Consider the following 72,089-nt stretch of genomic DNA (forward strand, 5'->3'; position numbering starts at 1 on the left):
AGAGATATTCTGAAAGCAAATAATTGATTTTCAGTTGCAGAGAATAACCTGAATTTGGATCATCTAAGTGCAATGGAACACTTTGTATATCCATACCATTAAAAATCTGTTAATATTTTATCTCATTAGTCCATCCCAATAGCGAGTTCTTATCTGGTAACAAATTTGACTTCTCTTGCCACCTAAATTAACCTTCAGTCCCATGAAAGATCAAAAATTTACAAAGTTTTAAAAAAATTCCATCTCTAAGCTGAAGGCATTCATCCTCATAGATCCAATTTGTGGTTTGAATTTTATATACATTTATGCTAATATGGTTTGTGTCTTTCTTTATCATAAATGCTTTTCCTAGGCCAAAGAGAATCTGTAGACCATAATACTGAATTACTTTGAGAAAAAACTCAACAGAGCAGTGTTTGCTTTTAAAGGAGGAAATTATGTGGATAAAGGACATTTGTTTCAGAATTCCAAAGGATTATCACAATAGCCTTTGACTTAAGAATATATGTTAACTATAGTGATGGTTAAGTGATAAAAGCTAGGATATCAAGTAAGAGCAAAGTATGTTTTAACTTATTAAATGTAGGATACACTTTTGCTACAGAGGATTTTAAATCAAACTGGATACACTATCTTTGCTGGTCTTCCTTTAAACCAAAGGAATAGAAGTCATTTTAACTGCAACTAAACAAAACAAAACAAAAAACCCAAACAAACAAACAGAAACCCAACAAACCACTCCCCAAAAAACAAAAACAAAACAAAAAAACAAATCCAAAAAACCCCACAAATAAAAACAAAACAAAACAACAACAACAACAAAAAAAACAGATGCAAATGGCAGAAACAGATTTTTGTCCTATTGTCTTTTGTTCTACTGAGTCATACAATAGAAAATGCTACGAACCACTCACAATGTCACAGTGATAGGTAAATGGAAAACTGTGTACAACAGGGAATGAATAGAAAAACATTATATTGGTCATGAGTCATTGCTATGACTAAGAGAAGTAAACACCTATTGGCAGTCTAATAATCTCAATTTCTTACTATTAAGGCAATGTCTCAGTAAAGAGACTAATGCAGAGATGTAGTTAAGAGCCCAAGACTTAACACTCTTGTTGGCTTTACTGTTAAATGCAGGCCAGATCCTGGCAACTAATACTGATTTCAAACACCATGACAACGAGATGCAAAACTGATCCAAACATGAAGGCTTATATTAATATTTTGGAAGCAAGTTCTTCAGTCTGGTAGTCACTCCAGGCTGGCAGCTGTCTCTGCATTGCATTGCAACTGGGCTGCTTTTAGCTCATTTGCAGGTTTTCATCAGCCCCTTCCTACTCCTTTTCACTCTCAGTTCTCCAAAGTCACAGGTTCTGTTTTCCTTAGCTTTTCTTCTTTCCCTTAAAAGCAACATATCCTTGTTTGGATACATGTGCTTGCCTGCAGCCAAGCCACTGCCTCCAGCAGTCTCAAGCCCTGCAGCTCTACTTGCTCCTGCAGGATGACAGCAAGGTGTGACCATCACCTAGGGACAGCCCAGATGTGAACCAGAAATTCTCTCCTCAAGTAGCTCCTTTCCAGGACAACCTGCAGACAAAATTTCACACTGCTCTCCAAGCGTGGGCCTGTGTTCCCCAGGTACCAACACCTGCTCTGGGCCAGCTCCCTTCTTCCCTGCCTCCCAGGAAAGATGCTGAGCTCTCCAACTCTCACAGGGTAGAAGAGAAAGATATAAAAAATGTTTTTCCTAATTTTTGTGACTTGTATAACAGTTTACAAGCAATTTCTTTTGGAAAGATCTCTGTCTTGGTGAGCAAACCTGCATAGTAGGAAGAGCAAGTATAGTGGAGGTGGAATGTCATACTCATTTTGTGCATATGCATTTGAATGAAATGGTAAACACTTGTCTGAATCACCACGACTCAGATGTCATCTTTTTCTCTCTATTTTCAGCTTGAGGGGGAGGAGAGCTGCCAGAACAGAAACCCTGAAGTGATGAGCTCCAGCCAACTGCTCCCAGATTAATTATCCACCAGTGATCCCATGTTTAACACACTACTTATGGGTATTTTTGCTAACAGCTCAACCCATCGCAACGTTAGACAAGTAAGAACTTTCCAGGCATTACATATTTGGGCTTTTCTTCTTTAAATACCTTGAGAGTATTCTTTTCCATATGTATATGAAGTAGTATGTGCTATATCCTCTTTGCCAGTGCCTAAAACATTGCTAAGACCAGGAGAAGCTGTGTTCTGATATGGTGTGTGAGCATCACTAATGCAGTCCCATTTTCTCACATCTCAGTTTTATACAAGATGCTCCTTCTTATAATGTTTCTCTCTTATATCATTAGGAAAATGGGAATAGTAAATAATTGCTGTTATTAGTTGGTTTGAATTACTTCTGAGGTGTTTTTAATGTTCAAATTCTATTGAGTACAGATTTTCAATGTGTTATCCTTGGTCCACTGATTGGCTTCCAATGATCTTCAAAGTTTTGTCACTAGGAATTAATTACTGATAATACCAAACTACACTTAATAGCACACCATCCAAGAAATGTCCACATATCTTCAGGTCTGGCTGGCATAGAAAGTAATCCTACAAGAAGGTACTCCTAAAAACCAGGCTTGACTGACAAGAATGTAAAGCTATGCATGCTGTAAAATGATATTTATTAATGATTAGAGTTTTACCTCTGCCAAAAGCAAAGGGAAATGCAAATATCCTCCTATTATTATACAGCTACTGTTTTTGATAAAAAGTTAACCTCAGATAATTCATAACAGGTCTCCAGCAATTCCTCATTAGTAAGCACTGAGATCTGCTAATTTGCTTTTTCAGAGACAGCCATTTTAGGCCCCTGTGTTAGTTTTGCTGTCCACAATTAATCCTTGTCATAGCAGATTTTAGTTATGCTTTTGGTGGAAGAACTAAGACCCTTTGAGCAGGGCCTCTTAGGCACTTCATCATCATTCTCTACATATGCAGAGAATCATCTATACATATGTAGCAGGAAAGATAGTTTTAATTTTTCAAAGCAATTTGAAATAGAATCAAGGAGACTTTTTTTTCCAGTCAGAATTAATCATTGCTTATACACAGCTTTTTAAAACAACACATTTCAAAATGCCTCTTCTTGTCTCAGAGCAAGGAGGATTTGGGCATGATCCCTCTGGGAAATGATTATCATAGCCCTTGGAACAAGTGTCCTTTTGAAGTACTGATACAGAGCAGGCAAATAGAACACTCAAGGTATTCTTGATAGGGAAAGGAGATGACCAAGTCCTTATCAGTTAATTTATAATGTAGGATAAGTTACAGTGCTGTGTTTTCCCATCCATACTAGAAACAAAAGAAGAATATTTGCAAAAAGAGAGCCCAATAGCTCTCTAAGTAAGTGTGTTGAGAAGTACTGATTTGAAGCCATAGGTAGGTTGGCTACCTGAGGAAGGCTGCAGGGACAACCTCTCTTGATCCCCACTAGCTACCTCCTCCACACAGTGCTTCAAAAACCTGAGGCTACAGATGGACTCAGCTCCAGCAGCAGTCAGGTAATGCCCTGTTCTGTTCACAAAAAGCCACTACCAACAAGTTAATAAGTGAACATGAGGCTATCAACCCCTGAAGAAATAAAAATGTATTTCCAGCTTCCTATGTATCTTCTTCTTCCTACCTTCACCACATATGAAGGCTTTAAAAGCATATTTAGCTTATTTGGGATAATATATACACAACTTTAAAAACAGTTCCATCAAAAAGTGGCCCCTTGTATACATAGGTAAGTTAAAATGAAGCTCACAAGCTGCTGAGGCTCATTTCAGTCCTTGGGCCAATTTTTCAAGTACAATTTTAACATTTGACTCAAAGTCCCCCTGCACAAACAGCAGCCTATGCTTTGGATCAGTAGATACTGCTAACATTACTTGAACCAGCAGCCTGAGATCCACTGAAATTTTATTCTAATAGGCATCATCTAATTAGGTAGTGTGGATAGGCAAAGTTCCAATGATACATAACTTATCATAATCCATATAAAAGCAGTTTATTTAAAAGGAAGTTGACAGCAGAGAAAAGATGAGCCACAGGGACAAAAATGGAGCCTTTAAATGATTTCAGAACTGAGGTATTACCAGATATAGAAAAAGGGTAGGCAGGCCCAGGAAGAACAGACTCAGGAAGAGGCACGACAAAGCCATTGGAGAATAGATATGCAAATGTTCCAACACATTTCAAGTACTTACATCACCAGTAGGATATTTCCTACATATCCAAAGCACATGGCAGAAATGTTATAACCTATCATGAACTAAAATAATTCAGTTATGTATTCTGCATTATATCAAGACAGTCTTTTATTTGGGGTAGTTAAACACTGTAATCTGCAACAGCTGTCTTTTTAGCACTATATGCTTTCTAAATAATTTTTTCCATGTCCTCAGTTCACTTCTGACTTAATTTATCTGGCTTTCCTGAGTTTGTATGTTACCCCTTTCTCTTTTTTTAACAAGTTGGGTAAGAAAAACAAAAGAAACAGAAAGATTTGCAATTTCATCAGGTAATGTTAACTATGCACTAGAAGGTGTTGGTTTGTTAAAAAAGCAGTAACAAAGGCACTTAGATCCTGTGAAGTAATGCTTAAAATGCCATTTGCTGGAGTGAGCACTACAAAGAGAGGACAGTACAGTCTCACATCCCTTCAGATCCCCCAACTGTGCAGCACAGAATGGGCCTCCAATCCACACACACATCTTGCCCATGGAAGGCCACCTTATTTGAGTTTTTACAGGATTTTCCTACCAGAAAACAACCTCTGCTCACTACTTCAAAGGTCAACAGAAAGGATGTTCACATGAGAACTTCCAGCTGCACTTTCAGATAAAAGGCAAGGACACACAAGTGGCATCACTGCCAGCACTGAGTGGGAGCTGCCTGCAGCTCCTCTGTTATGGCTACCTGGCCAAGGTTTCCTGCAGCCAGAGACAAACACAGGGCACAAAGCACAAGGACAGCATAGCCCAGGCCTGGGCACATTCAGGTTAATTGTTAACTATTTTGTGGATCCCAACTCAGAAACATCTTAAGCTTACAGTCAGGTCCCTGCTCCTTCCTTAAGTTTGGAATAACTTCCCAGTGTTGCTCCAGTTTGTAAGCCTCACTATATATTTTTCTTCAGTTTTGTCTCCTTATCCAAGCTTAACTTGTACCATTTTTAAGAGAGGGAGGAGAGCAGCAAGATCCAAGCATTGGTTAACTCTAACTTCAGATGGAGCTTCTGTGTCTTGAGTCTAGACCAGTTTCCAAAGAGCCATTTATTCTGTGACCATGTAATAATGCAGGTCTGCTCTAGAGAAGAGGTATCAGTTGCCAGAGACACTGCATGGACTACATGAACCACTGCCTCATTTGACACAGCAATCCCTAACCCCAGAGGTGGAATTGTTTACTGGAATACCAGCTGCATTCACACATACAGACTGGTATTTCTGCAGATGTGAGAATATTTCAAAGCAATTGTTTGGACTTCCTCTGGATGTCTTTATTAAGCACATAAGCATCTAATAATTTTAAATCTACAAAGCTCATGACATCAGTTCCAAGATTTCTACCTTCTTAAATCTTTCCTGTTAGGACATTTCCATTCAGAGATTTGTTTGTTTTAAAAGGATTTTTCGATCCTTTTTACCAACCATTAAGACAAATTCTTTCAAATTTACAGCTGAGAAGTTCCAATTAAAACCCATTATTACTTCAGGTGAATCAGCAATTTCTCAAGTATCCTTCTATTATCTTCTACATTATATTCCATCTCATACCTTGGGAGTTGTTAATTTGCATTTTTTATGACTGTGGAACATAAAGGGTGTCTGTCAATTGTTCATTGAGAACTCTTTGTAAAGCATGTTTAGGATGCAGTGAGATATATTAATAGTATTTTCTCCCATGATATGTTAAAATTTGTATCTTTCTGATTCTCTTTCATTTATTTTGTCTTATGTCTTATGTGATAATTCTTTTTCTTTGTTGATGAGCCTAAGGGATTTGTGCAAACATCAAATCTTGTCACCTGCCAGCTCATCTCAGCACCTCAATAGTCTGGGATGTAGTCTAAGTCTGAACAAGTGCCATCTCTTTGGCATGAAAACCTGAATATTCATCCTCTCTCATTTTTCTGTAGCCAGTTTCTGCTCTGTGGCAATGCCTTTCCATCCTGTTCACAGACTGTGCTAGGCACACTGATGGGTTTACATGCCATTTTACAATCCAAATACAGGACTCCATAGACCAAAGCACACATTTCCCCTTTATGTCAGCAACTCAAGCCACACTAACACTATCTTGTAAGAGTGCCTCATAAACATGGAAAGCAGAACCAGGCAAGCACCAATACAGTGGCTGGCAACACCAGCAATGGGATGTTGCATGTCACAACTGCAAGAGCTGACACCCAGGCAAGAAACCAACACTTGGACTAAGTCTGACAAAGGCACCCCAGTGAGGAAGATTCACCTTCACACTCAGCTTTAATGGGCTCAGCAATTGCAGCAAGGTTCAACCGGGCACCTGTCCTCTGTCATTGCACAAACTACAAAGTTCTGTATTTTAGGCCAGCCCTAAAGCACATTTTCCATATAAAGAAAAAACTCCAGAAATAATTTTAATACAAAATGTTTTTATTGTTTTTGAAAACATTTAAAAAACAATTTTTGAGCACTTTCAATAAAAAAAATAACTGAAATGCTACTGCAATATTCAACTACTGTAGTTTCAGCAGTACAACAGACAACAAAACACTGGGGAAGAGGGGAGAAACTGGATTTCCTGCACTAAATGAAAATGTGGAACAGGGATTTTTCTTTCCTTATGGTGCAGTAAATAAAGCACAGTATAGTACAAGACTATTATATGATCCTCAGATGCACTGCACAAGAAACGCTTTCCTTCTTTTCAGTTCGGAAGTCAGTGCTTATTGCAATTATTTGCAAATTATTTACTTCATGAATTCTTATCATGATAAAATGATGCAAAAATGTTTTTCAACACCAGAACAATAAAAAATAATCCAAGAAAGGAACATATTCAACAATAACTAAGCTGAATTAGTTAACATAAAAAAGTAAATAACTTGTGAATAACTATGCTCACCTGGTTAACACTGAACCAGCTTCAATACAGCAAAAGAATAAAAAAAATAAAAGTGGTTACAGGAATATATCTAGTACTGTACAAGATTAAGTCATTAACACTCATGCACGTTTTGTGATCATGTATTAACATGGTGAAGCAAACTAAACTTAATTTTTCCTGCTGCAATATTCTCATGTAAGAGAATCAAAAATAGAAATATCTCATTGAGATCAATGCACATTGCTACATAAGACAATTTCACCTGTCACTTTTAATGACATTTTGCCTTTTAATAATGAAACACATTAAAAAGTTTTTTTTTTTTCATTTTGCCTTTTTTTTAAATCTGTGGGCCGTATTTGTTGCATTTATCCTAAGGAATGTGCCTGCCACAGGTTCAACAGAATTTTAGTGCAATATATGAACCCAGAAAGTTTGCTGGACTAACCAAGCAATCAAATTTAAAGTGTTTGCTGCAATACTGTACACAGGGTACAAATTCACTAGTTTGTATACTTTAGCAAAAACTGCTATCAAAATAATTTATTTCTTATGTTAGTAGGAAGCCAATAATGTAAACAAGGGGTCAGAACTGTCTCAAATTCAAAGTTTTGGAGTATCTGACAAAGACAGGCTTCCATTTGTTAGGATCACAGAATTTTCCTTTGGGTATTGCATACTTTGGTGTGCAGTAGTGCTCTGTCTCAATGTATCATAAAGAACTAACTAGCACTAAGTACAGGGACCTAACATTAATTATAACACCAACACACAAACATCTCTAGAATGATACATACCAATGTACAAAGCTGTGCCTGTGCCTTGGATTTTACTTGAAACAATTCTTATCAAATTTAATACTTTTAAAATTAAACATATATTTGCTTTAAACCCACTGATTATAGAATATTTCTGCTAATTAAGTCACATGTTAGGCCCAATGTAATGCTTGCATTTAAAAGAGAATTTTAAACGCACTTTCAAAAACCTTTGGTGATGGCTGCATAATTTAGAATGCATCAACTTTAAATCTACTTTTGCTTTTGTGAGAAATCTTAAAAAAACTAGCAGTTAGGCTAAACCTTCCTTGCCCCAGGCGCCCTCTGTCAGTGTCTGAGACCCGAGGTGAGGCCAGCCCACCGTGGGACACGGGCTGCTGCAGCCCGGGCAGCTCCTCCCGCAGCTGCCACTGAGTCACAGCATCACACAAGAGCTGAGCTGGAAGGACCCTCCCCCTTCATCGAAGCAGATTTCACCTATTCACAGTAGTGCTGGCACTTCACACAGGGTCAGGAACAGAAACAAAAAGGTGCTGAGTGTCTCTCAGACCCATCCTCCTACCAGGGTGAGAGGCTGTTCAACACATCCTCTCAAAAGGCCATGGGCAAGTACAGGATTCAAGCCCTGCCTTCAGCAACTTCAGTCTAGGAGAAAAATGGTTCAAGTCTTACTTCAAGTCTTACTGACAGACACCTGGCAGGACAACAAGCAGAAGGTTACTATGCAGCTTTTAGTCTCCTCCCCATCACCTTGGAAGAGTCACTTGGTCTTAAAGCAAATCAACATGCTTGTGCTTCAAGGAGGGATCAGAACTCCCCAGGTTCGATCCTGCTGAAGTGGCAAAACTTCTGATGCAAGCACAGTGAAATCAGGCCCCCACAAGGTGCTATTACTTGGCACACCTGTTCGTCCTTCCAGAAGAAGCCATAAACTGGTGATGAACTGGGGGAAGGGCAAGAGAAGCCATGATATACCAGCACCTCCAGTGCCAATGCAGCAGCACAAATTGAATCAGCACTGCCAAAAAAATTGACCAGTACTGGGATCTCAAGTCATTTACAAAAACTAAAGAAACAGAAGACCACCAAGTCACTTAAAGAAAAACACTAATCACATGAAAAATCTGAGCATCTTCCCCTTAGAGAAATCTAGGGGGGGTTGTTTACTGAACCTCCCCCTTTGTAAATTTATGACCACTCATCAAAGAAATGCAAAAGAAGAAAATTCTTCCTGCTCTATTTTCTGCTTTGTGTCAGGTAACAGGAAAGTAATCCATTTTATACTAGGCTTAAGGGACAGTATTGTAGTATACTCAGTGCACCACTTCTTTTGTAAAAATCTGCCTCTGCAAGTCCTCTTTCTAGCATCAAGGCATAGCTGGGTAAATACCTCTCCCTTTTGACCATTAGAGATCCATGTATGCCATGCTGATGAAATAAAAGGTCTTTTTGGTTTGAGTGAACCAGTGAGACAGAAGTCTAATTCTCATTTTCCAGAGGGGCAGCATTTTTTTCCTTAAAAAAAAAACAAACAGGTTCATCAACCCTGTCAAATCACTTTTGAAAACTGAATTCAGGCTTCTAAAACAGTAAGTACTTTCAAAAGAAGTTTTACCAAAAGAATGATCAAATGTCTTACTGTTTATCTGTAAAGTGCCTGGCAGTATTATGGCTCTATATGAAATATTTTTAGATTAACCACATTTTCTAATATTTTAATAATCTTTTGTTTGAGAGAAAGAGGGCGAGCAAGAAAGACAGAAAGGCTCAACCTACTGAAACAGAAAAAAATAACACCTTCCTATGCCCTCCACTAGGTTAGGAAAGAGCAAACTTAAAAAACAAGGAGCTTTTAGAAACAGTATTTTAATGAGCTCCAGCAGCTCTCTATTAAAAAAAAAAGAAAAAAGAGGGAAAATACCATGTTCCTTCTCTAGCATTGATACACAGTACCTATCGCTTTAATATATGGGGGTTATGCCTAGATTAAATCTCAGTGCTCAAAATCTTTTTGCATTAATTTTACCTAATATAAAAACATTGACATGAGAACTAAAATATCAAGTATGTCTTGAATATTAATGGATAAAATAACTACATAGATTTATTTCTCTTAAATAAAAAAATTTAGTGCATCTTTTTCCTTGATCACTCCTGTTAGCTTTTCCCATCTCTGTGTTTTACTGGAGATGCCAATGGCACCAGTGCTACAGAGATTTCATGAAGTTCACCATCGAGCAGTGCTCCAGACAGCTACACAATGATCAGGCATCTGCATGTCACCTGGTCCACTTGTACCCACTCCCCACCACATGACCTACCTGCATTTCAAACCTGGATGACAAAGGTCAGTAAAGATCACCTACTAAGAAGTAACAACCAATACAAAGTATGGAAAGCCTACTAACAAGCTTGAATTAAAACCCTCCCAAAGCATCAACCATAGCTGTCATCACTGGCTGCCATTAACCACTTCTTTATTTGCTAGAACAAGAAATGTTGAATGGGAAACACTCCAAAATTCAAATTTTAATACTGGCTCTTTGATAGCCCATCACCTTCAGAGATTTGTTTAAAATTGGTAAGACTGCCTTTTCCTTACTGAAGAATGAGCAACAGGTACAGCAAACTTTTTTCAAAATGCCACAATACATAGCAAGTGTTTCTGCTGCGGGAGGCACTTCCATTAAGACAAATACAATACGTCTGTCTTTTAGATACAGTGTGCTACATACATATTATAAAACAAGATTAACCCAACATTTCAACAGCAGGATGATCCTTACTCTCCATCCACTCAAAACCTGATGCAGTCATTGAGTTAATGGATTCATTGCAGATTTGTTGAAACAAGGGGTCATTTTTTAATTCCTCCAGTGTAGCATCATCATCTTGTCCCTGCTGACGACCTGGATCAAACAGTAGATTTGTGTCTAAAGTGTTCAGATCGTTAATGCTGCCTGAGAGCTCGGAAGACAACCTGATGTCGCTGGGAAAGACAGATGCAACGTTATTGAGATCTGACGCCACCTGATTCACCAGCTGCTGGTTTGTTGGCAGACTGTCCTCCCCTAAAAGGTCTTTTACAGTGCTGCTAAAATCTAATTGCTGCTCTCCGATGTCTGATTGTGCTTGGTTATCTCCAGAAGAAAAACTGATCTGATCGGTGCTGCTATTTTTTGTGAGGTAATTTGGTGTTTGGAATTCATAAACTGAAGTGCTGGAATTGATCATACTTTGTGGGTTGGCACTAGGAAAAGCGCTGGATGTCTCCAAAATCTGAGTGAGATTCATCCTGGCTGTGTAATTTGAGGGCATGTTGTTCATTCCCAAACCTCTCACTGCATCATCACTATCAGAATCAAGTTTGTTTAACAACACACTGGTTATTTTTTTAGTGTTTGTTTGTTTCTGAAGAGACGGGAAGGCCGTCTGCATCATCACAGTCAACGGGACTGACTGGCTTCTCTGTGCTATGTTATTGGCACTGGTGTCTGCATGGATATTAGCAAATACGTTGTGAACTTCAGGAGTCACTGGACTTCCAAAAGGTGTCACATTAGAACGTGGTATATTTGACACAGGGTAAACAGTGCTTCCACTGAGATTACGCTGGCGATGGACAGCAGGGCTCACACTCCGGCATCTCAGACTGTTGTTGAGAGATGAACCAGTTCCTTTGTTGTCCAAAGGAGCAGGAACAGCAAAGCCCTCCTGCTTGGTAGTGCTACTGACAGGGGCTGCCTGGTGCTGCACAGGTGAAACAGGAGTCACACGACCGAAGTGAGTGTCATGGTGGCGCGGCTGAGACTGGTACGACTGGCCAGGAACTGCAAAAGCGTGAGGTTTCCTGAAGCGATCTTCCACCAGCTCCTGGTAGCTTGTGAGGATGCCATGATTGGCAACTGAGGAATTACCAACCCCACTGTAGCCGTTATTCATCCACTCCAGCTTGGTTTTGTCAGGATGGGTAGCCATAGGCCGCTGCATTGGCTTCACAGGGCTACTTGATATGATGCTGGCATCGTGGTAAGCCATGCTAGAGCTGATGGGAGTAAATGCAAATGGGTTTCGGCATTCCACAGGACTCGGAGGGACACTGCTGCTGCAGTTGGAATGGGGTGTGCCAATGGGCGTGTGCCGGCTGCTTCCGAGGGCACTGTCTACGGGAGTCGTCTGAGCCAGCCTTGAGCAAGGGCTCTCTCGAGACATGTTCTGAGATCCAGCAATCATTTCGGAGGTGGGTGTTGGAGTTGGGGTGGGAGTGGGAGTTGGGGTGGGAGTGGGGGTGGGAGTGTGAATTGGAGTGCTGTTGTTATGGATCGAATGGTAAAAGTGCGTGCTGCTTGGATGAGATGATACGGGAGCTCCTTGAGCTGCAGCCTGACTCTGAAGTGCCATTCCTAGACAACCACTATAAGGATGGGAATTATTCATGGACATTTGCTCCTCCATGAGCACCAGCTCCTCCACAATGCTGTCCTGGGTAAGGTCATCATCAAACGAAAAGAAGTTTTCATTTGACTGAGGGACTGTATGCTCAAACTCTTTCAGCTCAGACTGCAGAGGTAACTGATTTGAAGACTGTGCTTGTATTTGATCCAAGGAGTCCTGGATCTGGCTCTGTAACTGCTGGCTGTACACATCCTGCTGCATACCTTCGCAGTGCACCGGCTCCCACGCCGACTCCTGTAAGTCACTAGAGCCAGAGTGCCCAGCAATACTCATAACACTGATATCTTGCTGCTGATCACAGTTCACAGATGCAAAATCAGAGGTTTTGGTGATATGGTGCCATGTATTTGGGTTAAAGCTGCCATCAGATTTTGAATCATTTTCTATGATAAACAAGTTTCCTTCCAATTTTACTTTTATATCTGGAGATGATGCTGATGCAAGCTGCTGTTCTAAAGCAGGATCACAGGTATTTAAATTGGTGCTCAAAGAAAGGTCTGTTGCTAAGTTTGCAGCAGCTGTAGGAGGTACAGGTACTGTCACGGGTACCTTGATGGGAACTTGAGCAAGTGTTGCTGTATTGTCACTGTTAGCTATTGATCCAACCTTCAGAGCCTTCTTAACGTTGTTAGCTTTTTGACCCTCCACAGCATTACCAGTTGCAAACTGCTCCACTAGTGGTTTCTTTACAGGTGGTAACTGGGAATCCTGAAGTGTGGAAGGTTGTCGCTTTCTTGGACTTTTAGTGCATGTTTTGTCTTTAATCATAGACTCACCAGTAGGAGGTGAATTGATGCTGGTGCTGGACAAGTTTTGACTGGCAACTGTGAGCTTAAGAGTGCTTTGATTATTGCCTGCTGAAGAAACTGGTGTGATTTCATCAGACTGTGTCTTATATTTGGTCCCTGCTTCTTCAGCTTCCTGATCACAGCCCTTACCTGGTTTTAGCTCCATGACATCATCCGTTGAAACCTTCAAGGCTGCAACCTCAAAATTAATCAGCTGTGCAGGAGGCAGGTCAGGGGTTGCCTTTATGGATTTAGACACGTCAGAACTCTCTTGGCCCTGTGCAGAGTTCTCATCCAGCAATGCTTCTGGTTCTGTTTTGATCTTGACTGCAGGTGTAGCTGCAGCAGTGCTAGGCTTGGATCCTGGAGACTGAAGTGAAACAACAGATCCGTTTTTGATCTGTGGCCCAGTCCTCCCTTCCTCCACTGCTCCTGCACTAGTGCTAACTGAAGGCGTCTGTTTGACGGGCACGCTACTGCTGCTCGGGGCGAGAGATATTGCTGTCATTTTCACCACGTTTAAGGAATTCACGTGTGGAGCTGGCACAACAGTCTTGATTGGGCTACTGGTAAATAGCACCGTGGTGGGAGAGCGGATGGTGAGAGCACTGGTGTTTGCTGGCTTGGGTAAGATCTGCGGGTAGCGATGCCGGGCAGAGCGGTCACCAACGGGGCTTGCGGGAACGTTCTGGGGAGTCTTTGGTGGCTGCTTGACTGATTGCATGTGCTGAGTGACCACCTGAACGTTGAGCGGCAGGACCTTGCTATCAGACGATCCCATAGGACTTGGAGAAGTCACCAACTGCCTGGTTCTTGGCACCTGCAAAGAGAGAAAAAGGAAAGGTGTGGTAACAAAGCCAGAGGTCCCCAAGGCCACACATGACCTCAGCCCCAGGCATTTCAAAGGTGAAAGACAACATAGCTCGATACACCAAAGCTAGTGAATATCAGTTTGAAACAAAATAAGCTCTTCTACTTGTCCAAGGCAATTTCTATTTCTCTGCCTAAGGATTGGTAGACAGACAGATGTCTCCTATTTTTAAGGCATGAGGCACTGGTGTATACACTAGTCTGCTCTTTTGCTAATGAAAGGGTCATTCTCATACAATTCTTCACCACCTAGGACAAAAAGACTGACATAAAGGCTAAAGAGGAGAGGATGTGTTCAAAATACTGATCATTGTTAAGGTTTCACAAGTGAGTTAAATACAAACACACTATCAGGCAGAAAAACTGGCTTACCTATCAAAATGAACAGTACAGCCAACATCTTAACACCAAATAACGTTCCTGTACTCCCTAGCCCAATTTTATAAGGCTGAAAGACAAAAATGTTCTGTACTACAGACATTCATTCAAAACAAAATTGTACCTGTCACTAAATGCACTAGGCCAATGAAAAGCAATTTAGATTCCATATTAGGGCCTCAGTGACCCACACAACTGGTGTCAGCTCTCTCATCTGGTTAAACTTCATGTCAAGGCTCACTTTAATGACTTCAAAGATGAACTTGGCCTATGTTACATGATCAGAATTCTGCTGCCTCTGTATCAACCTGTAACTAATGTGCTATAACACATCAAGGCACCCAAGCCTTTGAATGGAAATTGTCCTAATCCACTGACACCACTGCTTAGTTACAGGCAATGTACAACCCTTTCATAGGGTGGATTCTCTAGAGAATTGCTGGAGAGCATTACCGGTATGGGGCTGGGGACAGCAGCCACAACAATGCCAATAGGTGGAGGGGACAGGATGGCAGGACTTCCATTAGATATACTGGTCACACCGTTGGTTGCAGCGCCCTCTGTTTTCTTTACTGGGGACTCTCCTGGCAAAGGAGATTGCAGTTTCTGTTCTTGCTGCTTCTTCTGGATCTTACGCTGCAGCTGCTGCTTAGCATCAACAGGAGATGGCAGAGTTTTCACTTGTGGTTGAAAAGAATTACTTTCAGCAGTAGGTATAAAAGCTGAGGGCTGGGGGATCCCTTTTATTCCTGAAAACAAAAGAAGGAGAATGAATTACAACCAAACATACCCTGTCTGCTGTGGTGCCACTTCTACATCTAACAGAGAATATCTGGCAGGCATCTCCAAAACTGTTCTGGGAACACCTCCTCCATGAGCTGCTCCCATCCACTTCATGTTTAAATTTATTCAGCTTCAGTTTATTCCCACATTTGTGGTAAAATCTCTGTCTTTTTCACAAGCTGGGCATTAGCTGCTAAAATACTCTGTATGGGCCTCTTGTTTCTAATAATGTGAAATGGCACCTTGTGTGTCAGCACAATCTCAGCCTGGTGCACTTCACTGAACTGGCAGCAGAGGGCGGCGGGCACGCTTCAGATGAGCCTTTAAAATCCAGCACCTGCCGTCGTTTTGTTACCTGCTCTAAGGCAGCTTTAAATGAAAAATGCTTCCAGAAAGCTGTGGGTCTGTGCCACAGAGGAGCAGCTTTGAGTATATGACATTATATAATGGCCAAGGCATTAAATACAGTGCATCTAATATCAGAACGGATCCAAACCTCTGTGTGATCAGGGATAATGGGGGAAAATGGCAAAAGAACAAGTGTTCAGGGAAAAAAAGGAGAAAAAGTTGAAAAAACAATGCATTTTTTCTGGAGACATTACTTTGCTGCTTACAAAACAGGCAAGTGTCACTTTCATGGAGAAAACAGACTTAGTGTCCTCTGTGCAGCTAGCACTAATTTCCCTTACAAAATCACATCACATTTATGATCTTCTGTTTATTAACAGTCAAGAGGATTAGCATGCTCTTTAGAGACCAAATAACCTTGCTGAACTAACCCTTTAGAAATGCTTTAACATTGTTTCATTTACACTTTGAGGTTACAGAGTTTTAAAATTACTCCTAATTATAAATTAATCAACACCATTTTACTACATTACTAGTTTTACTAATATTAATTTTACAATAGTAAACCCAAGTATTTGGTTTTGATGGCCAGCACATGCTCAGGAACTGTGATCTGGAAGCCCACTGTCTCAGCAGCATTCCACATGTACCATGAGAGGTTGAATGTCACAACATGTCTGCACTTCCACAATTTCTTCTTCACAGAGCAGCAAAATGCCCAAATATATTGCAATTACTGGCACACAATTCTACATGGGCAAGTAATATTGATAAGGAAAAAAACCCTCCAACTTTTCTTTGGGGGTAAAAGTTGTTTTTTTCTCAGTTAATGCACAGAGACACTATAGTTCCCTGCAAGACGAATGGAATTATTTTTGTCATGCTAGGAAGAGCCTCTTCTAAAATGACCATCCAAGCCATAGAGGCATGCACTGGAAGTAACTGCCCTTTTCCTTGAAGGAAACTATCTTCCTTGAAGGAAGTGAGGAGGGGAAGCTCCATGAGTTGAAGAGCTGTCCATACACTGAGTGCCCCTTCTAGCAGCATGGCAAGCAGGACCAATGCAGCCAAGGTGTTAGGTCACAATGCAGCACACAAGCAGCAAAACCCACCATGCCCCCTGTCAGGTCCAAGCTGGAATAAAGGAAAGAGAGCTGGAAGGAAAAACAGCATGATCCCAAAGGGGATCACCTGAACACCGCTTTCCATTCTGTCTCAAGAGGTTGGCCTTGATCTGAAGACAAGCCTATTTAGCTTGATAGGCCTAGTCAGAACTTCTCAGAGGCAAGTCTGGGGGCATGTTGTGCACCTGCATTTCCCTTCTCATCCTTTATTTTTGTAATTTACTTTATCCACAGTCACCAAAACACACTAAATGATTAAGTGACTGATTTCGAGCATGCAGAAGGAAACAAACCACATCAAAAAATCTGCTCTTGACAGAAAATTGTTTCCAAACTTGGGCAAATTAGCAGACAGAAACACAGCTACACCAGCAGTCTATCTACAAACCAGCACTGTAATAGCACCAAACTCCTGTTCCAGCCAAGTATCTAAGTTCAGCACAATTACTCACACACCCTGAAGTGCTTTAAAAGACCAGGATCCTCACCAGAGAAATGGGAGGATCACCACCTAAACCTGAGACCAGTGCTGATTTTCAGATCTTTACCCAGACTACTAGCAAGAACAGTAATTTTCAGCAATGTGTCTAAAATCACATAAATGAATGCTGACTGCTCAGAGTCAGTGTTAAAGTTTGCCCTGAAGAGAAGTGCTTTCTCAAACCAAGCTGTTACTACTCTCTGCAGGAAGATCCCCCATTTCACCATTCAGCATTATCTCATTACCTGCTGGTGCCCCTGCCATTACTGTTAAAGCTGCCATTGACTTAGTACCAATATAGTGACTTTTGACAAGGAAACGAGCCAGTTCCAAGACTGTATCAAAGGGCTGGCTCAGCACTTTCTGGGCCCATTCACAAACAAGGCGGCAGGCTGCAGACACCACTTCCTCATCGGCACTTTGCAGCTGCCCCGACGGCTCTGCTCCATCCAACTAAACCAAACAAACAAAGGAGGAAAGGTTACTTACATTAACAAGGGTCATTAAGGCATGAAAACAAAACTAGAAAGCAAATTATTATCTGAATCACGCCAGAAGTTGGAGTAGTGTGTTCATAGTTTTACATGAAATTATGAGAATGAGATCAGAACATCAGTATCTTTCAAAATTAAATGCCTTAACAATAATCTGTGGGTTGTTCCCAAAGGCATTATATGGAATTGACATTTCTGGAAGAAAATCACAGACAGAATCCTAATATTTGGTACACCGACAATTCATTTCCCCAGTATCCAGTCTTGTCTACTCAGCAGTCACTATTAACCAGGAACTGCTTCTTTCACTGGGGGTATCTCTTCCCTAGCACTGACTTAAAAAACATACAGTAAAAGCAAAACAGAATCAGAGTTTAAAATATGTATATGGTAGATAGCAACACTGTAGATGTCTACCTCACCTCCTAAATTAGTTTAAGAGTATTGCAATTCATCATGAACTTTACAGAAAAAAACATTAAACAATGATTCAGAATATAAGAATCAAAGAAAAATCTTAAAAGCTGCATAGATCTTCACTTTGTTTTGAAAAGTTCTGACAGAAAAACAGCATAATAAATGCTAACTTGCAGAAATATATATAAATAAGCAAATATATAGCATACCCCATCTCCAGTTTTATGAAAGTCAAGGTTGGGCAGTGTTGGCATATGCACAAAAGCCTTCTTCCTCAGTCCACTGTAGCAATATGTGAACAACAATTAAGGTCAACATTGTCTGCTTGTTAGCTGGAGGATAGGGGAGAAGAGCAGCAATTCCTCTGATAACCCTCATAAGCTTCAAAAGCAAACTCAACACAGAACTAAGAATTCCTGTCATTAGCATGATCTCACAGCCAGTCAGAATCAAAAGTCCATCAATGGCTGCATTCTTGGCCAGGTCACTGGGTTTCTCAATCCATGCAGAGATGCTGGGTATGATTAATTTCATCTGATGACTTAGAACAAGCAATGAACCATTACAGGCAGCTTCAATTAGCTACTCAATATTCAAATCATTAACATAAATTTTTACTAAACTCTCTTTCTAAAACAAGATGGGAGGATTAATAAAAAAAGAAAGAAGTTAATCACTATTAAAAAATGCATTCTCGAACTTAGGTTCTGCTTTGTTTCCTTGTCCTGAAGGACTTCCTCAAACTGAAGTTTCCCAGGACAAAATAAAGTGCCCAATGAATGCATTTCTTCCTAAGATTTCACACTATTTTTGAGGCACTCTCTCCTCATTCATGATAATTTTTCTGTGAAAATATAAAGACCCAGACTTTTTCTTACACTGATCTCATCAAATCGGTACACAAAAATATGCTCCCTTTATTATCTGTACTCACTTGTTTATAGGGCTAAAAATCAAATCAGCCTTTTTTTTCCTCTCCACAGCATCAGTCTGGGAGTTCACACACAGTGCCTTTTCTCCATGATACACAAATCCTTTCCAGGATCACTAGTTTTTCACATTCTGTAAACATGTCTGCATTCTTTCCTAGGCCATGTAGTTTGCAATTGCTTGCATTAACCTGAATGGAGCATAATTACAGTAAAAGAAACCTAAGGAGCCTGGGAATTATGGTAGGTGTGAGACAAGGTCACATTTTAATCATTCTGAATTAGAAACATTGGAAATAGAACTTAAAGAGATCCCCTGGGTCAAGCTACAATTACATTGTATGAGCTCTTCCTTAACACTTCTCTAGCTCTATCCAAGCATGAGCACTAAGTTTCAGATTTCACTGCCAGATAATCCAACTCTGTATTTTATGAAACAGTTTAACTGACACAAAACTCCATTTGCTGCAGCATGGAAGGTTCTTTCAATGGAAGACAAGCAATTCTGGGCTGCCTGCTAGCATTTAATTGTCTAAGTGCACATTTCAAGTGAGACCTGGCAAAGGCCATTTTCACAGCACATCCGTATCATGATTGTTACTTCTTCTGAGTGGGTTTTAATTAGGGCCTAGCAGCACCTCAATGCCTTTTAGCCTTTTCATGCTCTCCCTCCCCCGCTTACTGCAGGGGCTTTGCCCACCCAGCACGTCAGGATGCAGCGAGAGCCAGCCCTGGGGAATGCAGCAGGTAGGACATTACTTCACCATGGCTTCTAAGGGCTCTCATGGGAAGGTACAATTCTCAGCTCAGAAAAGAAACAATTCTAACTGATGAAAAAACTGGCTTGAAAATCACTAACAGTTTTGGTTCCTTTATTCCAATATCTCTCTTTGCACTAAATTATAAAACTTTTTTGATGCCTTGCTGCTGTGACAACTAAGTGTCAGAACCTAAATTTAAATACTTGTTTCCAAAGTTATATCTTGCAACCTAACACTACTGCAACTAATAATTTTTAAAGAACGTTGGAAAAGTGTCGGCATTTTTTATTCAACATTACTTCTACATTTAGCTGGTAGTTAAGCCACAACGACAGATGTTCACCAGGCAAGAGCAGAACAAGTTAGAGAAGCGTTCTAGCAAAGGATATTTTGATTTGCCTCTTGTGCCTAGACGACGGGCCTTCATATTTGGAAAGACATTTTTCATGATCTTTCCAAAGTCAGCAGCACTTAATGGGTGGTAGCCAAGATTGTCACAATAGCTCCTGCAACAAAGAGAAAGAAAGCGTGAATGGAATCATAGTTAATGCAAGAGGCCAGCCTACATGCCAGACTCCAAAGGTTTTCAAAAGAAAACACTTATCCCCGTCCATATTTAGAACCACATTTAACATTAATGAAGCCATCCACAACGAATTGAATGCATTAAAAATGTATAAACAGAGCTATTAATATCATAGTTTTTGCCTTGTTCTCTACTGAGTTCAAAGACAAGTCATGTGGAGACATAACAAGCAGTGGCACTATCTAGAGCACAGCTGAGATTTACTCCACGTCTCAGTTTGAAGCATATGTTTCAATTCACATATTTCAGGACATCATAAAGCAGAGACCCTGTTCCAGCCAGAAGCACAGCTTGAGTGTGCTAAGGCCTGCAGGAATATTTGAGAAGCAGTAGGTAAGAGATGTGTCAGTGTCCAGAGAAAGATTTTGCATATACAACTTCTATTTAACAGACCTCAACAGAACTAAACTTAAAAGATGCCTTACCAGGGAACCAGCTTTATAGGTGTAACATAAGGACATATTGAGGACCCAGTCCTCCTACAACTGTGGCTCTATTGAACTCTGAGAGCTGCTTGATTATAGACAACCCTATTTAACAGTCCTAAATTAACAGAGATTCCAACTGCTGCAAATGAGGAGCATTATGCAGCTCAGTATACAACCTGAGAAGATATAGGGCAATATATAAGGGCAATAAAGAAACAAAATGTAATTTTTTTTGCCACCTTTACTTGTTCTAGTAAAATGGCCACTGTTACCTGTCTTCAGTTCTCAAAAACAGCAAAAGGAATTCTGTTTTGGCATATGAGACATTTTAAAAAATACATTCTTGAGGCAGAGAACAAGAATTATTGATTTTGCTGCAAAAGGTGAATGTTCTGGAAAATCAGAAACATAAAGCAGAGGAAACCAGGACCTGCTTTGGAAGTGCATAAGGCTGCACAAAGACAGCAACTCCCTGCACTGTTGCACAGATGTGCTGTGGCCTAAAATGCACCAGTATAAAACCTTCTCAGTGAGACTGCCACCAGCCACAGCGTCAACACGAGACAGCAACGCCCTCCTTTCCTGTGAGAAGTCCTATCAGCAATACACAAACCCAACCTGCCTCTGGAAAGGTGTACCTGATCAGTGTGGTTACCAGCAAGAGTGCAGAGAAACAATGACTTCACAGCCCACAGTTGCCTCTAATCAGGTACACACACAAACCAAGCCCAGAAAGTCAGGCAGATGCAAAGCAAAAACAGCAGAAGGAAACAGATGCTTCACCACCAGCATCACCTAGTAACAGTGTCTGCATCCAAGCAGGCCAGTCAAAATGTCTTCTCTTCAAGTTGTAGCTTTGTAGAAAGCTCTGTGTATTACTTGAGATACTCCCACTACCTTTACTTTCTCAGTAAAAATATTGGTTACTACAAGACAAGTATCTGCTGCTTTCACCCTAGCTGTATGTTGGTAACCTCCACTTGGAAAGCACCACCACAGATTTAATGATTTTCATGAAGACAAACAGCAACATTTACACTCCTAGGTGCTGACACTCCCCGCAGAGCCTCCCCACCACATCCAAACCAGGAGACAATGCCTACAACTGGTAGGTACACAGTCAGGCATCAGTCTAGCTTCTGTGGAATATCAGGAAGCTTTATATCCAATTTATATACCAACACATTTCATTTCAACATATGTCACTCACAGAAGCTGGTTTCTATATGTCCCTTTGAAGTTATTACAAAGGAATTCTTTGCTGCCTCTACAGTACCCTCATAGGAATCAGACATTGCTCCATGTTTTATAAATAGATCTCTGTGTGCTTTTTGTCCCTTGCATCTTGCCAGGCCTCCATGGATTCAAACTTCAGTCTGAAAATTCCTGAATGGAGGGTCTTTGTTGCTTACTGATGCTGATTACAACTTCAAATCTCAAATACCATTCAAAGAAGGACTCTCCAAATTTCTCTATAGACAGTAGTATCTTTGATTGAAACTCAACAATGTCAGCAAAATTAAGTAAAAAAACCCAAAAAAACAAGCTAGCAAAACACCAGGATTAGGGACCTACTATTAACTTCAAAATTAAAATTATTTCCCCCTTAAGAGAAATGAAATAAATTAAAAGGGAATAAAATTATCCATTCCTCAAGTCTAGCACATTTGCTGTAAGACAATCACTTGCTAGCAGCAAGAACATAGAGTCTAAATGGTCCCCTCATATCCTCAGTGGAATCTCCTGCAAGCCTGTAAGTTCTGAGCTATCAGTACTATCAGGGAATTTCAGCCTTCAGACAGATCATCCTCCATGGCCCTTCCCCCTCCTGGCTTGGCGGAGAACCCTCCATGTCCATCTGTGGTCTCTCATTGACTTGACAGGACATAGCAGGAGTCTCTCCCCTGAAGCTCTTCTCTCTGCTCCTTGCACTCTTGGCACATGGCTGAGCCCAGGAGCTGTTTTGCTCTTTGAAGGGTGGGTGAGAAACAGAGGGGGGGAGGGAAGGTCTGGGCAGAGACAGGAATGACAACGGACACGTGGTTGCTTTGTTCCTTTGTACAGAGCTCCCCATCATGATAAGCAGAAAAGGCTTTTCTGGGTAAAATCTTCAAATTGCATGTACTCCAGCCATAAAATACACTGGATTAAAACACCCAAAAAATTAACCAAAAAGCTGATGAAGAGAGGCTATGCAGCCCAGCTTACACAGCTTCCTGGGCAGAAAAAACAGCATGAATAGCAAATGATAAAGAACATATAGAATGAAACAAAATAGAGTTCTTGGTTTATCCAACTTCCAACACAACTGGTATTCAAAAACAGGTTAGAGTCAAGAACCTCAGAAAGATGTAGGCTCTCATTAGGCTGACAAATAATGCTGGCACATAAATGAGTCCTTATAATCAGGTAGGATGGAAACCAGATGTCTGAAAACCACTAGAGAAATGAAATTGCAGGTCAGACTCCCAGGAGCAGCAGCAGAAGTGAGAAACAACTGCTTTAAGAGGAGTTTGATTGGCTTTCAAAGGAATTCTATAGGTAGTTGCTTATGACATGGGACTAGACTTTGCAACACAATAGGTCCCATCCTATTCCTATCAGGGAATTTTATATAAAAACCCTGGCTCAGCACTACCCAACAAGATTAGTATGTACCTTGTGTCCTTGATGTGTTCAACAGACATGGTATACCTATACCTACTGCCCTCTTCTCTGTTAGCTTCTGAATATTCTTCTAACTTGTTGGTTAATATTCTTAACACTTAGTGCATATAATCTATGCATCAGGTGGCACCCAGTGGCCTAGCAGCCAGTAAAGCAAGGATTAATGATTTACAGACTAAAGGAAAGAGATACAGGATGACTCAAAGACCTCCTAATCCATATTAAGTGTATCAAGTGAATCTTCAGGACACCAAACTTAAATATGAATGACTTTCATCCCTTGCATCACAGCAGTAGAAGTAAGATAAGAAGACTCAAGTGTTTACTGAAGGCTCAACAAATCATTTTGTGGGCAAGTAAGGATTTTGCCTGCATAAGTACTGCAGGACTGCATTTAGATTTGAAATCTTAATTCTCTAAACTCAGCTAAATCTACACATGGCTGTGTGCAGGAGGATGTTTTCTAATAGGGACAAGTTACCCAAGTAAAATTGACTTACATAAAAACACTGAAAGGATCTAATGGGAAGCAGCATCCATTGACTGCAGGCTGGATAACGTGCTGGGCACCTCCCCTTGAGCTCCCATCCTTTCCAGCCTGTTTTCCCACAAAGGAAGGTGGCAGAAGAACTTTGAGCACCTGACAGAAACCCAGCCTCTTACAACTCAATGCATTCTGTCAGTACAAGGAGGATCACAGCACCAACAAGAGGTGAACCAGCTCCCATCTACCTCCTTTCTAAAATTCAGCTGCAAGCTCTAGCCTTCCCAAGTGCTACTGCCTTATATTGTGATGCATTTTTAATTTATTTTACTCCTTTCAAAAGAAAGATGAATCCACTCACTTTTATCCAGTTAGAAACATGAATTCACACTTAAATTGAAGAGTAACAAAACAGAAAGAAGAGTCACTGTATTGAATAAGCACAGTGAGAAGGGGCTACTGAAATGTGGAGGAGCTGAAAACACTATCAGCATGTGCCAATGGTGAACTCTTGTGCAGTGCAAGCTTCTGTCATTCCCTCTTCATAGAAAAAAAATGGAAGGTGATGCAGAAGGCTGGTAGTTCTGCAAGATTTATTTTGACCAAAATTTATGGCAGGAACAAAGATGCTGGTATGATGCAGCAGTCTTCTGAAGCCTGGCATTTTTGATTTACACATGCAGAGTGCATAAGCTTGCTTATGTGAGCTCATGCAAGATCCATCTCTGCACACAGAAGAGAGAAATGGTAACTGGTTAATATAAGAGAACTGAGTTTTGTGAGGTCTTAGCACCCTTAGGTAAAGAAAAAGGACATATCAAAACTAACTCACATATTTATATGCCTGTTCCCCACGTCCCACTCCAAGACTACTTCTCCTTTTGTGTGTAAGAATAGCTCATGAAAATATTCAAAGCAACTGAATGTTTTAAAAACAGAACAGAAGCTTTCAAAGGAGAACAGATTCCAAACATTTGATATTTTCCTGAATATTTGCTTACCACCCTTATTTTGTTAGGGAAAAAAATACAATACACAAATACTTGATGCAGCTACATACAAAGCCATCCAAATTTCACACTCCACAATCTGTAGATGATGATATTTCCGGGCATCTGCAGCTTGGCACAGCATGGAAGCCAAGCAGATTTGTTGCTGAAGCAGGCCATAAATTATTAAATAAGAAATATATTTAAGAATAAGGCTCCCATCATCTCTGTGGTGCACAGCAGCTGCCGCTGTTGCTGTGTGTGCGCGGGCGCTGCTGCGCGGGGATTGGCCGCTGTGCTGTGTCTGTGCCATTGGCTGCACTGCCCGGCTGCGGCACCGCCCCGGCCCTGCAGAGCTCACAAATAGGTGTGTGCTTGTTTACCAGCCCCACTGCCGCCGTGCTTCAGCTCCAGCACGGTAAAACACTTCAGCACAGAGAGTTCATTAAAAGGAGGCATTTGCAGAAGGCAGCCCTGCAATAACAATTACTATGGGGTGAATCCTGTAGGCACTTAGGAGGTGAAGGGATTCGGCTCCCTGCAAATTACAGTAATCGTTCAGATTATGGAAATATTCATACTAGATCATAAATCTGTTATTCATCTTCAGGCAACTGGGCTGAGGATGATTATTTCTTTCCCCCTCCCCCATGGGGTATGTTCTGTAAATTAATTCAAATCCAACTTTCATCACACAGCTCCCTCTCCCTTGCTTCTAATCGTTTTCTCATTACACGGTGGCTTTGAGACTTGACAACACAGACTCACAGTGGCCTTGGTTACTGGTTTCATACATATTCAGATATATTGTGCCTCTGTAGAAATCAGGTTTGCTGCAGGAAGGTCCAATATTTATGCATCATTCTGGAAAGAAAGGTGCGATGGGCAAGATCATATGTGCAAAACAGCTGCATCTATGGGCAACAATTCAACCCCTCACCCTTGTTAAGGCAGTCATATAGGTATGTGAACAAGCAGACCAACACATATTGTAAGATAGTAACTGATGCTTTTTACCCGTGCCACTGCACAAAACAAGCCAAATATTCATTCATTCACCTGACACTGATCTTCACTTGTTAAGAAATACTTGTACCTTTCCTTCAGCAACTGTACATGTAATGCACAATTTAAACATCACAGTCTTATTTCCAGGGGCAGTAGTAATGAATAGAGTTTGCCACAGAGCAGCTACTGCACTCTCAGGTACAGCAGCATGGTCCATCACATGTCCCACACAGCAGTGGGGTACCTGCAGAGTCACAGAGCACTGCAGTAGCTAGAGCAGCACACAGGGCACTCACTTGTACTCATCATACACCTCCTGCTTGGGCAGGGACGTCTCGGGGTGCTCCTCCAGGGTGTTGCGTATCCAGGAGAAGGCGTGCATCTGCTGGGCACGGCTGGACGACATGGACAGCTGATCACTGCAGAGACAACCAGCAGGGCTCATCAGCACATGGCTCTAGGGAGGACTTCATGATTGTCTGCTTATACAGGTGGAGAGACACCACACACAGAGCGCCTGCACCTCATGGATTCACCTATTCCTTGAGCCCTGAGCAGCAGTTCCTCCCTCTTTCATCCACAATTTAACAGACTCCACACTCCAGTTCTTGACTGATACACAGCTGCGAGTACACAGTGACTCTTAAATTTATTATTCCTTACTGGCCACCTCTAAGCTTTTGCCCACTGAGTTTGCCAGATGTCCTTTGGGAACACCCAGTTTTCCCAGGAGATACTCAGTGTGCTTCCTATAGGATCTGCCTGCTATAACCATCCTGCTGGGAAGAGGTTTATTTTGCAACACTGATCTACAGGCTGGTTTTCTAGAACTTCCTTTAGTCAAACGAGTGTTACCAGAAATACCATCAGTTTTTTCTTTCACCCACCATCACATTGGTGTTGCTATTTTATGACTTCATACATAAACAGTATAGGAACAATTACACAGACTGTGAAACACTTTCTCTGATGACTCTTTCATTTCAGGATATTTATAATCACAAGCTTTTCATGCAATAAAATATTCTAAAGTTTAAAAAAACCGCAACATCTGATCTTCAGGGAAAAAAGAGTACTTAATGTTTAATAAAGGTTGCTTCTGCTACCAACATGATGTGAATGATTCCTCAGCAGTTAAGTGCCACAGGAAGTAAAGCAAGTTTTCAGTACTCGCTGCTCACCTTTACACACACACACATACCTTTTGTCTCCATTGTTGGGACCCGAAGGCAGCTGAAGGTAGAGGTAGAGTTTCTCTAGGTCTGTAAACTTCTCAACTTCTTGCTAAATAAGGTGTTTTGGTTTAGGAAAAAAAAAGGGGAGAGAAGTAGGAGAGGAAAAAGCAAGTAAGAATAGTTGAGCTTGACAGCTAAAAATTGTTATCTGACAGTATATTCCTAAATAATATAATTTCAAGCAAGAATATATTTATTTATGTGAAAGAACATGACTGTGAGCACAGCATGACTAGAAATGTGATTTCCTATTTTATTTGCACATCCTCACCCACCAGAAAACACTTGTTACAATTACAAAATTCACATGCAATAAAAGCAGAATCTGGAAAAATGTTAACAATGGATTGTTTCTGTAACCAGACATGTAACATGAACACCTGATCCTGTCAGAGCATGCAAGAAGCACCTCTGAGAAAGCAGAATCACAACCAGCTATGCTGTAACAGCACAGAATGCCAGATGTGACCCTGCAATCCACTCTATTCAGTAAGAATATCTATCCACTCGTAGACTTTCATAAGCCATTTAAAAACCTATGTACATATGTACTCTTTTGTTTCCTTTGGAAATCACTTATTGAAACTGTTACTGCACACAAGCCCTTCAGTGAACATCCATCTCAGTTATGCCAGACTCCTCCTCCAGAAATACCAGCTGAGGATCAGACACGAGGGGGAGTTTTACCTGGTGTATGCAGCCAGTGATTGCTACACAGAGATCAGCTTTGGGTCATCTGAAACCAGTGCATGGACTTAGCAATAGAAGGAAAATCAGCTGTGATAAGCTGCTCAGGGCCTGCTCAAAAGCAATGCAAGGAAAGCCATGCAGCAGGAAGCACAGGAGGTTTCCTTTGGGAAGATGCTACAGAAGCACTGCCTGAGCTGGTGCATCATCAGTACAGAGTTGGAGACTCACAGGATCCTTTTTGAAGTCAGAATACAGCTTCTGGATTACTGCTAATTCTCCTTGTCTTTACTGGTGTCTTACTCCGAAGTAACATCTTCCAGAAGGGAAAGAAAAGCGAAGGGACCAACATGCAGTGAGACCTGGCTCACTTCAGCAGTGAGCAGAATGGGGAGTGGGGAAACCAGAATCCTAAACTTCTCTTCAAACTGGGGCTCCCTGCCAGACCCAGCCATGTCCAGACCAACCTTGCTGGCACAAAACTGAGAGCAGCACATGAAAGAGGAGGTTCCACTTCCTCCTCCCTGACCCAGCCCCTGCACAAGGACTGGTGGGACAGGGTGTGCAGGGAAAGCACAGGGTCCCAATAATCCCAGCCAGCAAACCCCACCCCAGGACGGCTGCACACACCAGCGATGCCACAGAGCTGCCCAGAGCCAAGAGAAACCCTTCCAGCAGCACACAGGTAACAGACACTGCATGTGCTGCTTTTATAAGCTGCAGCAAACCACAACATTTGGTTGGGTTTTTTTCCTCTGACAAACTCCTGAAATTTGCTGACACCAATTTCTGTGTGGCTCTACAGCAGCTTACACAGCAGTGGTTGGTGCTCAGACCACCAAGTATCCAGAGAGGTATTTCTTAATAATAGGTGCATTTTGTCAAATTCTCTATTCTGCTTTTCCTGTATGAATCACAGCATTTAAATCGGTGGGTTTTCCTTTAGCAAGCTCATTATTGCAAAGTCAACATTCTCCAAAGAAAGAATTTACAGAAAATTAATCATTTTTCAGAAGACAGAAATTTAACAGGAAAAAGTGTACTTCATTATTAGACATCCTCTTGTCCAAGGAACTTAGCTCCTTTTGTTTTAAATGGCAAAAGCCCAAGCAGCACACCAAAGGACACTGTCTGGGTGGGATTACCTTGCATGGTAAGCACTAATCCATGAGACAAAAACACCCCAGGCAAAATAAATCCCCCCCTCCTCTCCCCATGAGTCTGACACTGAAGTGAAAGACAAGTTCTCCCTTCCAAATCTATGCCCAAGTGCAACACAGGAGGCAAGGACTTAGAAGAAATATTAAACCTTTCATCAAAATACACTGCAGTAGTTTCAGTGCCCACTGCAGCTGAAGTCATTTCTGTGTCATGGTAGGAGGAAGGGCTGTGTGGAAGGGCCCTGAGCCACTCTGCTACACAGGTCCCACCTGCCAACCCCCCTAATTAAAGAAAAACAGAACAAAAAACCCCAGCAACAAAAGGAAAAATGTAACTGGGACTGTGTTAGCAGAACCTTTTCCAAAGGATGTGAGTGAGGTGGTCACTCTCCCAGGAACAAAACTGCATCCCTACATCTGAGGTGCCTGAGGATCACAGCTGCCTCCCATCCTTGGCAGAGGCAGCTGGAGTGATGTTATCTCACTGCCTGCACTCAAACCCCACTCCTCTCCAGGCCTGGCCCTAGGCAGCACTTGCTGCACAACCCCTTCAGCTTCCAGCAACAGTAGCAAGGAAGCCCTGGAAGGCAGGACCTCCTCAGAATGGGAGAGTTAAAAGAAGTCACAGGCAGTTCACAGAGGTAATCCTACCTGGCTGATAATTAGATAAACCTAAGCTTATTAGATGAGACTGAATCTATTTAGAGAAAATCATCTTAAAACTGAAGAAGTGGCAGCAAGGAGATGGAGTGTGACATTCAGTGCAAGTAGATTTGGGAAAGACTACATTTTGTTCAGTTAAAATTTGTTAAACGGTGTTTTGTTTAGGCTGTTTTCTCTACATATTTCTGAAACCCTCACAACTTGGTCACAGTCTTGGTAAGTACAGTCTCTTCTTCAATCTCAGCTGACATCCACCAGCTCTCAATGCTAAAGGTCTGGTGAATCCAGAATAACTGCAGTTGCTGCTACTGCCATTGTTCAAAGCATCAAGAATTTACAACTTTTTAACGCAGTCAGAATCACAGAATTTGGGAAATTGGAGAAGCACTTCAGCTGCTCTACTAACTGACCAAGCAGAAAAAGATTCATTCATTCTGTTTTACTCTTTGTGCTAGGCTGGATGCATATGGAAATAAATAAAAAGAAACACGAATACAAAATATTCTACAAATTCCCACCCCAATCCCCAAATAGGTCAACAGTGTGGAAAAAATAGGTCATTAGAGTGGAAGAGAAAAGGAATGATGCCATTTGAGTGGCATCAAAAGGAAGAATGTGATGCTGGCACTACCTTGGACAAACTGCCCTTTGTGCAGCCTGTTAAAGCTCATGCTACTGCTGTTCTTAAAACCACAGAGCCTGTGCAATGTCTGGGGAATCCTTTTCTGCTACTTAAAAGGATCTAAGTAAAAATCCTGCTTGAAGTATCCTGACCTTGATTGACTGGTTCTATCACATCAGATGAAGATGGTCTAATTCTCCAAAGGCTATTTATAAATCATATTTCTTGAAGTTGCATTAGAAAAATGCACAAGCATGCTAAAGTGCTTGCAGGACTGAGGTGTAAAGGCAGCACAAAGCATTGCCTCTGGTACTCTGCTCTTCACACATTACCTTTACTCCCTGCCACTGGAACCTTATAAAGCACAGGAAGATTCAAAGAAGATGGGGAGCAGGCAGTGTTCATACTAATTTTTACAACTTGGCTTCAATTTAGCCAAAAATCTATCAAGCACTCAAAATACCTCCACAATCTTATATTCTGAGACAGAAAAACTAAGGACAAAGAATTAAAAACCTCAAGTCACAGCTAAGCAAAGACTTTCAGTAACACATGAAAGAACAGACATCTCTGCTATTTCTGTTTTGACAGTTACCAAATACGGATAGGTAACTACAGAAATGCACAAAATAAGTAGCAAACAAATTAAACCACATAGATCTGCTTCAAGTGAATCTGTCCTTTTGCTGCCTAACATAGACCTAGAACAAGATTTTCACTGAAACAGATGCAACTTTCTTTATAATTTTAACAGGCATTTTGATTGAGCAAAATAAACACCTGTGAAATAAACCAGGATGACCAAAATTATGTGGGGTAGGGTTTTTAAAATGAAAATAGCAGGTTTTGATATCTGTTTCCATTCTGGGAGACACTAACTTGCCACTGCAAGTTTCTGCAGCATAAAGAGACAAAGATTTATTCAGCATAAAATGAGGTTAAGGACCTAATCTGTGCTATAGGAAACAGAGTTTATTCATGTTTCTGCTTGAAACAGAGAACCTAGAGATCTGAATATGAATCCCCAAAATCAAAGAATATCTTTCAGGGTTCCTGACCTTGGTGGGTTGGTTCTCTCCTTCTGGTTTTCTCTGACTGCTGATCTACTGTCAGGTCACAAACATTAGCCAAGCTTAATTTCAAAGTTGTCAAAGGGGATTACCATAGGAAAACTCCAAACAAAAAAACGATGTGCTTTTTCTGGATTGTTTACCTAGTCAGGCCAAACTTTAAATAACATAGAAGAAGAATATAGTAAGAACAATCAGAAGAGCTGCTACTTCTGTAATGTACACAGTACAAATGTCATGCAAACTTGAACTATTTCAAATTTCCATAATGAAAGCAGAATTACAGGTTATTTCTGTCCTCGAGTTTGGATAAGGGGAGCTGAAGGCCAGGGGCACTCTGCAAGCTTTAGGCAAGATAATGTTTTAGAGAGCATGGACTGCTCTTAATATTTCTGTCCACATTTTGAGTATTTATAGACAACTATACTCTAATCAAAGTGAAAAAGGCTGTGCCAATGGCAATGTAACCTGCACCTACTGGCAGAAAGGCCCTAAAATTTGTCATACTTCAGCAGAACAAATATCTATTATTTAACAACCAGAACTAAAAATAGCAAAGAAGTCAAGCAATCATCTCCCCATTCTAAGAATAGAGAAACAAAAAGCAAAGGTGAATTACTCTAGGTCAGATGGTTTCTTGGAAATATCATCAAGACAGAAAATAACTAATACTAAAAACACCTTTTTAATTCTAGAAAGCAGCTAATAAACACATTTGATATGCTTTATCTGAACAGAAGCAGGAACATATTTCACGTGCTAAACACTCCAAACAAGCCCTAAAAACACATGGCAGCTTTGTTCTGACAGTGGCCAAGCACAGCTGCCAAGGCTTCCTGCAGCTTCTGCCTGTCTCCTGTAGGGCCCAAGAGACAAGTGGCACCTTTGCTGCCACAGGACTGGCAGACACTGCCTCAGCACAGCCCACAGCAGCTCTGGTTCCCATCAATCCAGCACTGACCTCTTTGCAGAGCACTAAGGAAAGAAATGGCCTTCTTGCTGAGTGATTATATGGAGCAAACAGTTCTAAAAATCGGGTTCAAAAGTTCACTTCGTATGTGGCTACAAATATAACAAGTGAAATCATAAGAGAATCTACTGCTTGACATGTTTACTACAGTTAAAAAGCTGTTATAATGAATTTTTAATGACTGTTTACACCACAATTCTTGCTAATTATCTTTTTTGGATTGCACAGCACACAATGACTTTCTTATGATCTCCCAGAAAGTGACAGTGTGTGGGGATGTGAGGGGTGCAGAGTAACAGTTGAAGCAGGTAACTCTGGACACTTGTTTGAGCAGCTGCAGCCTCAGTGCTGTGCACAGCCCTCTGCTGGGAGTGACTCCACACCAGGCTATTCCATCACCTCTGCTCCTCCTGACTCTCCCTGCTGAGCTCTGTGAACCTGGCAACCCAGGAACATCTGTGTGTGGCTCTGCACACAGGGGCTGTGACTGGGGCTGCCAAAGGGGGCATTCAGAGCTCCACAGCCACAGCCTTTCAGTCCAACATGCTTTTAGATTCTCTCCTGCAGCTCACAGCTTCCCAAAGCACTTAAAACCACTGAAACAATTTTGCCAGAATTCAGCTAAAGTTTGATTTCCTCAAGCTATTCTGATCTTGGATTTTTCTTTTTTAAACCTGAACAGCATTAGATCTACCTTTGCTAACCTAGAGTGGCTTTTCCACTGTTGACACAACTCCTCTGAACTCATCAGCAGGACAGACAAGGAGGCATCTGGAACAGAAAATTAGACCATCAGGACACTGCTGCTCCATTCCAGGCCAAACCATGGAGACTGCTTTGTGTCCAAGACTTCTCTGCCAATCCAATGGATGAAACCTACCCAATACCCTCAATACAAACTGATAATCCCTATCTCAGTACACAAAGTCCATAAATCTGCAGAATTTAATGCAAGAATAGTCCTAGAATAATTCCATTTTCTTAAAACAGACTGCCAAAAGTAGATGACTGGTAAGCCTCCTACTTATTTACTCCTTCTCCAATGAAGCAGAGAAACACCTACTCCAACTCCAATTTTTTTTCTACAGAATTACCTGATGTTAAAAGAGTTTTACAAATGCAGTTTTGCAATCTGTCCTTTTACCACTGAAGATTCACATACAAAATTAAGATCTTAAGGCACCTGTTCGGTGTTCACAAATGTCAATAAGCAATAAAGGGGACAAAAATTACATTCTGCATCCCTATTCCCACTGGGTACATCCAAGAACTTTTAAACAGAGGTTAAATGGGGTCCAAAGTTTGTTTGAAACACAGTAAAGCTTTAAATCTTACACAACAATAAATTAAAACATTTTATGGCAAGACAATTCAGTACCACCTGAATTAGCCTTTGATACTCTGACTTGGAAGAGTATTCTCTGTTAGCTCAGCCATACTAATTGATAGGATCCAGATGGCTGTCAATGACACTTTTTTGTATTATCCACTGGCACTTCTGGATGAAGTGCTGAAGGTAGCAAGTCAGGATAAGCAATCCCTTCCAGTCCTAAGATTTATGAACTCAAGACTGATTTAAAAAAACTTGAAACCCGCTCACTACTAAAAACAAATAAAACCTCTTTCTGAACTAGAGCTTCCCAAAAATAATCTCTTATCACTGCCTAGATCCTGTTATTTTAATGCACAGATGAAGATTTTACAATTCCTGCTCCAAAAAATGATCTCTCAGCCTTAAGCAGCACAGCAGAGCTAACAGGACCTGCAGTGTTGCACATTTCTAGGAAGGTACCTGAGATGGTAACTAATTTTGATCACATTTAGTGGTAGTACCTTAAATACTGCTAAGGAAAGGCTTCATAATAGCTGTCAGTCTCCAGAGCCATCTATTTTGGTCCTGCAGCTCATTAAATATTGAAAAGCATTCTGGAGTTGTACTTACCAAAATGCAGTCCACTTTAGATTGTACAGTTTTGCTAGATGTGAGGGAAGAAAGAGAGAAGAGAAACACTGAATTAGTCTAAAATCAATGACAAAAACATTACATATTAGAATTTCTATCACTGCACTACAGGCTTTATATCTTACTTGAAATATCCTGCTAGTCTATGGAATTTTTCTGTAGAAAGTCACCCAAATTTAACTGCTTGCTAGAATTCTTGCTGCCTGTTCTTTTACATAAGAACTGCATTTTTTAAATGAAATACCATTGCAACTATTATCCCAAGCTGTTATCCCAAGCTGCAGTGCAGCCAGGATGGATGTCACTATTTTTATTGTAGCTCTTACACAATTCAAATGCATTTGACTTGTTTATCTGTAAACACAATTAACATCCCCTTCTCCCCATGCTTCAGTAAACCCCACCACTTCAAGGCATGGATTTCTAGCTTTCCAAAGAGCTGCTACAAGGCACACAGCTGTTATTCCACTGGCAACTCTGGACTTTTCCAAGTTAGTCTCTCTACCTCCCAGCTGGCTTATTAAGACTGCACTGGGTGGGGATTCAATAGAAATATGCCAGGAATGACCTCAGTGCATGTGCCAAGGCAGGCAAACAGTATGGAACTTATTATACTTCCTATAAACACACCCATGGGCAGCTCTTGTGTTTCTTAAGGGTGCTGCACTTCACATGCTTCCTCTGACAGCATTAGTTGAAGGCATTTTATCACTGCTCTGAAGAAGAGCAGGAGGTTTCCCATACAGAAAACATTAGCCTGAACATGTACTGAACAAGCATCAGACAATTTTTTTTTTGAGTTCAGAAAGCAATTATTTTCCTAGTAAAATAAAACATAATTCAATCTCCTTAAACAACAAAACATCTCAAGGAAGCTATTTTACTTTTGTACAGGTGCTAAAAAAGCCAGACTAAGTCAGGCAGCTGATGGATCTCCTAAAACTCTAAGTAAGAAACAAGCAAAACAAATGGCTCTGGTGTCTGGTGGTGATAGGAACCAGCATCTGCTGTTCCATCAGATGCCCAGAGGCAGGAGCTTGGTTGCCCTGCTTGTTACACCACCTCCACTTTGAAACAAGACTAAAAATCTGTTTGGTAGAGGCTGCTAACACTGATGGCCCTTCCCATACAAGAACCACTCAGGTCAGTGACAGAATACAGTCAAAGCTTTCAACAGGTAAGAACATTTGACAAGCTCACTGAAACAGATCCACAGCAGACATCCACTTCAGCTGACTTTGTGTAGGAGAAGCCATCAGGTGGGTAGACAGGAACACCAAGGAGACAGGAGCAGAGCTGCTGGGGATTCTGAAGAACAGGGAGTGCTAAGGATGGAAATATGGAAGCTTTGCCTTGCCTTGGGAAAGATGCTCACATATACTGCAGCAGCTGAAGAAGGGAACCTAAATGTCATCTCACTCATCAAAAATCACCATCCTACCAGAAAGTCAAAGGACACCAAGCATGGAAACCTGCTGCTGCTGCATGTTGCCAGTGCATCTGACCCAAAGCTGAGCAAATTGATGGGGACACAGCTGCTCCAGCAGCACTTCTTCACCCTGCACTCCACCACTGCTCCAACCCTGAGCAAGCTCTCACAGTCCCTGAGCTGCTACAGACCAACAGCCTCTCCTACAAGGCAGCAGGAATCAGGCACCTGTTCCCAAACCTCTTGTATGGCTCCACACGACAGTTTATGCAGAAAGGGTGCATAGAGGGCAAGGGGATGCAGAGTACAGACACAGCAAACTCAGCCCAAACACAGCCCCTACAGACAACACCATGCACTGGGCTTTGCAGGAGAGCACACTGCAGCCAGCACAGCTTCCCTCCTGCCAACCTGAGCATCAGCATGCCCATCTGCATTAACATCTTCTTCTTGCAAAGAGAAAGAGGCAAGTTGCCAGGAGGCAGCTGGGCAGGAGATCCCTAGAGCTGTCCTTTTATCTCCAAGTATCAGTCTGAGTCAGGAAATGTAAACTCTCAAATTTAGTTCGGGCTCTTCCAGTTGTGACCTCTGCTCCTACAGCACTGATCAACAGCGCTGAGAAGCTGCAGCAGAGGAGCAATAACAGGGCCAGGAAATACAGTTCACTATGTTTCCTTTTGTCAACTGGTGGCACAAAAAGGACAGTCAAGTTCATGTCCTCCAATCTGCAAGCAGATGTTGTGACATTTTAAAAGGCAAAGGTCCCACTGCTTCAGCAGGGGGTAAGTGTGATCTCTATTTAATAAACAATTTTTCCATCTCCTGCTCCATGCTCTTGAGTATACTGGGAGGACATCTTTAAAATTTGTCAGTGGTAAACTGAGGTTTCTTTCTTCCTAACCAGAGCACAGGTAAATGCTGCTTCATTTTATAAAGCTTGTGCCTAATGACAAAAATGCTTATTTCCCTTCCAGCAGAGGCAATCCTAGTCAAGCAATGGCAACCCTGAGGAATGAGGCCTTTGACTGGCACAGTACTGGGAGTGACCTTCCCATGGACCTGAGCACTGCACAGAAACACTCCATTGGGTGACACTGCAGGATACATCCCCAGCACATCAGGAGACAGAAGGACAAGTGACAAAGGTGGCAAAGGGACAGACATCCCAGTTACACCTGCCACGTTTATTTTGCCCCACTTCTTCTCCAGCAGGACATACATGCTTTGAAAGCTGAAGTTTCATTTACAAGTAAGTCAGTCTGCTTCTGTCCCTGTCAAATGCATCCCTTACCTAATTACTACTGCAATTACAGTGCCTGCAACCAAAAATCTCAACAACCAGGCTGAATCAGGCCCTACACAGAGCCATTTCTAACATCTGGAGGCCATTACCCACATATTTTTGCTACCCATGAGCAGCTGCAGGAGAGCAGCAGGAATGATGTTTTCTAATGAAAATAACCATTTGAATCTGTTTGGAACCTAAGCCCATTGGAAACTCAGAAACTGCACCTAAAGCCCACAGCCAGCACTGGCCCTCCTGGAGGCTCATTGTGATTCACCCCACCTAGAAGCACAGCTGGTGTTACTCTCTCTTTCACAGCTCTTCATGATGACTGTCTCCCTCTCAAGTTAAACTAATTCACTTACTTGATCCAAAAGTTAATTCAGGCTACTTCATGCAGTTTTATCCAGGACAAGATTTGCGATTCTGGGGGTAGCTGTCTCTTGTGAGCCTGGCCATTTCTGGTCACCTAGCCACCAGCCACTCAAAAACATGCACCCAGCTTCTACTAATTAATAAAACAGCAGAGAAAAGGAGGTTTCTTAGGCTGTGCTTGGAGAAGCAGCACAGGGCAGCTCCCTGAAAAGCTGCTGTGGATTCTCTCATGGAGAACCCCAGACCCTAGAACTTCCCAGAGAACCATGTGTTGGCTGTTTTGGATCTGCAGCAAAAAACCTTACAGGAAGGACCAAGACCTCTGAAGGATTCTTGAAGGTAAGTTTCAAAGGCTGTAGTGATTGAAGCTTCTAAAGGCTGAAGACAAACTCCTGAAATTATCTTTGGGAGAATGAGATCGGGAGAAATCAGATTAAAGTATTTCCTCAAACTGCTCTTCTATCTTCTGCCAAAGTATGCATTTCTGTTTTCCCTGACCTATTTATGTATTTCTGCTCAGAACAGCCCTGACTTGGCATGGGCAGAATGAGGAGTGTGTTCTCTTCCCAGGTGAGCAGCTGAGTTTATTTTGCACTGAGGGGGAGAGAAAGAGGAAAAAAGCAGAAGAATAAGGCAAGGAGATGCAATTCTTTTTTCTAAGTGGCATAAAACCAGATGCTGCCAACCTTCCTCTAATTAAGCAACACTTTACTTTCAGGAAGAGGCAGCTGAATTGTACTGAGCAATATGGGACTATTGTATTAGCAGAAGTGGCAGAATTCAGTTGCTGTGAGCACGAGTACCTCCCTAATGTTGCAAATAAGAGAAGCCATAAAACCCCAAGGGATAAGAGAATCCTTATGTCTGTGAGACCAGAAAAAGGGAGGTGGCTGGGAGAAATAAAAGAAAGCCCTTGAATTTATCAGCAACTGCCTGGTTAACCCTGAGCCTTCCCAAAGCCTGCACAGCCCTGACATTAACCCTTAGCAGCTTTGCAGCTGAGAGCATTCAGCCCCCGTGGAAGGCAGCAGCAGGACCAAGGCTATGGGAGCACAGTGAACAGCCCCCTGCAGCACAGCTCCTCTCCTGGGACACTGCCACAGGGGCTCCTGGGCAGAGGGGGGACAGCAGCACCTCCAGGACATTGCTGTTCTGCTCTGTCAGGGAGCCCTCCCAGCCCCAAAAGTCACACAGGACAAGGCTGTTACCATTCAGGCACAGCACAGGACTCATCCCTCAAATGGAGGAGGATGTTCAAGAGAGCCGGTTCAACCAAACTCAGCAGACAAGTGGAGCTACAATTTGTTGTGCAGAATTTAATAATGGTTTGAGTAGGTGGTCACATGTGGGAAGCCCAGAGTGATTTTTTTCATCAACTTTGGTGCATTCTGTGAAATTGCCAAGACACTCTGTATCCCATTCAGCCCAAGACTGCAAATATTTGCATGAACTGAAACATCCTCCCAAAAACAGCCTCTGTATAGCGGTGTTCCCTGTGCTTGGCACTTATTGGACAGCCTAGAGAAAACATTAATTTCTGCCAAACCATAATGCAATTGATGAAAAGTAACCACTTTCCACCACTGCTCATAACAGAACCTTACATCAGGAAGGCAGGGCTCAACTCCTGACCAGACAGCAAGGGCTCCCCTCTGCAGGGTCCCAGTTTCCAGTACTAGAGTATTAAGTTACATTATTACCCAACATGCAGGACTTACAGCAAGAAGTTGCAACTAAAATGGAAAACCCCACTGTGCAGTTACTTACCACGGGCACAGTTACCTAGTTATTCACCTCAGACTGCAAACCACCCTCCCAGCCATCTGAGAGAGAAAATGTTTACAAAGTTATAAAGTAAAGTCCTTTGGAAAAATGGGAAAACCAAAATCCCACCAGGGACTGTTCAGGCCACAGGACAATTCTGAGTGGCTCATGGGCAGTGCACACAACCCTGACAGTGCAAGGTGACACTGCTGCCCTGGTATTTTGCTCACACCTGAAAACAAGCCTTCCACAAGAGAAGAATACCCAAGACAACACTTAGAGCTGTCTGCCAAAGGAGTGTCTTGGCCACACCTCCTTTCAGAAATTACTGTGATCTGAAAAGTCTCCATTTCCCACTGCATCAGCTGTTCCCTCGTACCATCCCTGCAGGTTGTTTGTCCAACTGCTTAGCAAAGGGCACAGGGGTTCTCTGCAAAGGAGCACATGAGCAGCACTGCCAGGCTTGTGTCTCCCAGGCACAGGAGGCATTTGGGTGTTGACAGCACCCAGAACTCCTCCTGTGCTGTGTCCTGCTGCCCCACTCCCTCTAGCAAAAACCCACTTCAGCTCCCAAGGAAAACAAGTCAGAGTCCACTACAAAGTACCAACAGCGACAGTTTTGGCAAAGTCGTCTTTCTGAAAACCTTGTTAAAATATTATTATTTTATTAAACATTATTAAACTGACCACAAACCCTTTTGGAAAGATTCGGTCTGAGTTCCACTACTCTGATGACATCAGGTGACATTTAAAAACAATAAATCTCTATTTACTCTGTGTGCTGTGAGGAACCACTCAATAAAAGGATTACCAAGCCCATTACAGTAAGTGGTACTATCAGAAAGGTACTATTATCACATCCTTACCACGACAAGCACTGTGTCCCAGCAGTGCCTGCAGCAATCAGCCCTTAATTCTTAATCTTACTGAATTAATGCTTCTCTTTCTTAGACTAACAGCTCTAAATATATCTTTATATAACCTTCCACTCAGAAGCACAAAGAAATGTTAAACTGGAGCCAAGGATCATCTAAGGAGAAAATTATGAAACAGCCGCCTATGTGTGCTGCTACTCAATTAACATCTTAACATATGCCATGTTACATTGTCTGGCTTGGCTCACTGTGATAAAGAAGTAAAATGGCTGTAAAAGCATTTCAATTAAATATTTAGAAAGCAGAGCTGCACAAGGTTGAAACTTGTTTGAATTAGCAAAATGACGACTATCCATACTGCTCAGCTAATGCTGTAAGAGCTCTAGCACGGGGCACCGGGAAAGGGAAGCATTCCAGGCATGGCCCAGCACCCCAGGGCCAGGAACCCCCTCCCAGCCTCACCTCTCACCCCCGGGCGTGCAGCAGCCCAAAATCAGGTGGCTTCTGATGCCACCTAGGGGCTCTGTCCCTGCCTGCACTGCTCCCTGCCCCGGGAGATCCCAGTGTCTGCCCCAGACACCAGGCACTCACTCGAGCCTCCCACAAACACAGGCAAACAGGGGCAAAACATTTAATACAAGACAAATTAGGTCTTTCAGGATTCAAATGCAGATATATTTTTATTCCATATTAAAGCCACAGGGACCACAATTGCATCCTAAAAGCACATGAAGTATCGCTATTTCCCTGAAGTATAAAAATAGAGGAAATGCAGAAAAGTGTCCAACTCTCAGGCCTCAAAAAAGTAAACAAAGCGAGAATTCACCAACTGGTAAATATTGTCTCTTTCGGTCTGAAAGCAGATTCCTCCTCAATCCCAGGCAAACCACCCTTCTCAGCAAAATCAGGAGGCAAACGCTCAGCAAGCCAATAAAACAGTGCAACAAAAGGGTGAGCTGCAACTACTTCATCCTCCCTGTAACCTAATCCAACTCCTTCCACTCACCAGAGAGAATAAGCTAAACCAATTTTCCATCAGACATAAGAAGGAGCAATGTGATATCACACTGCTGAAAAACATAATGGTTCAGCACATCTTGAAGTTAATGCAGGTTAAAATGTGTCAAACAGGTGACTTCAACACTTGTTACTAAAATAAATGCAGTTAAAATAGTTCATAGAGAAAAAAAATCCCTTCACCATTTCTGACACTATGATCATTTTATGAATATAAATAAAGCCAACTATACAAACAGCTGAACAAAGAAGGAAGATGAGGCTGCTAATGAAATGCCCAAGTCTCAAATGTAGCCCATTGTAATGAACTGCCAAGAAATAATTAGCCAGCAGACATCAGAATACCTACGTCTGAAACATAGCTCTATAAACATCTCTTTCAGCTCTCTGAAGAAATCTGGTTGTATTCAATGCTAAAGGTTTGTTCCACTATTCTTAGAATAACTGGGAAGAACTTGCAACAACCACACACTGCCAGGTGCTCTATTCCAACAAGACAGTCATTTAAGTTCCTGGGGTTGGGGTTTTTTTACATTTATTTAAATTCAGTATATTGCCATAAGTTACTGTAATGAACTCTGAAAAGAGACAAAGAAAATGCTTTTACACAGCTCTCACCCTGGTTCTTTCGCACTGCTCTGAATTAAAATCAGTGCATATTGTTACACTCAGGCAGGAGATTCTGTTCCAAGGATGCAGTGCCCTCTGTACAGGATGTGGGAAGATAAGATGACTTCAGAGGAGATGCATCCTGTATTTATTACTAACAATCTACAACCTCAAAAAACATAACGAAAAAAGATTATTTCAGTAGAAATTTCATCTCAAGAATGTCCCCCTGAAAGCATAAAGATGGAAAAAGTCACCAGACATGCAGGTTTGTGACTACAGAGCAAATCACCCATTGCAACAACTCATGTATTCCACAATGAAAACTGCTGGGTTTTGAAACTAATTATGAAAAAACAAATCAACCTTTGGTTGCTTCACAATCCAATCTATAGATAGCTAAGAGATCTGCTGTGCTATTTTCAGCCGAGGTCATCAGAAGCCCCATCACAACATTATTACTTAAGGCACTGGAAAGTCAAGTATGAGACACTGAGATTTTCCTGCAGCCTTTGTCCCACATGGCTCCAAGAGAGGATGCCTAGTGAAACTAAGGGGGTGACACTCCTCAGCAGAACTTAAAAACCAAACAGGAAATTCAGTGCATCTATAATACACGTGCACAAAATTGTTTCTCTTCCATGCCTGCAGAGCCAGCTAGCTGAGGAGCAGGAGGAAGGCAGCACCTTGCTGTGCATCACAGCCTGCCACAGGTCACAGACCTGCTCCTCTGCTGCCTTTCCCTCGGGAAATGGTGGCTACAGACAGCTGGTGGCAAAGTAAAATAATATCCATGTGAGAAAATAGGAAGAGTTCTACACTGCTTCCATGTAACACACACCCAGAAATGTACAAATCTGCACCATGCCATGTTTACTGCACACAGCTCAGAGCTCAGCTGAATCCAGCAGAACAGCTCCCAGTGTCAGCAGCTCTGCAGCAAGGCTTTCCCACCACACGTGTTTCCCTGTGCTGGCACAGGTGCCTGGATGGCAGATTTAAGCCTGCTCATAAAAACTGGGTTTCTTCTTCTTTATTTCACATTATTTCCTTCAACATTTTCAAGATCCACAGCTATCCTAGTTATGTTTTCTTAACAGAAGAGATTTGCTGCTGTACCTCTTTATTTCCCTACTCATTTGATACCCAGGGGCTGTCATCTGGTTTGCAGCGCCCCAACCCACTCCCACCCAAGCTCTTCTGTGGCTTTATCCTGAGGGAGCAGATGAGACCCCCCTGCCCTGCAGAGCCCCACAACAAAAGCCACACCCAGACAGGGCACACAGCAGCCATCCCCTCCCCAAACCCTGCAGGGCCAACAGCTGCAGGTGTCCCACTGCCAGCCTGGAAAGGAGCTGAAATCTCGCTGCCCCCTGGGTCTGGCACACACTGGGAAGCAGAGGAGCAATCCAGGGGCTGCCCAAGGCCTTGCACTGAGGAGGCCCAGCTTATCCTGCAGGGTTCCCTGGCACACTCCTTGTCCCTCCTCCATGCCACAGACATCCTTCTCTCTCCCCCACATTGAACAGCTCCCCCCACAGGTATCAGCCTGTCTTTTTGCAAACAAATTCAGCTTTTATCCAGCCCTCTCCTCCCAAGGCTGCTTGCAACAACCCCTGCTTCTGCCCTGATTTCTGCACACATGCATTCCTCCTTCTCCTTGCTCCCTTTTCTCTCATGGCTGCCCACCACACAGCTCCTCTGCACCCTTTTTTCCACTTGAGGAACCTGTACCCGATTGCTGACTCCCATGGAATGCAATTCTTGCAACCTCTTAGGTTTCCCTGTGCTGAGTAATGCCCTGAGTATCTACATGCACTCCCCAAGCCTCTGCCTACTAAAAGGGTCACTCACTTCTTTCCTGCAAATGGGCATGGCTTCACTGCCACAGGAAAGGCAACTTCTCTCCAACTTGTGCCATGTTGCTCACTGGCACATCCCAGAACCCTCTCCTGTCCTTGACTTTGCCATCAGGTGAAAATTTAGAGCTGAACCCATGCAGGACGAACATACAACCTCCCACCTCAGAGGGCTCCCCCTTGTTCAGCTTCCCCAGATTCTTTCAGGCATCCATCCTTCAGCCTTGCACCTGCACCGAGGCACTTCTCACTCACCTCTGCTCATCAGCTTCCACCCCCTCTAGACACAGAAGCTCTCTGCAAATAAAGAGCTGCAAGTAGCCCGAAGACTCTTGCCTATCTCAAATGAATGCTAAAGCAGTGTAACTCCTCAGCTTTCCGTACTCTGCTTCTGGGAGTAGAAAAAATAATCTATGTGGTACTTTTTAAAATGGTTTTAAACCCTAAACTAGGATCTTCAGAAGAGTTACAAACACATGCTACTCCAGTTCTTAAGGATTTTATGAAAAGGAGTTTAAACACAACTGCACTCACTCCTAGCTGGAAAATTAACTCTGTCCAACAGGTACCTTACATGGCCCTGCAGGGCAGGAGTGGCTGCTCCCACCTGGATCATGTCTGCAGCTCTAGGGCTGCTCCCATCAGGCCAGCCCAGCTCCAGAGCAGAGCACAGAGCTCCAGGGCAGCACTGCAGAACCTGCAGTATGGGGCAGGCCAACCCCACACACTCCACCCCACACACTGCCTCCTTGCCTGCCAGGCTGCCTCTGCAGCTGTGATGGCTGAACAAGTCAGTCTACCAGGATACTTCATCTAAAACCTGCTCGTGAATGGAAATTATGAACAGCAAGCATCTGACCAGCATTTAATACCCCTTTAATAGAACTTTAGGGTTCAGTTCTCTGTCCTTAGAACAGGGAACAATGTGTGCAGCCAGTTTGTTGCCTCACCATCCTACTTCTACAGGCAATGAGGGGGACAGGACCTGAAAACCTAACAACAGCCATTTTCTTCTCAAGTAAAACACCTGCTTTGCAGGTACAGCATCATCCATAAGCATTTTGATACCTATTTCAGAAGTTTTCATATTGTCATAGTTTTCTTTTGCAAATGCAGCAGAGGGCATGTGACCTGTCCTAGTATAATGTACTGAAGCCACAGGCCACTGAGTTTAGCACCCTATTCAGACAATTTACAGAACACCTGCATGGATTCATGTATTCTAAACATCCCAGGGAGATACACAGTTACACCACAACTTACTTAGTAAAAGAGTCAAAACCAGAAAAGGCTGTGCTTAATTAAATCTAGATCAGATTTCAGAAAAGCTGCACTAAACTTCTGACTTTCCAAAAACCATAATAATAACAGCACAGAATTATATTTCAGATGTATGTAGACAGTTCTACACAAGTACTCACCAGGGTAACAGTGCTGCTGACATTCCCCTGTAGGCTACCACGTGTTTTCAGCATCTAACAACCCACTGAATTATGCTTCTGCAAAAGTCTCCTGCTAATGGTACCTACAATTACTTGTCTGAGGGGTCCTTCCAGAAGCAGACATTGTTTAAGAGCACTGCAGAATTGATCAGTCTGGATTTTCATTCCTGTGAATCACACCATGCGTAAACATTGCAGCGGGAGAGCAGATGTTCACATTACGAGAATGAAAATGTCCTTTCCTGATTAGTAACACAGTTTGATTTCAATTTTCACAGTGAACTAGATGCTGCTTTGCCACTCCTTTGCTCAGGAGCTGAACTAATCAAGCCAAAACTGCAACTCACCTTCCTGAGTTTGACAAATTCCAGGAGAATACAACACACCCAAGCTATCTCCAGATCCTACACTGGACCTCAAAGACTACATTACTGCTATTTAAAGTACTCAGCAGTAACTAAGAACTTCACTAAAGTGACAAGAATCACTGTGAAGTGACAAATAACAATTACTAGTCCAGCACTGCAAACACTCGCCCACTGTAATTGTTTTCACCCTGAACAGCTGGATCTACTCCCCAACAGCATCCTGGGGCATACATGGGTGACTGAGTGTTCACAGAGGGGCTTCCACACACAGAACCATGGTACACAGGAGCTAAACTGGGTTTTTCAATTAAGTTCCAAGTGTCACCAACTTGACTGGACAAACCACAGTGATATACGAACCCGCATTCCTCCCCCTCCAAGAGAAGGAAGCTGCCAGCAAGATGCAGTCCATGCAGATTTGTTCCATGAAAGCCAAGTGGGGACTGCCTAAACTCGCTGCTACTAAACAAAACAAAGTATTTTGTTTCACGTTTTTTCTTAGCCTTAGAGCTCAAGACTATTACGATTTTTTAGCTGCTATTAACCAAAAACTGACTACTCAGAGTATATTCAGGCACAGATCTACAGGGTAATCAGACACCTGGCTTCTACTCTGAAGTAACCAATAAGGGAGAGGTGTCTGAATATCTTCATGGATCACAGACTTAATTATACAGGTTACCAAATTTTAAGGGTCAGCATTTTAGCTTTTTTTTGCACGATAAAATGATGCTCAAGATTAATTTTTAACTGAAGATTCACTATAAACTGCATTTAGACAAACCTTTGTCCAGTGTAATTAAACACACCAGTATTTCCAAATATTTTATTTGATTCAGCAAGCTATCTCCCAATAACCAACAGATTATGCTCAAAATATCCGTTTCCAGGGATATTTCTTGCATTTTAAAACTATATCTACTATTCCCATTTCACTCATTTGTTGAATGGAAGAGGCAAATGTTTTTCCCTCAGCTGCCTTTTAATTTCTCAACTTTTTTAGGAGTCAATGATTGAACTATACCACTGGAATCAAGCATAATGAAGGTAATGCTGTAGAGCAGGCTCCTGGAGCCAAAAGCAGGCTTAGCTCTTCAGCAAAATGTTCCAGGTGTGCAGCTTCCAATTACTGCCAGTGAGTAACTTGACTGTCTTTTAAATATCAACTAATTAATTTAGTTTATATGGTCACTAATAGCAACTGTAAGCCCTCATCATTTATCATGCCAAAAGACTTAATACAGAACGAAAATCAAATCGTAAAGAAAATTGACCACATTTTTATACACCCTTAATGAAAGGAACTTTGTCACCCTTTGTCAGAGCTTGGATAAAAAGTTACTGTGGCACAGCCTGACTCCCGCAAAAATAGTTCAGAATTATTTTTAGCCTTTTCTTCAGACAGTCCCATCAGAGCAGAAGGAGCTGCAGCTCTCACCAAGGGCTGGTTGGCCTCACAGATGCCTCACCCACAGCTCCCAGGTTCCACAGAAGCAGCACAAGGAGCACAGAGCAATCAGGACCTTGCACAAAGCATCTGAACCCAGCTGGGAGCGATGATGCCAAGCACCCACGAGCACAGGGTGCTCTCCTGGGCAGGGCCCTGTGTGCTCTTCCCAGGAAACTGCTGCCCACACACCCTCAGCACACACAACGTCCTGCTGCTGCCAGAGGAGGTCCAGCCCTGAAGCAGACACCTTGAGTTTCAATTGCAGACTGCCTCCAGACACCACATGCACACAGCATCCAGAACCCCCTGCAGAATTCTCCTCCTGATTCAACAAGCACCCAAGCCTCTCAAGTAGTTTCCTCCACTGAACTAGCAATAAAACTAACATAGTTCTGAAAGAAGGAGCTGTCACATCTTTTCAGAGCAGATTAAAAAACAAGACTAAAATTCCATCCACAAAAAAATATTAAATAAATGTTAAAGCTTTTCAATTTAGAGGCCTTCAAAGAGTTACCACTTGTGGTACTAAGTAACTGCCTTTCCAGTCTGTATTTTAATGTAGCAGTGGTTCTGAAGAGGAAGGGAGAAGGCACCCAGGAATATTTCCACTGAAGTCACAAAGACTACTCCAGGTATTTTCAAGCGATTTCTGAACAAGGGCAAGAAGGAGCCAAGGCAAACACAGCAGAACAAACTGCCCATTCTTATTATCCAGCACACTTTTCTTACACAATAATTTTTGTTTGTCTAAAGGATGCTTGTGTTGATACTTACAAGGCAACCTCGGTCATACTGAGAAAAAGTTCCAACAGTTTGTGTTGCTGACCACTTTAAAAACAGTGTAATCCACTGCTTTACATGCAAAGCCACAAACTGTAACTTCTACTGTCCAGTGCAATCTCTTTCACCCACAGGTGTCCCAAGAACCTTATAATGGCACTCAGGAATTTCTGACTGAGAAATACAGATTGCCTGTATGCCTGTGAGGCCATCCATCAGAAAGGACAGCCATCCATCATGGACCTTGACATTTAACCACAAACTTCCTCTCAAGGGAGATACAAATATGCCTCATTTAATAAACAAGCTCTCCCCAGGAACAAGATTTTCTTCTCAAACTTGAAGTACCTGACAATGGGCAAGGGATAGCACTTCCAGCCAGCTCCAGGAAAAGCTGAGTGGGACTCATGGCAGTGGAGGAACACAGGTACACCCCCAGACACACGGACACACAGACACACATCCTGGCCTGGAGCAGACAGGTGCTGCCCTTGCAGGGAGGCTGTGCCTTACAGCTGCTCACACAGCCATGAGGACAATGCCACTCACTCAGGGCGCAGGTGCCACCAGCCAGAGCCACCCCCATCCCCAGTCCTGCAGCAACACCCGGCCTCCCCACCCTCTGACAGGTACAGTGTCACCACTGCAAACACAGGCAATTAAAAAGTAGCCACAAGGAAAATGTTTGGCAAGTTTTGAATTTTTTTTTCCACTGTCTTAATGACTAAATGTTCAACAACACAAAACACTGGGCAGCTTACTGAAAGCCTGTTGATGGCACAGCAGCTGATAACAAGCATCCCACTTGGTGAGAGATAATCCTTTTTCCATTAAATCAAGAAAGCATTAAAATTGAGATACTGACTAACTCCATTTAGAACAAAACAAAACAAACCCTCAAAATTCCCAAAGACCTAATGTAACACCACGAAACATCCCATCACTTCTAGAATTTTTAGATTTAGGGGATTCTTCTCACTGGCTTGAAAGCACCAATTTGTGCTGGCCTTTTGCTCAGGCTCTTTCTGGGTGACAGTGCACTTATTGCTTTTTCACCTATTCAATTTACCTTTTGAATCACCTGCTGACAGCTTTGTAACACACAGTCCAGCATCCTACCTGGACTGCTCCAGAGGGAGAGGAAGCTACCTCCCTGTCCTCGTCACCACAGTTTAAAAATAAAGAGCTCCTTATTTATATATAAGGTTTTGTAATATTAGATATTAGAAAGGCTTGAACCAAAAATCCAAATTTGGATCCTGATCTGAATTTTGCAGCTCTGGCCCTTCTCCAAATACTTCTGTTTGGCAAGCAGCTGAGTAGAGTAAAAAGAGAAGGCAACATACATAACTTATGGGATCTGTATAAAAACATTAAGCTCAACCCCTGCTCTCAAAACTACACAAACACACAGAAAAAGACTAACAAATCCACCCCAAGCTCCAATTAATTAAAAGACTTATCAGTGCTTCAGTATAAGTCTGATCAACCCAACCTGAGCAGTACTGTCATCTCACCCAATTAAATGACTTGTTCTTATTAATTTATACAGTATCCAGAAACTTTTAGAGGGAGTTTCCAAGTATTCTTTCCAGGTAGAGATCTGGATTCCTACTTGCCAGTGGCATACAGACACGTGTAAATAATGCAGAACTCTCCTAAATTGCAAACAACCCAGCTACAGAGGCCTGGGATGACAACCCTGCAATTCTGTGCTTATTAAGGACTCATTAGAACTGCTGCACTGAACCACAATGTCACACCATCTGACTTGCTCCAGTGAAGAAACTCCTGCAGTGGAAAGTAAAATGTTTATGAAACAAGGAATTGCGTATGTTTGATGCTGTGAAGTCAACAATTGCATGCACTCCAATGAATTCCAAATGAACAACAGTAAAACTTATCCAAATCTTTTATTGCTTGAATAGTGCTTTCCCCTCCCATATAGTTTTTTAGATTCTATTGTTTCAAGAAACAAAAACAAACAAAATCTGCAAACAAAAGTGAAAAAATCCACTCTTCCTAAAAGCAGGTTTATAAAGACCTTTTTTCTGCAAAGCTACTCCCTCCAACTCAGAGCCAGGATATTCAACAAAACCTCAGCTCCGCTCTCCAAAGGTTACATAAAGGTCACCATTCATTTTACTCAGGTTTATTTTCTAACCTTGTAAAAACGCCTGCAGACCAAATTGGCCTGCCCACCTGCTGACCTGGAATCTCCCCCAGCGGTGGCCGTGCCCCGTTTTGGGAAGCTGCTCCTCCTGCCACGCCGCTGGCAGTGCTGCCTGCCCGCTCTGGCACTGAGGTTTCCTTCCCCAGCAGCGCAGGGATGCACTGCAGCAGGGACAGCCAAAGCTCCTGAACCCTGCCCTGGCGAGCAGGAATCCTTCTGGGGGGCTTCCCCACATTCCCCATACACAGCAATGTGGAGTGACAGATAAAGGGCGTACCTGGCCCTTGTGCAGAGGACTGGAAGGTCTCTGAACAACCCACGGAGGCCATCTCCAGGAGAAGCTGAGAAAGGGACAAATGGTGTAGGATTTATTTTGCCTAATTCATGAGTTCTGCACCACACCCTGGTTTGAAATTTGTTTGCAGTCAGAGAATTTGACACATGAAGGGATGGGATGGATTGTTTTATGGAAACATCTTTCCTAGCAGTTAGCCCTCACCTCAGAAATGCCTTTTTTTTCCTCCACAATAACTACATGGGAACTTGTATAGAACCAGGTGGAGTGAAATGAAACAAATTCCACTTTCTGTTCCTATCCATTTGGGGAAGCAGAGTGTGAAGGAGAATGACAAGCTGCTAAATGCTTTGCCCAAGGAGGGGTGACCTTCCCTGAAATCACCAGGAACTACTCCAAAATATGGTCCACAGTTCAATTTTCTCTGATGTATTTGACTGCTTATACACCGTATCAGGAAACATACTCAGAACAGGCAAACCTTACCAACACCTGGAACTGGAACCAAGAAGCCACGGAAAACTGAGTCAGTGACAAGAAATCTGTGTAGTTTTACACTCTCATAATCTCTCAGCTAAAGGGCTCAAGGTACTTTTTCAAAGCAGGTAAACACACTTCTGATGTTGCATAGATTAAGTGAAATAAGCACAGCCTGTACACCTGTCAATGACAAGTATTTGATTTTCCTCACAGAAATCAGTAATCTGCAACTGAAGAATTATAACCTGTTTCCCACCTCCAACAATGAATTAATCAGGATGAAGGAGGGAATGATGGCCGCTGCATTTTGGGCTGGGGGCACAGAATAACCACAAGTACTCTGTAATCAGAGGAAATTTGGAGTTCTCCCAGTTTTGACAGGCTACTTAACAAAATACTGAAGGTTATGGTAGGGTTTTTTTCTCTTACTTCCTGTCTCCCTCTCCCAAGCTACAAGAAAGAGGAAAATGCAGATGGATTGTTTTACACACTAATCCAACCTGACTCAAGAAATACTTGTTTTAAAATAATACATACAGAAATTTCAACTGCAAAAGAAAACTACCAAAAAGGTATATCCATCTGCATTTGCTAAAAGCCTGAAACACATACCCCTCAAGCTTCCCTCTTCATTGCTAGGCATTTGATTAAAAATATCAAGTCAATCAATATTAATTTTTATTAAAAATATCAAGTCAATCATTTTTTCTGCTGACCTAACTATACAAATAAGTAGCAATTCCTATTATGAAAAACCTCAATGGCATTTCCCAAGTTGCAGAACATTTGCTCTGCCAACAGCTAAGTGACGATCCACGCTTGCTGACAATGCCTAATGAGGAGTGATGGATACAACTGCAGGAGGGAGCAGGAATGTTTTAAGTCATGAAAAAGAAAGGAGCCTTCCAAAGATTAGAACCCATTGGTGTTACCATCAGTGAATCTGGTTTCCTAGCACAATAACAAGAGTCCAAAAGTAACAAGGGCACAATTCACCTCCTTCGTCAACATGAGACAAATTGGGCATTAGGACACATTTCAGCACTGCCCAGACTCACTCATGTGGTTTTCCAATACAACTTGTAGCTAGAAGAGCAACTGGAGGACAAAAATTGTGGGTCTGAAACCCACACCCACGTCCAGGCTGAAATGGCTGCAAATGCAGTGCTTTGTGTTTGCCACTCCACACTGCCTGGTCCTCAGCTTGGTTTACACACGAGACACTGGGGCGGAGAAGGAGAGAAATTAATCTCTCAAGCAGAATTGCTATATTCAAATCCTAACAGATGCCTTTAGGACAAAAAGAGCTGAGATGCAGGCAAGGTGAAAGAAGCTGGGGCCAATCCATGCACAGATGCAAGCACCAGATTACTATTTACAACGGTAAACAAGTGCTCATTGCAGAACCATCACCAGTTATTTGCAACAGTGAACAAGAAAACAAACCTGTCTGCTCCTTCAATGTTCACAGCTACTGGATTTTGGATTATTACAGCGAGCAGAGGGATTAAATTGCCTAAAACTGTTGGTCTTTTTCTTTTTTGCTAGCAATGACACCCTCAGCTGACACCATCCTCCCTTGGCCATCTCTGCATCTCAATCCTCGTGCCACACTGCTTTTACATCCCTACTTCACTGGCTGTCTTCAGCTGTAAGATATTCCTTGGCAAGTCAACGTGATACTGAGTAGACTCAGTCTTCACCACCATATGTTTGGGTACAGAAACATCATATACAAATAACACACATTTGGTAATACAGTACCCTCACCCAAAGAAATAAGTGAAACCCCATTAGTCTATATGCTCAGACAGCTGACTAGGGAGGTTTTCCCGCCTCGGGCTCCAACGTCTGGACAAAAAGCTATTAATAAATATGAAAGCTTTAACCAATCTAAAGAGAAATAAAAACAGGCAGATTAAGGCCCAGTGTCCAGCGAAGACCAGGGCAATTTACAAACCCGCCCATGCTGACACTAATCAGCCAGGCTGGGCTCCCAAAGACGAGTTCTCTCTGTCTAGACTTCTAATCCGTCAATGGGAAAAGACATCCAGCGTTATTTCTGCCCGCTTCACCCACACCGTAAGAACACATCCAAGCGCCTCAGCACCTCACACACAGAGCAGGGAACAAAACCAGACACCACTCTGCTGCATGTGGGGCAGCCAGGACACAAATACACATAGACAGCGATGAGCTTCAATCACTGTAACCAAATAGCAGTAAAATGCCTGTATATGATGTTGTAATGCAAATAAATACTTCCTGATTTGTTTTTAAGCACAGCTAAGTCACTCTTTTATCTTCCTCTCCTCAGCTCAAACAATTCTCTGTTTTTAAATGATAGAAACAGAGAATTGAAGTTTTTAGAATTCATCTGACTAAGACTATGAAACAAGTGGTCACCTTATATGCCAAAAACCCCCCAACAAAAAAAAACCAAAATGCAAACACCAACAGACTGGACGCCTAAAAAACACATTTTTAAGTCTTCAGTACCTATACTGACCATGCCTGCAAATGTAACCAGCCGGGCTTAAACTATTGTTTCAATTTAAGGGACTCCACATGTACACAATTACTTAATATGTTTTTGTCAAACTACATTTTAATTTAATAAACAGAATAAAATAAGTGCGAGTTGAAATAATTAATAGCTCATTGTCCCACTCGTGGCCTGCATCAGTCTCTATATTTATATTTGTCTGCGAAGTGGAGGGACAAGCACAGACTTGTTTGTGATCCTCAAGTCCAGTATTTACGTAGCTGCTATATTTTGCTATACTATTTTCACTGACAATACAATCTGAAGACTGAAACCTTTTAAAAAACCAACCAAACAAAACCTGTAACAAACACAACCAACTAAAAGCCTCCATCCACTATGTACAAACACGTGTAGGAAAAAGGGGGTGGGGGGACACCAACAGAGAAGAGTACTGAGCTGGATGTGCTAAACCTGCTGGGAAGCAAAGGGGGAACTGAATGCACCAACCTGCCAGCACGTGCAACTGCACGGCAAGGGAAGAGGGGAGGAAGAGGAGGGAAGGAGAAAAGAGGAAGAAGCTCTGCTCTGCACATTACACCTCATTCTGTTAACAGCAGTGCACTGCCATTTTCACCCTGGCCTTCCACAACCTCTGCTACTGTTTATCCATCACCAGCACCCACTGAACAGAGAGCAAGCCCCAGTTTGCTGCCAGTTCAGAAGGAGACTTTCCACTGTTCATTGGGGCACAGTGAGCACAACACCCCTGGCAGTGCTCCTCATCCCTGCTGCACCCAAACAACCACCACATGTCCAGGAAGATGCAAATTCACAATAAACTCCAACCTCAAAGGAAGACTGCTTGATCACAAGAGAGAAATGTAAGATTTGAAAACATCAAAATAAAAGGTTTTCTTATAAAAAACCTTATCTTCAAATACTGCATTTCAACAGCACAACCTGCAGGGAATGGATGCTGCCTGAGAGCAGCAGGGAAGTTGAAGCCCGTGCCGAAGCAGGTAGCCAGCAGGAACACTGTGAAGGTGAGGAACGCCTGGCAAGTACCAGGGGACAGGGCTGCAAGGTGCTGGGAAACCTCTGCCGGTCACAGGCACTTGGCACCAGGCAAGCCACTGACCCCGGGCTAAACGCTTCATTCCTTTGTACCAAACATGGGCTTGAGCTATTCACCAAGTTCACCTGAATCAAACATGCAGTTTTCATTTCTAGAAGCTAACATATGTGCTCTTTTTCCTTGAAAAAGAAAAGCCACAATAAAAGCAGAGGTTTTACTTAGTAGCCATTTTGTCTTCAACTTGGATATGATACCTCCTAATCTGAATGCAATGTAAACATGCTCTCCGAGGCTCATTTCCAAACAGCATGTTCATGTAAAGGGAAGGAAACATGAAAAGACCATCGCTAAAGACCATAATAAATTAGGAGGGTGTGAAGATTTTATGATCCAAAAAGACAGAAAATTCTGCAGATCATATTCCTTCTCTAGGTCACATTTCCAGAAGACCAAAACAAAAGGTAGCAAGTGTGGATGAAGGAGAATGAACTTTTATTTACTGTTTAAATAGATAAAAACAAAACGACCACCATCCTAATAATAAAAGCTATTTCAGTATGCCATATAATAAAAAAAATCTGAAGGCAAAATTATATTTAGCTGCTCTTTATTTTCTAGCGACATCCATTCAAACCACACAATCTAACTGTAATATGACGTAATATGCAAGCTTGATCAGTATGTGTTTATTGGGATGAGTTTATGTATAAAATACACATGGTGTGTGTGTATATAAAGGAAAACATTACATGAGTAACCTGTATTTACAACTCCCAACTTTCAGTACTCTACCAGTGCCCTCAGCCAAAAGCAGCTTTTAAAAACGTACATAAAATACAAATGCTGCAGGTGACAGCCTCTAGCAGATACTAAAAAAAAATTAAAAACCAAAAAAAAAATAACAACTAGGTGTTCTATTTGCACCAACCTAAACTCGGTTCACCTCGTTCCCCCAATACACATAAAATAAAATTCTCAAATAAAATGCTGGTTTACTAAGAAATTGAATTTTTAGGGGAAAAAAAATCAACAAAAATAACCTGGATTCCTATGCAGAAACTTGAAAACCATCGTGAGCTCCAGCCAAAACTGCATTTGAACTGCCTAAGTGGGACCTCAGAAGAGCAGAGGCTTACGGGAGGCTGGACAATCGCACCCTTCGTGCCCAGCTCCGCATCCCCCGCTGCACCAGCGCCGTGCTGGGCGCTCATGTGCGCGCTGCAAGCACGGCCGGGAGCGCCGCGGGCCGCGCAAGATGCGCGGGGCTGCAGCAGCGCCTGCGGCAGGTGACCCGAGCCCACCGCCCACCGCAGCCGGGCAGCGCCGCCGCCCGCCCGCACACGGGGCTGGTCCTGCCCGTGCGGCACCGGCCGCGGGCACGGCCCGCCCGCGACCCCCGCCCGCCAACACGCGTGTGCTCCGCGCTGCCCGCACAAAGGGGCCGCGCCCCCCCCCCGCGCCCGCGCAGCCCCCCGGCCCTTCCCCCGCTCCCCCGGCCCGGGGCCCGGCCCTTACCAGATGGAGCTGCGGATCTTGTGCTGCAGCGCGCTGGCCTCGCCGCCCTGCAGCCCCGGCACCAGGGCCGGCAGGGCCCCGCCGGGCGCGGGGGTGCCGGCGAGCCGCCGCGGCGGCTGCCCCCCCTCCGGCTGCTGCTCCTCGGCCATGGGACGCGAGCGGCGCTGGCCGCACTAGGCCTCTGCCGCAGCGCTCGAGTGAGTCGCCTTCCCCCGCCGCCCGGGGGACATCACGGGCGGAACCCGTCCCGCCGCTACGCCGCAGGATGGCGAGCCCGGCCCGCGACTCGGCGCATGGCGCCCGGCCCCCGCCGCCCCCGCGCAGGGTCGCTCCGCGCTCCCCCGCCCCGCAGCAGCACCTGGCCCGGCCCGGCCCGCCCCGCGCCGCTCCTCGCCCCGCGGCCGCCGTGCCCGCCCGGCCGCCGAGTGCGCAGGCTCGGCGTGCCCGACACACGGGCCGCCCCGCGCCGCCGCCGCCGCCGCCGCCGGGGAGGGGGCCGGGGCCGGGGCCGCGACTGGGGCCGGGGGCGGCGAGCGCAGCCCGAGCTGGGGGGCGGCCTCTCCGTCAGCCCCGGGACCCCCGGCGCGGTGGGGAGGGGGCGGGGTGCGCCCGGAGCGGCCCGGCGGCGCCAATAACACGTGTGTGAGTGCGTGTGTGTCCCCGTGTGTCACGGCGCACACACCGTGCGGCACACGCTGCTGCCCCGCTGGCCGGGCGCGCCGCAGACACGTGAAGGCGCTGCGGCGGCAGCAGCATTACATCAGCTGCGGCACCGCGGCCGGGTGCGCCCCGCAGCCCCCGCGCCCGGCCCGCCCTCCGCCGCGGCTCGTAACAAAATAACAAGTGCCGCCGTGCTCACATGGCGCTGAGGAAGCCAGCCACCGGCACGGGCGGCGCTAGGCCGGGCCACTGCTCACCCTCAGGCTTCCTGCGTCTGTCCCCTAGACATAAGTGGGGCCGGGCTGCCATTTGGCCCACCGGCCTTTACCCACAGCCTTTCTGCGAAAACATTTTCCCAAAATTTAAATTGTGCAAACATCACAACTGCTTTCTCTGAGCTACAGGCACAAGCCATATTTCTGATCCTTGGGATCGTGGCTTTTAATGAAAAAAGCCAGAGGAACTGCACAGCCTGGGATACTGGACAGGTAAATACCTAAATTCAAGGACGATGATACAAGGTGACCATTAGTAAAGTCATTATTAGGAGTTGGACTCGATGACCCATGTGGGTCCCTTCCAACTCTGGATATTCCATGGTTATTGTTTCTCTTCCCTCTAGGGTTATGGTAACAAAGCCTGCTCAAGCTGCCCCCCTGTTGCCCCTCTTTTCCCAGCCACTCCAGCTCTGGTCTGTTCCCACTGGAATTCACAACTGGCACACTCAGCCCACTTGGCAGGGACATGGACATGCAGGTACCTCTCTGACACAAGGATGCAGTGACTCCCTAGCTTGTGCTGATCACAGAAAATATGTGCTTAAAGGTGACTAATAATATAAATATACACATGGAGACACAGCATTGCTAAATTTAGGAGATGAGCATTTTGTCATCAACCGAAGCAAAGGCCTTTCAAAAATATTTGCTTACGTCTCCACTGCTCCAAAATCAGAACATTAATGGCTATGACAATGATGGTGATCTTCCCCTTAAAAAACCTCTCATCAGAATCAAAAAACCTAAGCTTTCTTGCTCCTGCCTCTCATTAAAAATGTTTTTTAATGATAGTTGAAAATTTTCTGAAGGTCATTTAAAAAATAAGGAAAAAATAAAAGTAAATTTTTAATCAGAAGTAAACAGAAAACTAATCAATTTTAAATCCTAACTGCTATGCTTTTTGCAAGAAAACTACATCAGTATGCAGGTAAACTGGCACAGGAAGACAAGGGTGAATGTCCTTCGTGATATTTTTTAGTTTTGTGGCAATTTCCACTTAATAGCAACTGTATCAATGCAGCCAGGGTTGCTTCTGTTGAGATCTTTTGTTGGACTCAGTCATATCTGCCCGATCAGAATTTAACCCACAGGGATCCAAGCCATGAAATCATTCTGGCCAACACCTATATACTGTCCCAGATTGAACTGATGGCCCTACAGCTCAGAATGAGGTTCAACAGATGTGTATCATGTTTGCAGGAGCACAGACCATTACAATAAATTCTAAAAAATACACATCATATCTGTGTTGCCTTCAGTCTAAACCAGCAGCTGGAAGACAAGTTTATTATTTAGTTCCTCATTCATTTAGGTGCCAGACATGTCCTTTTAATCATGTTTATTTACAGCTGTATGGGCATCATGTGACCCAAAAAAAAAAAAAAAAAAAAGTCACTTCTCTTCTGCAAAATCTGCAATACCATGCCAGGCTGGCACCCAAAGGCCACCAGTGCCACCCTGAAATTACACCAGGTGTTTGATGTGAAGCCTTCCAAGTACAAGCCTGTTATTGCTGGGTTTGAGCATCAGGCCCAAAACAAGATTCCACAAAAGCCCAAACTGAGATCAGGGTCCTGTTTTGTGTAAAGAAGAGATTTCCTTCTCAGGCCTAGCAGTAAATAAAAAATTAACATTTTTTCACAATAGGGCTGTGCTGTGTATAAGTACAGAAGAGAAGCTCACTCTCTGCTCTCCACAAGCCTTTTCCTGTCAGGAGTAATTCCCCTTGGTGCTGTCCTGGCATTGGCACAGGCCTGTCACGTGCCTGTTTCCACACCCAGCAGGGCAGTCTTGCCCTTTACACACTCACAGGTTCATAAATGGGGGCCATTTCAGCTGCCTCCCACACAACCAGCTGCATTTGCCTCATGTTTCCTACAGGCTCATGCACCTGTGCAAAATGGGCAAAGCTGGTGGCAGCTCATACACACTTTATGTGGCCATGTGTAACTGCAGCAAAGAACAAATAGATCCAAAATTATTGTGTCGACAAAGAGCTCGTGCTGACAGAATTAATTTGAAGATACTGGAGGAATTATTTAACTGCTAGGAGATGAACATCTATGAGATGGACTGATTGGACATCTCCAGGGATTATCCACCAAGGACCACTGCAACCATCTCCTGGAGTTCTTGTGCCTAATGGTTCTGAAAACCATAATTTGATGCAGACATTTAGCTCCTGGTCAGCACTGTATAAGAAACACACCAAAAGTAATACATATGAGTCAATTGTAAGTCCCCTTACTGTAAAGAAAGACGTGTGAAAGTTTAAGCATGTCAGAAACCAGACTAGTGTTGGCAAGACCAGGATCTTTCCTATTCTCCCCCATTTTCCAAATATCTTCTGTCCTTATGGAAGAGCACAGCAGCTGAACTGTGAGTAGGTGGGGGCTTCCTCTCTCCTTCTGCAGGCAGAGTTCACTTGTCTAGAAAACTAATGTTGCTGTACCAGTGCAAAAATTCATGTCTTTTCTAACTCAAGAGCACTGCAAGTCTCCTGTGCTGGACACACATACTCATCCCAGGATGATCTTCAACAGAGAATGAAAGAGCTGATCTGGAGAAAGAGCTGGCTGTCTGCAGGAGGACAACCTCCACCTGATACAGGTGGGAGCCAACTCCATTTTGTCAGGTTAATTCCAAAAGCTCTGTTTATTTTCCCTCCATTTCTGGAGCTTCAGATCTAACACATTCCCTCTCTGTGGGGAGAAGTTGTGCTTAAGTACTGTCCAACCTATTTTCCAGGATTTTCTCTGCTGCAGTTCAGTGTGGTTTGTTTTGTTTCTTTGGTTTTTTTTCCCCATAATGGATTGTGTCTGACAGTTGGGGAATACAGTGTCTGTCACTTTCAGGGAGGAATGCCTCGCTGCCCTTTCTCCAGCTCGCAGCCAGCAGCGAGGGGAAGGCGCTTTTCCCGCTCTCCTGTCCGTAGAGAGGGATCTGCCACCTCTGGTCTAGCACAGGGCCAGGGACCTGCATGCTCAGAGATATCAGCCAGATAAATTATGAAATCTCACTATCTTTATCCTCAAGACAAACATGAAGCATATTCTCTGAGGATTATCAACTTTAAAGGTTTGCTAAAAAAGACACTTCCCAAAAGCTTTAAACGCCAGTTCAGTGAACTCCATTTTGATGCCTTTTTGCAACTCTCCTTCCCCAGGGATGCCTGTGTATCCTGAGCTATGCCCAAGACATTTCGCTCTGGTTCTGTTTATTTTCTTATCTCCATTCATGTGTAGTATCTGTAAAATCAGAGTACTAGTAATTCACCTAACAAATTTTAATGAAAATTTCAGCTTTTATTGTTTCAATTATTAAAGGAGAAAAGAAAGAAAAAAAAATGAAAAAGACAATTAAAAAAAAAGGCAAGAAAAAAAAAGCCAGTTAGCCCAGCTTCAGATTTACATCATCCCAGCTGACAGAAGAAAACAGTCTGTGTTCAAACCAGGCAGTGAAAAGGGGGCTACTTTAATTACAATGAAAGCCTGCTTGACCAGAAATTTTTTAAGCTTTGCTGGGTCTTGCAGCATCTGTTTGGAGTGGGAGTGAGCATTGTGTGGTGCACAGTATGGCCATTTGGCAAATAACAGGAAATGTTAAAAACGTGCTGGGGAAGTCTGAGGTAGGCCCCGTGATCATGAGTCCTTCTCTAGCAAAGGAAGAGCTTTAACCACTCCTCTGCCTAGTGATGGAAACGGGCTTCAGACCTCTGCATGGCACCTTTGGGTGCTAATGAGCAGGATGTGAGCCCTTTCTCTGTGTGAATGTGGACAACCATGAGGTGCAAGACAGCAAGGCCCAGGCTCCCAGCCTGGCTATGGCTCCCTAGGGCTGCTCAGAGGAGGATGTGGCATTCTACATCTTGGGTAAGACAAAGATCACTTGCATTCCATAAGTGATGATAACCAGATGAAATTCCCAAGGTCTATCCATGTTCTTTGATGATACAGGTACTTTGAAACTTCATTTCTGTAGATTGTCTTCTCTGTATAGTACAATAAATTGTCTCAGTGTAATGTCAAATGGGCTCAGCTGCTGAGCTGTTAAAAATGGAGCATGGTGTTCCTAGATACTGCATTCTTGATTTCAAGTTGGAAGAAGTCAATAAGGTAGAAAAAGGCAGCAACTCCTATAGCCTAAGAAAACTACATAGAAGAGGACAGTGGATCATGAAAGTGGTGATTCAGACTGTCCTGTACAAGACTGATAAGTAGGAAGGAAGGGCTCTCACTGAAAGAAATACCAAAGTTTGGTACTTGACTGAATGAGGTTTTAAACAATTTTTGGGGTTGTTGAATGTTGATGCTCTGCAGGTAGAAGCTTGGGGAAAATTTTTTTTAGTCAGACCCCTATGCAGATGCCTGATCTTGTCAGTTGTCTCTTATACTGAGACTCAGTTTTGGGGAGATTCTGAGAGAATAATGGCCAAGGAGGGATAAATATATGCAAGTGACAGGTAACAAAGCAATCAACATGTCAGTCTTCCTGGGATTTCTTTCCTTTTGAGATCCAGTAGTAAACTGGAAAGGCACAAGCATTCAAAATCCAACACTGTCTCCCTGCAGACTGGCTGGAGTGCAAGGAAGGGATCAGCTGCAGTTCACAGGGGCCTTGCCACCTGCACAAAATCATCACCCAAATTAGCCTGACACACTAATGCAGTGGTTCCAGGTATCTGATAGCAGGGAATGGGAGAGCACCAAATCCCCTAACACAGAGCCATATGGCATGGGAACTGGGAATTTTAGCTACATTGGTTCAAGATCCGAATCCCCAGATAAAATATGGATGTCCTTAATCTTACTGATGCCTGAAGGATTTCTGGAAGATTTCCAAGTCATACAGCCTCCTGAGAAATTTGTTTGCATTTTCTCCTGTACGCAAATTGCCAAGGCAGCAATCCAGCGATACTCAAGTACTTGTGATTATGGCATTGCCCTTTGATTCCCCATCTTGAGAGCAGGCAGCATCTTGAAAGATCAAACCCAGCCTGAGGACATATTAAGGATATTTGTTCTGAGAGAAGTTGCTCCCTCCAGAAATGAGGGAAAGGAAAATGCTCCCTGCACATGGTACAGCTGACAGGTAAACCCACACCACAGTGAAGCCTCCATTGGGACCTTCTTCTTTGTAGTCTCTTCTTGACAAGGCAGAGGAGTGTCCTGTCAAAGATCAAAGCAATCACATCTCCTCAGTACTGGTTTATGCCCATCTGGTCTTAACACTTCAGTTCCTCTTGGTCAAAACTCCAGCTCTTCCCCTTCTCATCTTCTGTGCGACAGCTCCACCACTTCTGAGCACCATTTCAGGACCCTCTTTTCCACAAAGTCTTTTGCCCCAGGGGCTGCTTCATGGACTCTTCCCAAGCTCCGTGTCAGCAGTGCCTGCTCTCCAGCCTGGGTGGCTGCTGAAGGCAGCAGTGCCTCGCCTGGGAGCGCTGCTATCAGTGCCTCGTCAGGACGCAGCAGGAAGCGTCTGGCCTCCGCTCCACGACCATCTGCTAAAACCAGGCCTCCTCTGGCAGCAGTCCAACACAAAGTAAACAGAGTTTCACAGCCAGATTTCAAACAGCAAAATAACTGAGAAATATGGCTCACTGCTTCTGGTTTTTGAATTCAAAACACTGAAGTTCCTAGAAGCAAAAATCCTTTATGGATCTTAAGATTTCTTGGTTGCCAAATGGATCCATTGCAACTAACACTATGGAGAAAGTGCAGTGATGTAGAAATTCTAGTTAGTTATACCTGATTAGTTCAATGTATGCATTTGGTAATTTTTAAGATGGTTTCTTTTTCAAGATCAGTGATGCAGAAAAATAAATTTGTTGAACTGCAGATTTCAGCTTGCAATATTTGTTTGTATGGGTAACAGTAGAGAAGAATTCTGAATCTTGCTACTGTACAGTATTTTTCATGGTATAGGAGACAGAGTAGGACTCAATGAAGTGTGAAAGATTTTTTAAAAGAACAGATTGCCATGTCTTTTAAAATAGGTCAAGTTTTTGGCCTACTTTCCTTTAAAGTGTCCCTTAAAGCAATGGGGTTGGAATATCCATGATAGTGCCATTGCTTTTTTGTTTTTAGCCATGTCTATGTGTCTCTCTAGTTGTAAGGCAGAAATGTTCCAGTGCAAAACTACAACGGCAGACAAAGACCACGTGTCTCCAGGAGCATTTGTGAACAAGTTACACTGAACAATAAAATATAGCAGTGGCTGCATTTCATCCTTATGTGTAATGTTATTCTGAAACATGTGACTGAGAAAAAGCAAACTATTAAATAAGGTCATGGCCAATGAAGACAAAACCTGCAGACACAAACCTGTCAAACCTAATTTATTAATTCTCCAAATTTCAGGAGGGTTTGCACCGTTGTTTGCTTTCCATCTTTAAATTAATTAAATCAGTTCATTAACTTGATTTAAGTAGAAAGAAGAACTAGAATAATGACAGTTAGATTGAAGATACACAAGATAGCACTTGTAAGAACAAACCAAGGCCACCTATGTTGAATGGAGAAAAAATACAACAGTCAGCTGTCAAAACAAAAAGAATCTGTATGTGTACATTTAAATTTTGAAAACGGATGTTCAAGATATTTAAAGAGGGAGGAAATTCTGCATGCAATATTAATTAATATGGAATAAATACCATCTGTCTTCTTTGTACAGAGCAGTCTGGTGCGTATTTTTATGGCTGCATCTTTGCTCTAAGAACATAACAGGTATAATACACATGTATTTATTATGTTACATAGATGTAATTAGTCTGCATAATACACATACCAGGAATTGCAGTTGGCCTTAGTGCAGCTATATGGAGTGAGGCAGGACATGAGGAGGATTTCCTCCACCACAGAGGCCTGGAAAAAGGCCAGGTACAAATCAAGAATGGTTGTGTTGGGAGACTACAAGGACAGGACTTGCCACTTTAACTGCTCTGCCCTGAGGCTGAGGTGGGTGCTCAGCACATCCCTACTGAGATGCAGGTTCTTCTCCCCATTGAGCTGATCCAGAAGGGATAGTGCCCTTCATGCACAGCCTGCACCAGAATGTACTTGTTGTGGTGAAACTCTGCATTGACCTATTGCACAGCCAATAATAAACATCAGTTGGCTTACAGTGATAAACACACTGAAGAGCTTGTCAGTGCACACTTTGGGAAAGAAGCACTGTCTGGAACAACAGGGCCTGTGCACACACTTGGAATACAAATTTTTTGCAGGCTGTATACTTCATTATGAAAAATGTTTGTGATTCCAGTTAAGCTGTGAGTAAAGGCAATGCAAAGCCCTGTCTGGTATTCATCTCATTATAGTGTGGAAAGATAAATCAGCCTTTAACAAAAGAGACAGTTTTAAGAATATCTTTCTTTTAATAATTATCATTATTTTGCACTGAGATTTGTAGTTGTAACCACCATCATGCGTGGAACCTTTGTTTTGTACCTGATCCTACCCTACATCCTGTGATGAGCAACCAGTGTGAGCTGTAACACACATGCCTTTGTGTGCAGTTTGTGACATAAAAAGGCTCAAGAAGGGGAAGGAGGAACTTTCTTTTAGCAGAATATCACAAAATGCAGGAAGAGTCATCTAGAGAGCTCCTAAGGATTCTGACTTGTGAAGAACTCTTTTTCACATATTACTCCCACTACTTCCTGCAAGACAAGAGTATTATACACACAGGTCTGGTGTGAGTTTTCAAACTGGCAGTTCCTCCCAATGCTGTTCATATATCAAAATCACTTTCACTTCATAAGAGACCATAAATTCTTCCAATAATAATTCTAAGAATATTATTTTTGTCTGCTACACTCTAAATGATTGACGAAGATGCTGGGCAGATTTGTGATGCATTTGATATGGAGCAGGAAAATGTTAGTGGCTCTGCAATGATCACACTTTCAATAGCTGGCAAAGACTTATATTGAAAAAAATCTCACTGAAAAGTTTTCCTCAGCATGAGCATGTGATTGCAGAATTACTCATAAGGAGTGGTGGACTAAATCTCATTGATTTATAATCTGAATCAAGGTGAGAAAAAGTCATATTATCTATTTGCATGAATTTATAAGCTTCACACTGAGTTTTACTCACCAGCACAGAGCTCAGTGGAGCACAAACATTATATTCTCTATCAGGGTGAAATAGAAGAAATGAAAGATGGTTTATTTAGGATACTGTACAAAGGTCCAGATTCTTAATGCCTTCATCTGCCTTTATAAAGCACTGTGGTGTTCCTGATGTCAGCAGCACATTCAGATTCCAGGTGCAAAACAGAAGCTGTGAGTGGAATGCCTTCTGTGGAACATGCACAACAATTACACTGCATGCTAAAGTAAGGAAACTGGCTCAGCTGTCTGAAGGACAGGACTTTGTTCTGTTGGGCTGAAGCAACCTTCTGTGGGGTCGGAGCCAAGAACGTTGAAAAGAAAATGTTGTTCATCATCCATCTGGCTGAAATCTTATCCTATCTAAGCACTAGATGTAGCTCAGAGCCAAAATTAGGCTGCTGAGAGAGGTACCAGTGAGATGGGGATGAAGCAGAGAGCTGGTGAGAGAAGCTGGGCCCAGGGCAGACACCAGCCTGTGAATGGGGTGGGAGGAAAGGGCTGGGGAGCAGCTCCTGTGTCAGTGAGCACGGCACTCAATGAGGCAGCAGTGCTGCTCTCAGTACCCCTGCTCCTAACTGTGCTCAGCAAGAAAGCCAGTATCAAATCAGTTCAGATAAGAGAAGAATGGCATCCTTTATCAAGGTACTTTATCAATGTCTTAATTAGCTGAACAGTTCTGTATCACTACTCTTACAAATCAATACAACATAGAGCCACGAAACAGCTGTTACCACACTATCAGGTTTCTAACATTGCTCTAACAATTCAAAAGAAAAAAGAAAAAAGGTATAAATTTTAATACAAGAGAGCACTTCATGTCCTCTGCTGTTTTTAAGTGAACCTAAGAGATGAGTCATGCATTTAAATACCTTTAAAATAAATATTATGTGTGAAATTATGGAAATTTACCTAAAAGCTGCCACTTTATGACTTATATGATCTGGGAATAGGAGGAAAGAATGGGGCTTATAATTAATAAAATGCTGGACTTTACTATTTGGGATGGTGCTCAGGATTTTTCAGCATTTTTCATCTGAACAATTTCTAGTGTAGTGGCTCAGTTTACAAACCAGTACACTTTGCAGCTGGATCTTTTCTACCACCATGCAAAAAGTAAAATAAATAAATAGGCAGGTCACCTTCCTAATTTGATTTTCCTGACTCAAATCATTTTCTTTCCTTCATGAAGCAAGGAACAGATCTCTTTCAGCATTAAGAAGAAAGGAAGTAGGGGCAGCTTCTCTCTGCTCATTTGCTTTAAGTTTGAGAATGAATTAATCACATTTTGTTCATAAAAAATTTTCATGTTGGGGCATTTCTCTGTTTGCTTCTTTTCTTAGTTTCTTCCCTTTCAGTTTTTCAAAAGTCCTCTCCTCAAATTGTAGCAGAACCCAAACTCAGAAATTGTAACTGTAGTTTTAGAATGTTGCTATTTACACAATGTTGTAAGGGCCAATTAGCCCAGGAGTAAGGCTTGTCTCAGACACAGGCTGTGTTCTGTCCACACACAGGAGGTAGGAGAAATAATGTTTAGTCCTTTTATTAACTTAGGAGGCACCCAACTTAGAGCTGTGCCTGTTCAGGCATCTAAAAACAGTTAGCACTGACCGTGCCCTCTGGCTTCCTGGCAGGGCTACTCCCATACCAGTAACTTGATATATTCACTCATGGTCACCATAACACCAGCCAAGCACATGGAAAGAAGAGCATCTTTAGAAAATACTTCAATGGGTTAAAAAAACCAGCAGGTCTCAGCTACCAAAGCCATGTCTGGGATTCTTCCCTCTGCAGCACAGAGAGGGGGCTCAGTGCCTTCTGGCTGTTTGCTGCTTGAAGAGGAAAAGGATGATTGTGCAGATGGCAAATTTGTGCACAGAAAATCTGTTTTCAGAGTTGCAGCAATTGACTCGTTTGAGTTGCTTTATTCCTCCAGCACCAAGGTAAGGGAGGGGGTAGAAAGGTATCAGCTCTGCTACTGGAACACAGTTTGATTACAGAAATGTAATCAAACAGAAATGTTACAGGCCCAGATTCTGCCCTCACTGTGCTTGGTGCAGCTTGGAGCAGGTGAAGCAGTCGCACAGCCATGTTAGAGGACAAACACTGTCAGGGCACAGTTACAGAGCTTTATTACCAGTAATTTAACTGTCAGAAAGGAAACAATATACTGCATAAATGCCTGGTAGGTGGTTAGAAAAGATTATGTTTTTAACCTTATCCACAGTGTATTTAATCTCAAATTACAGACACAGATATAGAACACACTGGTGTTACTGTTAAACATGCAGACCTGCCTCTCTGTAAGAGAGTGGGTTTTTTTCTTACTTTTCTTTTATTTTGAGGGATTTCTTGAATAGAAATTTTAACAATCTGAGCACACAGTTGTCTGTTGCAAAAAATACTATTCTGCTTTTGAGCAATTTCCTGTCTTTCTGAAAGCATAGACAAATTAATGAAGGATAATCATAGCTTACTCATAAAAACAATCTGTCAATATTTACATGGTGCTCTTTCATTTCTTGGTCTGTCTTTGCTGGTCTGATACTTCAGCTAAGCCCAGTACACATCACCAGGCTCTGGATGTAATAACTTTGGAAGATGGTATTTTGAGATGCATTTGCATCTCAAATTTGGAGGAAATCCAAAGAGGGAGAGGAAAAGTGTCCTCAGCATGATTCAAAATAATTGCTGAATGAGAGGTCAGGCTATAAAAGGATGAAAAAAAATGCAAAGGAAAATAAAGCAGGTGGCCAGAACCCAAGTGGTGAGCCTGGTGAGTCGAGCTGCTCTGTGCAGCACTGAGAAGGCCTGTGGGTGCACTGGCAACTTCCTCAGACACTGACTGTAAAACTTGAAATTGATTTACACTTCTTTTCAAGTAAGATGCAGCAAATACATAGTTATGTCAGGTCCATTTAAAACTCTTCTGCTCATCTGGGGTTTTGACATCACTCTTTAGGGGCCTAAAGAAATTCTTCTGAGAAGGAAAAGAATTGGGCCTTGAAAACTCCCAGCTCCAACAGCTGGTGCCAGAGGCACCGTCTGGAAGAAGAGCAGTTTAAGAGCTATCAGGTGGCTTTTCCATCTCACTGGCATTGCAGCTTCATAGTTCTGACTTATTAGGGATCAAACACAGATATTGATAGTTATCTGGGCATAAACAGAACTTCTCAGAGCAGCTTTTAGTGCGACAGGAGCAGGCCCACTGCTTTAGCAGGGCACTGAAGCGAGGAGAGTGAATGCTCAGTCTCCTTTTCATGGCAAGAACGTGAGCACTGCTGCTGCTGCTGAAACCCAGCTGCTGCAGAGCTGCAAAGAGTAACTCAGAGCAAGCATGAAACCAAAAGTATTGCCATACAGACACAGCATATTTTTTTTTCAGAAGGTTTTTACCCAGAATTATGGTTGATAGCTATAAAAGTCTTTCTCATCATGCTTTTTCATGGTTTTTTTTTTTTTTTCCCCCAGCATTCTTGTGAACCTGCTGCTTGGGGACTAAGTAAATAAATTTTATATATGGAACAATTTTATCACAACTGAATTAATGAACATCCTCTTTCTTTTTTCACATTGAAGATACCTCTCACGATTTTTACAGTTACTGAGGCAGGCAGTAATGTGCAGTCAGAGAAGGCATGATGGGGATGCTTTAAGGGGCAGCATACCTGAACTCACTTACTGAACTGGTGTCTGAATCCTCCAGTTTAGGGAATAAAAATATGACACACAGCTGCTAAATCCCATAAATGGTTTCAAATAGTTTGTTTTCCAAATATTTCTAAGTGGCTTGCTTATTTTGAATTTCTGGGACACTTCTGGATGACACAATCTTAGCATCAAATTATTGCCAAGTGTGCACAAGCCTCTTCCCAGAAGATCTGGCCCGGGGGTGAATAATGTACTTGGTGCATTTGCAACACAATTACAAGGCAGAGCACAGAGCATGCATTGCCCTGCTCCCTGCTTGCCTCAATTCAGACACACTCACTCCAGCTACTCTGGTAGAAGAAGCAGCTTTACAATTTTTCCCACAGTACACTTCCCTCCTAAAGGTCTCCCACACAAGCATTCTTACTCCTGCAGTCCCACCAATGCTGGCACGTGTGGGAGGGCTGGCATTTTTGGTACAAGAACATTTGGACCCTCTTTACAGTGTCTGCTCTGCTCCCTTGAATACATTTGCACTTAATCAGAGCAACATATGACAAAGGGTGGTCTGCTGTGAAAGTACCCAGTGCACTTGGGTACTTTTTGTTGTACCCTCATTTCATGGGATAATGATGCTCTTTCTTCCCCCCAGATTCCCTCTTTTCCTCAAAACTGCTGAGTGAGAAAGATTAGAAGTTCCATCTGAGGAAACTGAAAACAATAAAAGCTCTGGTCTACTTAGGAAAAGTGCTGTAAGAGAGCCAGTCTCTGTATTATTATATTGTTGAATATATTGTCATAAAACATGATTAAAATTGAAGCAGTTGAGTTCATTTTCAAAAAATGAGATGATGTGTGGAGATGAACATTCCTCAGATGATTGTTATTAGTATTTTCACATATGTTATCCTGGTTTTCATATAAACATTGTATGATCTTATGTGGTATGTCGTCAAATAGCTGGAATCCATTAAAAGTATGCTCCAGCTGTGCAATCACTGTCCTCACAAAGATACATTTTTATATGTGGTTAATGCCAGAAAGAATCTACAGCTTCAATTACAAGAACATCAAAATATGTTGTTTATTGCAGAAAAAAAAAAAAAGCATTTGCAGCAATTTAAAATATCCAGTCAACACCACATTGCTAAATCTAGATAATAGAAATCCCAGAGAAATTTGAGCTAAATCTGTCTGGATTATAGCCGTGGGATTATCTGAATGCTAAATTACTGTATATGTTTAACTCACAAACATGAGCACAGACAGTATAGGAATATGGATGACTATGCAGATTGCAATAAAACCCATCCCCAAGGGACTTTTTCATACACTAGGTAAACAACCCCTCTCAATTTATCAAGCATTGTGGATTGAATTGATGCTGTCATTTACTTTGCTGTTGCTGTGTAGAGGAATATGGTTTAACATGGACAGATTTAGCACTAAAAAAATAACAAAGGTTTTCTCTGTGCACCCTTCACAACACAGAGTGTGCAGGAATATTAATTGGCTGCTGTGTTTGTATAACTGAATTAAAGAAAATACAACTGTTGTTTAGTGTATAATCAGAAAACCAAATTACATGCAATATTGAAAGAAAAGATTAACCCTGATTGTCTTATTAAACCTTCCTTTCCCCTCCCCCCTTGTTTACACACCAGTGTTTCTGGCTTTCTAAGGATAAACAGTGAATGAACCTGGACTGACCTGACACACAGCATCTCTCAAACTTTCCCCTTGGATGATTCACACATCTGTGAGCTGGGACCAAACAAAGCAAAGAGGGAAAATGCAGGATACTGTACAGGCTGAGCAAATTTGGAAGAGCTGAGACTGTCCAAGTGTGCCATGCCCAAGTCCCTGCTCCACTGCAAGTGCACAGCTACTGATTACAAACACACATTCCTTCCCTTGCCAGCTTAGGTCGGTTTGACAACTGCAACTGAAATTAGCTTCAGTCCTGTTCATGTGGGAATTATTGTCACTCTTATTAATCTACCCCCACAAAGTAGTTTTTCTTGCTCTCTGGTGCTTTGTTTGCTATTTTGTGTGGCCGTGCACGGCGCAGCTCCATGGTACAGGAAGCAGTCAGGAGGGCTTTCCCGGGGAACAAGGCTAGACAGTAATTGCTGCTTCCTGTGAACAGCTACCAGCTGATGTAGATGTGGGCACTTTCATTTCCCTCTTTCTCATTCAAATAATATATGTAGCTCTGTGAACAGATTAAATACAATTTTGGATCCTGGGAAACCATCAATGTAATCCTTTGGTCAAAGTACAAACAAACAAACAGATCGGTTTTAGCCAGGGAGTTCAGCTGAATCCATATTTTAAGATACATAGTTTTTGGCAGAAAACAAATTCTGAAAAGTCACCAAAACCTGGCTTTTTTACTGAGAAAGAGGGATTATTATGAATAAATGCCATGGAAATTTGGGCATGATAGCTGTTATTGTCAGACTGTACGCATGTGCCAACACATCACAGTGTCAGCACTCTCTGGTGTTTGAGATAATGAAACACCCGTTCCATTCTTCAGTTTGTCTCCCTCTACCAAAGGAGCAGTTTCTCACTATTTCTGCCACTATTTTGTCTGCTTTAGTGATGAATGTCTGAACACCAGCTGACCCACAACACAAAAGTTTGGTTGTTACATGAACTGTCTGTGGACTAAAGCTCTCATGAAGCTGAACCAGCGGTGGCAACAATGAGATGTTTTAAGAGTAAAAGCTTAAAGTCACCTAGACACAAATATCACAGCATGAGTACAAAGCTGAGTTCATGAGCTCAGGTCTACCCTGTGTCAATGACTGCAATATGCATTGCAAAGACTCCAGATCACCCAGCACCAGTCCCAAAGTGGGTCTCTGCATCTTACTCTCTGCCAGAAGAATTATATACAGAATAGAAAAACTTGAGAAATAGATAGGGCAAGTGAAGGAGTGCAAGCAGAAAACAGTTAACATGAACACTTTTAAAAATGGAACTAAACTCATGTATAAAAATAAAGCCTAAAAGAACATGGAAAGAGACAGTATGGTTTCATACCATGTTACTTACTCAAAGAATGATTTTACAAACTGAAACATTAGGAACAGATTTAAAGCAAAAGGAGAAATGTTTTTTGATTTCAAAAAGTACAGCACAGCCATAGTAAATAAAACAGAGTGCCTCCTATTACTTGCTGAACTAGGTATGCTTCTCAAATCTCTTACATATTCATTACAAAATTTGTTCTACTGTAGCCCAGATGGTTGTTTTGTTTTTTTGTTGGTTTGTTGTTTTTTAACAGAAGACTTTCTCCATTAACTATTACCTCATGAGGCACAAATCCTGTGAAAACCTTAGCTGCAATATGGGAAAAAACCCATTTTGAGCACACAACAGAAATATTTAAAGTCAGAAGGGCCTAGGCTGGGAATTGAGCTCAGTGTTCAGTCTGGGGTTATTTTTGTCATAGCTAGTTTCTTCATAGGACAGCTGTTTCCCTGTGCCTGAACATCCCACAGTGGTTATGCTGCAATCTTACCTCTGCATTCCATCTCACAAAGCAATTCCATTAGAGAAATCCTCTAGTGCAAGACAACTTGCACCTTTACTAAGTCTGACTGCTGAGATGGTAACTTCACAAGTTTATGAACACATTAAATATGTGCATCTTCCAAAAGACTCTGCGCAATTTGTGTTCATGTATAGAAAACAAAGCCTCTGTGCTTTTCCTGGTGACTGTGCTCACATCAGAGATGTTCCCTAATGCTGTACTTGGATCTTGAGTCTGAGGGACTCCTTAGAGTACTCTGGGGCATCTGCAGACTTCAATAGAAATTATG

The 72,089-nt window shown here is 42.6% G+C and overlaps 1 protein-coding gene across 2 annotated transcripts; it reads right to left on the reverse strand.

Annotated features, from left to right (window-relative positions):
- Positions 1-6,658: 6,658 nt before the first annotated feature.
- RFX7 (regulatory factor X7) lies at positions 6,659-55,898 on the reverse strand. 2 transcript variants are annotated; one of them, XM_071441586.1, is made up of 9 exons: positions 55,552-55,898; positions 34,252-34,285; positions 27,104-27,186; positions 26,199-26,321; positions 20,126-20,246; positions 18,260-18,340; positions 17,385-17,592; positions 14,857-15,152; positions 6,659-13,975 (listed from the first exon to the last, which is right to left on the reverse strand). In XM_071441586.1, the coding sequence occupies exons 1-9, from the start codon at positions 55,698-55,700 to the stop codon at positions 10,664-10,666; spliced, it is 4,407 nt and encodes a 1,468-aa protein (XP_071297687.1). In that variant the 5' UTR covers positions 55,701-55,898; the 3' UTR covers positions 6,659-10,663. The 2 variants fall into 2 exon arrangements, with proteins under 2 accessions (XP_071297687.1, XP_071297688.1); XM_071441587.1 differs by lacking the exons at positions 17,385-17,592; positions 18,260-18,340; positions 20,126-20,246 and having other exon boundaries at positions 55,552-55,653.
- Positions 55,899-72,089: the final 16,191 nt, after the last annotated feature.

The sequence above is a fragment of the Agelaius tricolor genome, unplaced genomic scaffold (assembly GCF_023055355.1).
Source record: "Agelaius tricolor isolate 1412-34295 unplaced genomic scaffold, bAgeTri1.0.p SCAF_16, whole genome shotgun sequence".
Classification (NCBI taxonomy): domain Eukaryota; kingdom Metazoa; phylum Chordata; class Aves; order Passeriformes; family Icteridae; genus Agelaius; species Agelaius tricolor.

What these genes read in the sequence shown, in the direction of transcription:
- RFX7 (XM_071441586.1), bottom strand. Translation starts at nt 55,700, where the DNA reads ATGGCCGAGGAGCAGCAGCCGGAGGGGGGGCAGCCGCCGCGGCGGCTC. An exon ending in CTAAAGTGGACTGCATTTTG is followed by an intron (nt 27,187 to 34,251) that starts GTAAGTACAACT and finishes CACCTTATTTAG; the next exon opens with CAAGAAGTTGAGAAGTTTAC. An exon ending in CCCAACAATGGAGACAAAAG is followed by an intron (nt 26,322 to 27,103) that starts GTATGTGTGTGT and finishes TTGTCTCTGCAG; the next exon opens with TGATCAGCTGTCCATGTCGT.